At 33.3% G+C, this 72,089-nt stretch overlaps 2 protein-coding genes across 4 annotated transcripts; one reads left to right on the top strand and one right to left on the bottom strand.

Moving 5' to 3' along the window:
- The first annotated feature begins 29,111 nt into the window (after window positions 1-29,111).
- Window positions 29,112-31,846, top strand: LOC139884958 (uncharacterized). Of its 3 annotated transcripts, XM_071868927.1 has the most exons (6): window positions 29,112-29,405; window positions 29,853-29,964; window positions 30,876-31,030; window positions 31,139-31,278; window positions 31,467-31,489; window positions 31,661-31,846. In XM_071868927.1, exons 3-6 carry the CDS (start codon window positions 30,951-30,953, stop codon window positions 31,781-31,783), a joined length of 366 nt encoding a protein of 121 aa, XP_071725028.1. In that variant the 5' UTR covers window positions 29,112-29,405; window positions 29,853-29,964; window positions 30,876-30,950; the 3' UTR covers window positions 31,784-31,846. The 3 variants fall into 3 exon arrangements, 2 of the variants coding, with proteins under 2 accessions (XP_071725028.1, XP_071725020.1); XM_071868919.1 differs by lacking the exon at window positions 29,112-29,405 and having other exon boundaries at window positions 29,795-29,964; XR_011771953.1 differs by lacking the exons at window positions 29,112-29,405; window positions 31,467-31,489 and having other exon boundaries at window positions 29,795-29,964; window positions 30,876-31,278.
- A 4,131-nt stretch (window positions 31,847-35,977) lies between these two features.
- On the bottom strand, window positions 35,978-39,031 carry LOC139884947 (uncharacterized). The gene is made up of 3 exons (XM_071868911.1): window positions 38,645-39,031; window positions 36,772-38,048; window positions 35,978-36,278 (listed from the first exon to the last, which is right to left on the bottom strand). The coding sequence occupies exons 1-3, from the start codon at window positions 38,652-38,654 to the stop codon at window positions 36,255-36,257; spliced, it is 1,311 nt and encodes a 436-aa protein (XP_071725012.1). The 5' UTR covers window positions 38,655-39,031; the 3' UTR covers window positions 35,978-36,254.
- Between the last annotated feature and the right edge of the window lie 33,058 nt (window positions 39,032-72,089).

Below are 72,089 nucleotides of genomic sequence, written 5' to 3'. Positions count from 1 at the left end.
TCAAGTGTGGGAATATTTGATAATGCTAAAAACGAACATATATTTCATAGCATTATTCCCCAAGAAAGACAAGCTTTTAGTTGCAATTGTTCTATTTACAAGTGATATTCGTTTAAATATTAAAAGGTGAAGACAAAAGACAGATTCGACGAATTGAAGACGCAAACGACCAAAAAGCTCAAAAGTACAAAATATAATCAAAGAGGTTCCAATTATTGATAAGAAACGTCTCGAAATTACAAGAGTACAAGATTCAAAACGCAAAGTACAAGATATTAAATTGTACACAAGGACGTTCGAAAATCCGGAACCGGGACCAGAGTCAACTCTCAACGCTCGACGCAACGGACTAAAAATTACAAGTCAACTATGCACATGAATATAATATAATATATAAATAATTCTTAAAAATTATATATATATTATATTAATATTTAAAATCGTCGGCAAACAAAGAGCCAAGGATGAATGAGCTGTAAAAACGAACTCCGCGACTTGCGGAGTTCGAATGCCAAATGTACCGTGAGTCGCGGAGATTACCTGGACGAAAATTCCTGTAAAAGCAAACGAATTCTGATCATTTTCATAATCCATAATCTATCTCTCTCTCTCAATATATACGTAAATATATATATATATAATTTATATTTTAATTTTAATTTTAATTTTAATTTTAATTTTAATTTTAAATCCTAATAATAAGGGTATGTTAGCAAATGTTGTAAGGGTGTAAGTCGAAATTCTGTCCGTGTAACGCTACGCTATTTTTAATCATTGTAAGTTATGTTCAACCTTTTTACATTAATGTCTCGTAGCTAAGTTATTATTATGCTTATTTAATCCGAAGTAATCATGATGTTGGGCTAATTACTAAAATTGGGTAATTGGGCTTTGTACCATAATTGGGGTTTGGACAAAAGAACGACACTTGTGGAAATTAGACTATGGGCTATTAATGGGATTTATATTTGTTTAACTAAATGATAGTTTGTTAATGTTAATATAAAGATTTACAATTGGGCGTCCCTATAAATTACCATATACACTCGATCGGACACGATGGGCGGGGTATTTATATGTACGAATAATCGTTCATTTAACCGGACACGGGAATGGATTAATAGCCACTAGAATTATTAAAACAGGGGTGAAATTATGTACAAGGACACTTGGCATAATTGATAACAAAGTAATAAAACCTTGTTACAGTTTAAGTCCCCAATTAGTTGGAATATTTAACTTCGGGTATAAGGATAATTTGACGAGGACACTCGCACTTTATATTTATGACTGATGGACTGTTATGGACAAAAACCAGACGGACATATTAAATAATCCAGGACAAAGGACAATTAACCCATGGGCATAAAACTAAAATCAACACGTCAAACATCATGGTTACGGAAGTTTAAATAAGCATAATTCTTTTATTTCATATTTAATTTCCTTTATTTTATATTTAATTGCACTTCTAATTATCGCATTTTTATTTATTATTGTATTTAATTGCACTTTTAATTATCGTACTTTTTAATTATCGCAAGTTTATTTTATCGCACTTTCATTTATCGCAATTTCATTATCGTTATTTACTTTACGCTTTAAATTAAGTCTTGTATTTATTTATTATTTTACATTTGGTTTTAACTGCGACTAAAGTTTTAAAATCGACAAACCGGTCATTAAACGGTAAAAACCCCCCTTTATAATAATAATATTACTTATATATATATTTGTATTTTTATAAAAGTAAACTAATATAGCGTTAAGCTTTGTTTAAAGATTTTCCCTGTGGAACGAACCGGACTTACTAAAAACTACACTACTGTACGATTAGGTACACTGCCTATAAGTGTTGTAGCAAGGTTTAAGTATATCCATTCTCTAAATAAATAAATATCTTGTGTAAAATTGTATCGTATTTAATAGTATTTCGTAGTAAAAAATATATAGTATTTTATACCCCTTAGCTTTAACTATCACTGATGAAGCAGCAAAAACTGTAAATGACCTTAACAGTAAAAAGTTGATAATAAAGAATAGTGTGCTGGCAAAGCTCAGAAAAAGAGAAAGTTTGGAACTGGAAAACGGATTAAAGTATGAAGGAGGCTGTGGATAAATCACAAAGACTAAACCTGCCTTCAAAGAATCCAAATGATTCAGTATATGCTGAAGTCATTAACGAATACCTTGCTCCTGATCTAAACCTTTACGGACAAATCTTCTTTATCATCTTTCGATATTAGAAATTCTAAGATATCATCGTATCTTTCATTATAAATATCCTCGATATTTCTGAAGATATTTTCATAACTATTCTTATCTGAAATCATTTATCTCTTCACGATATCAGTGTTACATCAGAAAGGAAACTGTTTTAGTTTCTAAAATCTGAAAAGTTTGAACTTAAATGTTATTGAAGCAGTGTTGGGAACTGAAGCATGAGTTAGTATAATATAATAACACTTGATCAACGTGATTATATTACAGTAATTCATGCTGAGTTTCTAAATGGAACGTGATGATTCACAGATCATAACGTCATCATTTGCTATGTCATACGACTCTTGTATTCTATTTAATCTCTAAAATATCAAGAAAATATTTCTTAATGATTCGGTCTTTTCCAGGGTATTCTGGTAATTTAACAAATCAAGATCGTGCCATTACCATTTTCTTCTTAGAACATTAACAATGTTCATTCCGAAATTTATATCTGCGAATTCTGGACCATTACAAGCAATGCTTAGTCACAAGAAGAAGAAACGAAGGGACAAAACTCCGAAATAGAAATTTGGGTATAAATCGCAGCAAATAAAAGAGAGCATTAACTGGAAATGACAATAATTATAGAAGACAGAAGCAGGAACTTTGAAATATAAGGGAGAATATAAAGCCCGATAACAACACATAAATTACAAACCGTGTATATCAATGTTTATCGCAACATAAAGACACGGGAGAATTAAAAGCACTATAACCCCAAGGGCAAAGTAGAAGTAAGCAGATTCCTCTGGCGGAAGTTGGAAAAGGAGAATAATTGTTGCGATAGTAAGGATAAGGACAAGGATCAGAACTGGATTAAGCATTTTCACAATCTTTTAAATTTGGGAATTGAGTATACGAATGGTAAAAGTAAGGAAACGAAAGGGGTGGATTTATAGTGAAATATTTGCCAGAGTAATCAAAACAGATGATCGCATTTAAAGCGGATCCTAATTTCCTTGATTTCCGAAGAATCAATTATTACTAAGACCTTCTCCAAATCTCTTGAACTCTGGAAATCAACCTGTCTACGTCAAAAGATATGACGAAACTTTACCTACTCATTTCACTCGTTTGTGATAACTTCATTTATACTCTTCGCGTAACCAAATTGTTTTATCTATATTACTCGTTGATGATAAAACTTTAATTTTCAGCTTGCAAACATCATGAAAACGTATTTATTGTCAGCCATGACCATCTCAATCAAATTTCGGGACGAAATTTCTTTAACGGGTAGGTACTGTGACAACCCGAAAATTTCTGACCAAATTTAAACTTTATCTTTATATTATTCTGACACGATAAGCAAAGTTTGTTAAGTTGAATCTCAAGAAGTGTAAACTGTATTCATACATTCATTTAACCTTGACCAAACCCTGACGATTCACAAACCATTATAATTGGATTGGAAAATATACGTATATATATATATATATATATATATATATATATATATATATATATATATATATATATATATATACAAAAATATAATATTAACTTAGTCAAAAAAACGTCCTGATTTAAAATAATATATTTTGATAAACAACGAGTCACTGATTTATAGAAGCAAATGACCACAACGCTCAATTTTATAAGTTACATTTTTTATAAGGTAATTTATTGATGAGTAAGCCAAATTATTAATAAGGGTACACGTCGCGTAACGTAAAAGGCTAGTTTTCTAAACGTACGAAAGTGCGTTCGAAAAACCGAAAGTGGTACACGAGTCGAGTATCAACGTACGAGTCAACGGACCTAAAATTACAATTCAACTATGTACATGAATATAATATAATATATATATATATATAATTAATATATATTATATATATAATAATATGTCGACAAACAAGAAAACAAAAAAATTGTGAGCTGGATTTTGGGGCCATGCGACCGCATGAGAAATAGGCATAAAACCCATGCGATCGCATGGCAGTCAGAATTCAGAAACATTCTATAAATTGGCCAGTTTGCTCACACACACACACATATTAATATCTATATTACTCCGTATTATATTTTATATTTATTATTTATATTTATTATTTATATTTATTATTTATATTATTATTATTATTAAGATTAATATTATTATTAATCTTATAGTTAGGAGTATTATTATTAGTATTATTATACATAAAATACTACGACGAGGTCATGAGCGAATTATTTTCAAACAAGCCTTCCGAGCAGGATAGAGCTAGGGAAACTATGGGTTATAACTATAGAGGTTATGGGTAATGTTCGTGACTATTGTTCGCAACTCAAACTAGTATTTATCATCTCCGTTGTGTCTACGTACTTTTCTGCAATATTGAATCACAATATTGATACGTAAGCATTTATATCTTATCTTTTATATATTAATTGTGTATCCATATCTAGTGCTCGAATATATATATTTATGCATGCTTGTATGCTAAATTTCCTCGTTAAACAGTTTATGATGAATCACGAATTAAATACATATATTACTGATAAAAGGTATATGATATGCATGTTTTTGGAAAGCTGGTGAAAAATCAATAACTTTTCATTTAGAAATCGCGTAATTTCGATGAACGAATTAAAAGATATGGTTAACTGAATTATGATTGACGTTAATTGGAATTGATTTTGAATCCGCAATTGATACTTAAACAACTTATTTATAAGATTGATAAATTAGATTTTTGAATATTATTAGCCAAGTAAATGAATCCTTATATAAGGCACGTCTTGTTTTGTTGAACAATTGTCAAAATTGATTATTTTATCATATTTTAAAGCCTTATAAAAACTATAGTATTGAATCATATTGACTTTTTGAAACGACTTTGGATAACTTTTGTATGTCGATCTCGAGCATTAGGATTGTGATACACTATGACCTGACCTAGCTTGATAGACATTTATTGACCAACATATGTTCTCTAGGTTGAAATCTATGGTTATTTGGTAATCCGAGTTTCGGTCACATTTTGGTGAACGACTTTATATGCTGCTAAGGTGAGTTTCATTTGCTCCCTTTTTAATTGCTTTTGCAATATATATTTTTGGGCTGAGACTTTATTTTAAACACAATGGATACAAGTACATACTAAATTCTACACTGAGTTTGAATCGAAAATCCCTTAGCTTTGGTAACTAGTAACTGCCAGTTATAAGAACTGGTGGGCGCGAGTAGTAGTATATGGATCCATAGGGCTTGATATCCCCGTCCGAGCTAGAGCACTAGCCTTTTAACGGACGTATGCTATTTGAGAAGCGTACACGTTGGTTTGCGTGTATTATTAAGATGATTATACAAAGGGTATAAATTATATATACGTTAAGTTTAGTTACCAGGGTGCTCAATTTCGTAGAATATTTTGATAAACGTTTCTGGATTAAACAACTGAAATCTTGTGATCCACCTTTATATACAGATTATGCGTAACATTAAAACTATGAACTCACCAACCTTTATGTTGACACTTTTAAACATGTTTATTCTCATGTTCCTAGAAGTCTTCCGCTGTTTGCTTATATGATATACAAGATATGTGCATGGAGTCATACATGCTTTATTCGAGAAAACGTTGCATTCACAAATCATCACCATCTATCTTATTTTGACTGCATTATCAACGGAAGTATTATTGTAAACTATTTTATTACGGTGATTGTCTATATGTAGAAATCATCAGATGTCGAAAACCTTTGATTTAAATATTCATTTATGGTGTGCCTTTTCAAAAGAATGCAATGTTTATAAAACGTATCATATAGAGGTCAAATACCTCGCAATGAAATCGATAAATGACGTGTTCGTCCATATGGATTTGGAGCGATCGTCACATACCATAACGAACCCAACAATCACCACCATGGTTAATCACTTACCACGCTGCTATAATACTGTTTTCTGTTTCTTTTTTTTTCTTTTTTTTTCTGCTACAGCATGTTCCGATTTTAGTTTTAGTCAAGAAGACACAAGTTAAATAATTGGAGTAAATAAGAGATAGTGGAATATGACATGATGATGATGTACGAGACAACTAGACAAGTCGATCATGACCAATTTTTCCTTTTAGGCTGTGATATATTTTTTTTTTACTAAATGATCCTGTGTTTTCTTTTCTTGATTGGGCTACGTTTCATGTTGGGCCAACTAAGGTTGTTGGATCAAGTCATAGTTGGGCCATAATTATTTTATTGGTTGGGCCAAAAACTTGCTTTATTGGTTCTTGGGCTGAAACCCAATTGTAAAAATTATGATGATTATGGTACTATGATGATAAATGGTGATCGAGAATGATGATACGATCATGATATTACTACGATGATGGACGTAAATGACGATGATCATGATGTTAGATGATAGATAAATGATGATAATGAGGTTATAATGATTATGATAATCGTAATGAGTTACAATGGTGATGTACACGATGATGATTATGGTTAAAATTATGTCAATGATGATAGTGGTGTTGAAAGAGAACGTGATGATGTTAATGACGTTGTTAAATGATGACAGATGTTAGATGGATGTGGATTAGGTGATAATGATATTAGATTATGTTAATAATATGATGATGATGATGGAACATATATTATGATACGGGTTATATAGATATGTTCAGTGAAATAAAACAGAAAGACAGATTAACTCAACTGGTTAGGGTGTTATCGGTTTAGCAGGACGTCACGGGTTCAAACCCGAACTTGGGCATATTTTTTTTTTATTACATCTTTGAGGTAGAATTCCTATTTACTTATTATTATTAATACTTTTATTATTATTATTATTATTATTATTATTATTATTATTATTATTATTATTATTATTATTATTATTATTATTATTATTATTATTATTGATATTATTATTACATCATTATTATGATTAAAAATAAATATTATTATCACCATTAATATTATTATCATTATTATTATTAATATCATTATCATGATTTATAAATATACATGATTATTATCATTATTTTAATTATCATTAATAATATTATTAATACTATGGTTATTATTACTATAATTATTTTTATTAATAAATATTATTACTATTATTATTATTATAAGATAATACAACTTTTATTTATTAGTATTATATTACCAAATAACAATTAGTTACATAAAACTATAACTAATACATATAACATATAATTAACAAGTATATCATTAATAAAATATATATTCGTTCGATTTCAATTATATGTGTTAATATATATATATATATATATATATATATATATATATATATATATATATATATATATATATATATATATATATATATATATATATATATAAACGATATAGGTTCGTGAATCTGAGGCCAACCCTGCATTGTTCAGTATCGTCGTATGCATATTTTTACTACAAAATATCGTATGGTGAGTTCATTTGCTCCCTTTTACTCTTTACATCTTTGGGCTGAGAATACATGCAAATGCTTTATTAACTGTTTTACAATATTTATATGCGTGAGTTCATTTGATTCCCTTTTACTCTTTACATTTTTGGGACTGAGAATACATGCGCTACTTTTACAACTGCTTTATTAAATGCTTTTGAAATACATTTTGAACTGCGAATACATGAAATGCTTTTATAAATGTTTGACAAGATAGACACGAGCAAAACATTCCTCGAATAAATTATGTGGACGTGATAATTGCCACCATTAAATTATGTGGATGTGATAATTGCCACATTTGATATGAATATTTTTCCCCTGATTATTATTGCTTGGTAACCTAAGAATTAGGGAACATCACTAATTTTGAGAATTAGTGCACGCCTAATTGACGCGAATCCTAAAGGTAGTTACCAGGTTTAACACCCCCACCCAGAATGTTCACTAGGACTGAAGGGCTAGTGGGCGTGGTGTTTAGTACTTCGAAGTTTATATGATTATTATACAGACGAGATGTTCTGTTTTGGGGATATTATTTTGCATATTATATGTTAAGGTCGGTTACCAATCCAAGCTATGAAAGCAAAGTGAATGTTATGTATCGAGAGAATGATTTTATACACAGGTTATGTGTATGTTATTTTGTGTACGAGATATGTGTACGGTTACTAAGATTTATGAAAGATGATTTCGTACACGAAAAAGGTGTACTGTATTTAAAAGATATCACATGTACATTATAGGTGGGTATAGGATTCGGGCCCATTTGTACCATGCAACATTTAAATCTTGTGGTCTATCAAAATGATGAATTTTATTATTTACGATAAACTTATGAACTCACCAACCTTTTGGTTGACACTTTAAAGCATGTTTATTCTCATGTAAGAAAGAAATCTTCCGCTGTGCATTTGCTCATTTTAAAGACATTACTTGGAGTCAATCATCGCAATGGGACCAAATGTTGATGACTTCGTCCAGATGGTTTAGGACGGGGTATGACATGTGGTATCAGAGCGGTAGTCTTAGCGAATCAGGTCTTGCATTAGTGTGTCTAACTGATAGTTGTTTAGATGCATTAGTGGGTCTGGACTTCGACCGTGTCTGCATGTCAAAAGTTTTGCTTATCATTTTGTGTCGAAAATCATCTACTTATCATCCTTAGGAAATTACCTGCTTATCATTTTTAGTCTAGACACTTCTTATTGCATTGATTGCATGAATAGTGTAGAGACAAAATTCAGATCTTAGCGTATCTGATACTGTAGGCTTTATCTGACACGTTTCCTTAATTTCTTCCGTAATCTACGGGATCTTCTGTACTATACATAGATATTCTATGTAAATTAGAATATCATCCGATATCCAAAAATCATTTCATAAAATCCTTTACCTAACCGTGCAAGATGAATTCCGCAACCAGTTCAAGTTCGTCGGATTCTGATAACTATTCTGATATAGATTTTCACTCGAGCTCCGAAAGCAGTGTAACCGGAATGGATCAACCGATTAGCCATCATCTATTCTGGATGAATTGGGGCTGGGTTCGTAGCCTCCTCAATCATTGGAGACAAGAAAAAGGTGATCCTTTTCATCCACCACATTGCCCTCTTGGCGAAGAACCTGAAGCACTTACCGGCGAACCTGTCCGAAACACTATTTTCTCTCTCATTTCCAGAGTATCTCGTCACGATTATATACTATACCAAATTCTAGATCGTATTTATCCATTCGTCCGAATCGACAATCACCTTGGTGTAATAGAAGAAGTCAACGAGCTTCGTGCTCGGGTAGTGGCTTTGGAGAATATGGTGCAAATTTACCAGCTTCAGCAACATCACCGGCACCAACAGTACCACCAACAATCCAAGTTTCAACATCACATGCCTCAACATCTCATTCTGTACCTCGAGAATAATCATCGTTATACATGACGTTCTACATCATTTATCTTCGTTCGACATGATGGTTATGTAACCTCTAATGTTTTAGAGATTATGTACTCTAGTTCTAAACGTAAACCAAATGAGTTTAATATCATATTAACTCATTAAATCCATGATTACATCTGAAGAAAATATATACGTATATATGTTTTCATAAAAATTGTAATTAAAAATTTTTTTGTACAAACTGTTAATGGTGAAAATATTTTAACGGGTAGGTAATACCCGAGGAATAATTAGATTTCATCTTAATAAGTTACATTGTACATTCATCGAAACTGATTCAACAGTCATTTACTATCCTACTTACAACCACCGATATACGTATCCGTTCACCGCAGAATAACCATTTTTATTCAATTTTATATTTAGATTTTAACCTATCAGAATCCAACAAGTGGCATAATGAAGAAAACATATGACAAAAATAAAATTTGTTAGAAACAGACAAATTAACTATGAGAAATTTTGTTAAGAATCCACGCTAACTGTTCCTAGCTAACTGATTACATTTTAATTATCGCAGTTTATATTATCGCAATTTTATTTATCGTCATTTAATTTCTGTTATTTATTTTACGCACTTTAAATATCGGGACACGTATACAAGGACATATCATATCGACGCATCTATATATATTATTTGGAATAACCATAGACCCTCTATATGCAGTAATGATGGAGTTAGCTATATAGGATTGAGGTTGATTCTACCATAATATATATACTTTGAGTTGTGATTGAGTCTGAGACATGTATATAATGGGTCACGACACATATTAATTAATTCGAATATTATAAATTAAACTATATATGAATTATTGGACTGTTAATTGTGGACTATCGACTGTGGACTAATAACATTGGACAATTAAAATGAGTTAAAATATTGATTATAACATATGAAACTAAACATTTCTTCAAGTTTGCCACTTGATTTCATCTTAAACCTCATTGGTATTTTGACGGTTACAATCTACGTTCAAACCTTTCATAATTCTTGAAAACACCTCAATCGAGAGGATGAACCAACTGCATCTCATCTACGGAAGAAAAGATTTATGCATATAGTTATGCGCCTGAAAAACTCTTGGAACCTGAGTAAAGGTTTAACACGTATCTGTGCTAGCTCCTTTGGCATTGTTATTACAGAAAATAACATTGCAATTCTTTTTCACAATAGTCAGTTTTGTCACAGCTCCAGCAAGTCAACTTCGACTTTTCGTTTGAAACAATTTTATTATGAAACGACCGGTCCTAATCCTCCCGGACGAAGTCTTCAACAGTTGGTCCCATTGCGATGATCGACTCCAAGTAATATCCTTAATTTGAGTTAATGCACAGCGGAAGACTTAGTTCGTACCTGAGAATAACATGCTTTAAAACGTCAACATAAAGTTGGTGAGATATATAGGTTTGATGCTAGCAGCGTTATAACTATGGACCACAAGATTTCATATTCATAAACATAATACACTCGCAAGTGTATGAAAAGCATTCCAAACAGTGGGCACCCGGTAACTAGCCTTAACAAGAGTGTGTACCCCTGAGTTATAATAATATGTGCACCGAATCAAGTGCGTTCCGTTAACCTCGAAGTACTAAACACCCGTTCTTCTAGTTTAGTAATGACTAGAACAACATCTGGGTGGGGGTGTAAAACCCGATAGATCTATCTTTAGGATTCGCGCCTACCAGTTCATAAACCAATAGTTAAAGTTACCAAGCTAGGGGATTTTTGATTCAAACCCATGTAGAACGTAATTTTAGTCACTTGTATCCATAACGTAAATCATTTATAAAAAAAATAGCGCATGTATTCTCAGCCCAAAAATATTTAGAGTTTAAAAGGGGACTATATACTCACCTAATGTATTTTGTAGTAAAAATACATATATAACATCATTGATCAAGTATAAGGTTGGCCTCGGATTCACGAACCTATATCAGGTATATATATTAATACATATAATCGTAATCGAATAAATATGTATGTGAGTTATTAGTGATATGATTTTTATATTAATAACTTGTATATATTTTATCATTAAATTAAAGGTATTCCTTTTATATAAATATTAAACAAATAAAAATAAAATTAAGTTATGTGTATTAAATATATTTTTATATAAAGATCATTTATTAACAATTTTAAATATACTAGATTAAGGATAATAATAATGATAATAATAATACTAATAATATTATTAAATTTTATAATAATAGCTTTAATAAAAGTATCAATTTTGATAATAATGTTAAATTTTAAAAAAAATAAAATGTTTTGCTAGTTTATAAATGGTGAAAATAATAATGATAATACTAATAATAATGAGAGTGATAATAATAATAATAATAATAATAATAATAATAATAATAATAATAATAATAATAATAATAATAAGGAATAAATGAGTATACCCTTAGAAATCTTCCTAAAAAATAATATTGCCCATGATGGGACTCGAACCCAAGACCTCTTGAACACCCGGCACCAACACCTAACCATCCAAGCTATGCTGTTTTTCTGTTTTAATTCGGGTTTTATTTCCATTTAGTCCTTTAATATGCTCAAGCCCAAACCATGATTTTGATTCACGGCCCAAGAACACTTATGATCCAATGACAGCCCACAAGTTGCAACACCTTGGCCAGATCATAACCGTAGTGGGGAAAACAAGTAGGGTTTCGATGTTGTACTGTTTCCCCTTTTTTTTTTTTTTTTTTTTTTTTACGACATCAAACAGGTAATGAAGCACTCATTGTTTCTTTTTTTTTTTCATTATCTTTATCTTATATTATAAACCATGATCATCATACATCATTATCATCGACATCGCTGTTTTCACCAATATATCGTTAACTTTATTAACTCGTTTATCTTTTATCAAGGTCACCTGTAATCATTATCCTCTTCAAATCATCATTGATCATTAGCAGGTTAAAGAACTAGAAATAGAACGTAGTGGGTGTGGTTTGTTGTTTGGGGCTCGATAGAAAAGGAACAAACGCAGCAACGTTTCAAATGGGTTTCGAAGATGGTTGGTTGGTTTCACGAAACTGAAAGGAAGAAACAGAAATAATTGTGGTATCGGTTTGAATGGTGGTTTGGTATTAAATTCGAATCAAACAGGAAGTACAAAAAGGAAATATATATAGATGAGTGATGATGGTGATTTGTCTTGGTGGTTTGAAGGTGATGATTGTTTGCGTGAAGAAACAGAAACTGAACAGTAGCAGTGGTCCAACAATTGTGTTGAGGTTGAAGTGGTGACTGTCTAACACGGAATCAGAAGTAGAAAAACTGAAAGGGGTTTCGTGGTGTTATGGTGTTCGATGGAGACCTTGGTGGTGATTGTAGATGGTTGTAATTTAAGAGAGAGAAGAGATGTGGGAGCTGGTGGTGGTTGTAGGGTGATTATGAGGTGACGGTTCTTGATGGCTGTTAGGGTGGTGATAATAGACGACATGGTGGCCTGTGGTTTGTTGGAGATGGTTAAAGGTTTAGTTCGTAGGTGTACATACGAATAAAAACAGAAAGAGCTCGAGTGGTGATGGAAGCTTCGGTGGTGTTACGGTTTGAAGAAGACGATAGCAAGAGGAAAGAATTCTCATTGTTTATGTATATGTGCTTACAAATATATAGAGAAAGAATGATACTTGTAATCTGGGTTTATAAATGGAATTGAAGAACCTGATTGTTTTAGTGTGAAGATTTATAAGAGGATCAAGTGTTTAGGTTTTGCTGATAGATGACAAAAAGAAAAAAAAAAATCACGGGTAAAATAGTGGGGAGCAGGAACCATTTAATAAATCTGATTGGGGTAATAATTACCCGTAAATTATGCCTTTTAAATTTTCCACTTCATATTTAATTAATATTACAAATTAATAATAATAATAATAATAATACTTTTAACACTTTTAATAAACATCCTAATAATAATAATAATGATAATAATAATAATAATAATCTTAATGATAAAAATATATATTATTAATCATATAATATTTAGTGATTATTTTTAATATCATATTTTGAGTATCATGTTATATATCTTTTAGTATATTTTACATTATACATATAATAATAATTATGTGAAAAAAAAAAATATAATATATATATATTCATTATACATTATATAATTATATATTCCATAATTAATGGTTCGTGAATCGTTGGGATTAATCAGGGGTCGAATGTAATTGGATACATGACATAGATTTCAAAGCTTTCGAGACTCAACATTACAGATTTTTGCTTATCGTGTCGGAAACATATAAAGATTATGGTTTAAATTTGGTCGGAAATTTCCGGGTCGTTACAGTACCCACCCGTTAAAAAAATTTCGTCCCTGAAATTTGGTAGAGGTTAATGGATAACAATAGGAATATTTTCATGACGAATATGAGATGATAATGGAGTTTTATCATTATTAAGAGATATAGATAAAACGATTCGATCATATGAAACGCACGAGTGAAGCTATCACAAAAGAGTGAAATGAGTAAATATGGAATTGTTTTAACCGATGATGTGATTATGATTGATTTCCGGATTTTAAAGGATTTTGGGAAAAGATTACGTAATAAGGTTTGGTTCTTCGGCGATTAGAATCTTCTTTGATTTAATGCGGCTATCTGTTTCGATTTCTCTGTCGGATACTTTACTATAAATCCACTCCTTCGTTTCCTTATTTTCCACAATTCACATCTTCTTACCTTTCTCCTTAATTCCTACTTTAAGACATTCACCAATATACTCCATTCCATTCCGATTCTTGATATATTCTTAATTTTCACATCTATCATTCTCTTTTTTTTTGTCTACCCCCAGAAGAATCTATTTACTTCTTCTATACTCTTGTTTTTATAGTGTTTCTAGTTCTCCCGTGTCTTTATATCGCTATCTGCATCGATATACACGGTTTGAAATTTTGAGGTTGTTGTTGGGTTTTATATCTTCCTTTATCTTTCGGAGCCTCATGCCTCTTTTTTTTTTTTTTTTTTTTTTTTTTCTTTCCAATTTCGAGTCAGGCGAGTAATGGTCCGGAATTCGTAGATATGAAATTTTGGAATGAACATAACTAATGTCCTTAAAAAAAATGGTAATGGCACGATTTTGATTTGTCAAATTACCAGATTATCTTGGGAAAGATAGAACTATCAAGATGATATGTTCCTAATACATTTGAGAATTGGATAGAATGTAAGAGCCGTGTAACATGGCACATGATGACGGTACTGTGAATCATCACATTCCATTAAAAACTTAACATGACTTACTGTAATATAATGAAGTTGATCAAGTTTCATTATATTATACTAATTCATGCATCAGTTTCCAATACTACTTCAGAACATTCCTATTTTAACTTCAGAGGTTTCAGAATTTAGAAACTAATACAGATTCTTTTATATTGTAACGCAGATGTTACGAAGTGATAAATGATTTCAGATGGGAATAATATCTCCAGAAATTTGAAGAATATGCATAACGGAAGATATGAAAATATCTTGTAATCTCTAAGATAAAATGTTGATGAAGAATATCATCCGAAAAGATTTAGAATAAGGAGTAGGGTTCTTACTAACGATTTCAGCAGGCACTGAATTATTTGAATCCTTTGAAGTCGAGTTTAATTTTTATGATTTGTTCACGGTTTCCTTCATACTTTGCTCAATCTGTTTTCCATTTCCAACCTTCCTCTTTTTCTGAGCTTTACCAACACACTGTACTTCATCATCAAACTTTTGACTGTTAAAGTCGTTTACGGTTTTCGCTGCTTCATCAGCATTTCAAGAACTACTTCATAGTTCAGGGTGTTTCTCAGAAACTTCACGTTCGGAGTATGAAGTTCTTCGGTATAGACGTTGTAGGTATAACTGAAGAAGTTCTATGAGATTTTCAATTTACTTACTGCGGTTTCTGCCGAGGAGATGACGAGATGCTGGTACATCCACTGATGATGTCGTGGAATATAAAAGGTTCTGGTAACGACGGCGAAAGGACAAGGCGTATATGTCGAGGTTATAATAATAAGACTGGTATTGCTAAGAAGTCGAAGTGGAGCTGTGACAAAATTGGCTACTTGAAAAGGAATCGTATGGTTGTTTTTGCTAATGAATGATAAGGAATTCGACGCGAATAGGTTTTAACTATAACTTCGATTTCGAAAGTTTTTCAGGTGCATAACTGTATGCATGAATCTTTCTTCCATAGACGAGGTGCAGCTGGTTCAACTTCGCGACCAAGGTGTTTTCAAGAATCGTGAAAGATCTGAACGCGAATTGTAATTGTCAATGTACAAATGTGGTTTTAGGATAGAATCAAGTGGCAAACTTGAAGAATTGTTTAATTTCATATGTTATAATCAACATTTTAATTTAATTCATTTTAATTGTCCAAAGTTAGCAGTCCAATAGTCCGATGGTTCAATAATTCATATATAATTTAATATATAATATTCGAATTAAATAATACGTATCGTGACCCGTGTACCGGTCTCAGTGTCGATCACAACTCAAAGTATATATATATTTTGGAATCAACTCCGACCCTGTATAGCCAACTCCCACCTTCACATATAGAGTGTCTACGGTTGTTCCGAAATATATATATAGACGGGTCGATATGATAAGTCGAAACCTTGCATACGTGTCCCGTTATTTAAAGTGCGTAAAAATAAATAACAGAAATTAAATGACGATAAATAAAATTGCGAGAATGTAAATTGCGATAAATTAAATGTTAATCAGTTAGCTGGGAACAGTTAGACGGAACAGTTAGCGTGAAATCCTATCACAATTTCAATTAATTAATTCGTTTGTTTCTAACACTTTTTATTTTTGTCCAATGTTTTCTTCGTTATGCCACTTGTTGGATTCGGGTAGGTAAAATCCAAATATGAAATTCAAATGGAAATGATTAATCTGGGATAAACAGATACGTATATCGGTGGTTGTAAGTAGAATAATAAATGACCGTTGAATCAGATTCAAAGAATGTACAGTGTAACTTATTAATGTGAAATCTAAATATTCCTCGGGTACTACCCACCCGTTAAATTTTTTTTTTTTTTTTTTTTCATCATTAACAGTTTGTACAAAAGAATTTTTAATTACAATCTTTATGAAAATATACTTGCATATATATTTTCTTCGGATGTAATTATGAATTTAATGAGTCAATATAATATTATACTCATTTGATTTATTGTTGGCACTTGATTACATGATCTCTAAGACATTAGAGATTACATAATTGCCATGTCGAACGAAGGTAAATGAGCTAGAACAATACGTAGAACGAAATTAATCGATGTAGAACGATATGTAGAACGAAGATCATACTCTAAATACAGGTGGTAATATTGAGGCGTGTGATGTTGATATTCGAGGTACAGATTGTGATGTTGAGAGTTACGGCGCGGTTATGGTTTAGGGATGATAAGGGTACTGTCGACGTCGATGATGTTGGTACTGATTATGCTGCTGGTGCTGCTGGTGGTGTTCGTAACCTTCGCACCAGTTTCTCCAAAGTCGTCACACGAGCGCGTAATTTGTTAACTCCTTCTAGTACTACAGGATGATTGACGGTTGAAGCAAGCGAATGAATAAGATTCGAGATATGGGATAGTATGTAATCGTGATGAGATACTTGGAAAAAGGGGAGAGAAAATGATTTCTCGAACAGGTTCGCCGGTAAACGCTTCAGGTTGAAAAGAGCAATTTGGTGGATGGAAGAGATCTTCGATGTGAAATGATTTTCGAATATAGGATGATATTCTAACTTCATAGAATATCTATAATACTAAAGATTTCGTAACCTACAGAGGAACTTACGGCATATGACAAGCAAGTCTACAGATGCGCTAAGATATGAATTTTTGTCTATACACTATCGATGCACTAAATGCAGTAAGACGTGTCTAGACTAAAGAATGATAAGCAGGCAATTTCCTAAGGATGATAAGCAGATGGTTTCCGACTAGAAATGATAAGCAAAACCTTTTGACAGGTAGACACGGTCAAAGTCCAGACTCGCTAATGTATCCTAACATCTACCAGTTAGACACACTAATGCAAGGCCTGGTTCGCTAAGACCAACGCTCTGATACCAACTGAAACGACCGGTCCTAATCCTCCCGGACGAAGTCTTCAACAGTTGGTCCCATTGCGATGATCACCTCCAAGTAATATCCTTAATTTGAGTTAATGCACAGCGGAAGACTTAGTTCGTACCTGAGAATAACATGCTTTAAAACGTCAACATAAAGTTGGTGAGATATATAGGTTTGATGCTAGCAGCGTTATAACTATGGACCACAAGATTTCATATTCATAAACATAATACACTCGCAAGTGTATGAAAAGCATTCCAAACAGTGGGCACCCGGTAACTAGCCTTAACAAGAGTGTGTACCCCTGAGTTATAATAATATGTGCACCGAATCAAGTGCGTTCCGTTAACCTCGAAGTACTAAACACCCGTTCTTCTAGTTTAGTAATGACTAGAACAACATCTGGGTGGGGGTGTAAAACCCGATAGATCTATCTTTAGGATTCGCGCCTACCAGTTCATAAACCAATAGTTAAAGTTACCAAGCTAGGGGATTTTTGATTCAAACCCATGTAGAACGTAATTTTAGTCACTTGTATCCATAACGTAAATCATTTATAAAAAAAATAGCGCATGTATTCTCAGCCCAAAAATATTTAGAGTTTAAAAGGGGACTATATACTCACCTAATGTATTTTGTAGTAAAAATACATATATAACATCATTGATCAAGTATAAGGTTGGCCTCGGATTCACGAACCTATATCAGGTATATATATTAATACATATAATCGTAATCGAATAAATATGTATGTGAGTTATTAGTGATATGATTTTTATATTAATAACTTGTATATATTTTATCATTAAATTAAAGGTATTCCTTTTATATAAATATTAAACAAATAAAAATAAAATTAAGTTATGTGTATTAAATATATTTTTATATAAAGATCATTTATTAACAATTTTAAATATACTAGATTAAGGATAATAATAATGATAATAATAATACTAATAATATTATTAAATTTTATAATAATAGCTTTAATAAAAGTATCAATTTTGATAATAATGTTAAATTTTAAAAAAAAATAAAATGTTTTGCTAGTTTATAAATGGTGAAAATAATAATGATAATACTAATAATAATGAGAGTAATAATAATAATAATAATAATAATAATAATAATAATAATAATAATAATAATAATAATAATAATAAGGAATAAATGAGTATACCCTTAGAAATCTTCCTAAAAAATAATATTGCCCATGATGGGACTCGAACCCAAGACCTCTTGAACACCCGGCACCAACACCTAACCATCCAAGCTATGCTGTTTTTCTGTTTTAATTCGGGTTTTATTTCCATTTAGTCCTTTAATATGCTCAAGCCCAAACCATGATTTTGATTCACGGCCCAAGAACACTTATGATCCAATGACAGCCCACAAGTTGCAACACCTTGGCCAGATCATAACCGTAGTGGGGAAAACAAGTAGGGTTTCGATGTTGTACTGTTTCCCCTTTTTTTTTTTTTTTTTTTTTACGACATCAAACAGGTAATGAAGCACTCATTGTTTCTTTTTTTTTTCATTATCTTTATCTTATATTATAAACCATGATCATCATACATCATTATCATCGACATCGCTGTTTTCACCAATATATCGTTAACTTTATTAACTCGTTTATCTTTTATCAAGGTCACCTGTAATCATTATCCTCTTCAAATCATCATTGATCATTAGCAGGTTAAAGAACTAGAAATAGAACGTAGTGGGTGTGGTTTGTTGTTTGGGGCTCGATAGAAAAGGAACAAACGCAGCAACGTTTCAAATGGGTTTCGAAGATGGTTGGTTGGTTTCACGAAACTGAAAGGAAGAAACAGAAATAATTGTGGTATCGGTTTGAATGGTGGTTTGGTATTAAATTCGAATCAAACAGGAAGTACAAAAAGGAAATATATATAGATGAGTTATGATGGTGATTTGTCTTGGTGGTTTGAAGGTGATGATTGTTTGCGTGAAGAAACAGAAACTGAACAGTAGCAGTGGTCCAACAATTGTGTTGAGGTTGAAGTGGTGACTGTCTAACACGGAATCAGAAGTAGAAAAACTGAAAGGGGTTTCGTGGTGTTATGGTGTTCGATGGAGACCTTGGTGGTGATTGTAGATGGTTGTAATTTAAGAGAGAGAAGAGATGTGGGAGCTGGTGGTGGTTGTAGGGTGATTATGAGGTGACGGTTCTTGATGGCTGTTAGGGTGGTGATAATAGACGACATGGTGGCCTGTGGTTTGTTGGAGATGGTTAAAGGTTTAGTTCGTAGGTGTACATACGAATAAAAACAGAAAGAGCTCGAGTGGTGATGGAAGCTTCGGTGGTGTTACGGTTTGAAGAAGACGATAGCAAGAGGAAAGAATTCTCATTGTTTATGTATATGTGCTTACAAATATATAGAGAAAGAATGATACTTGTAATCTGGGTTTATAAATGGAATTGAAGAACCTGATTGTTTTAGTGTGAAGATTTATAAGAGGATCAAGTGTTTAGGTTTTGCTGATAGATGACAAAAAGAAAAAAAAATCACGGGTAAAATAGTGGGGAGCAGGAACCATTTAATAAATCTGATTGGGGTAATAATTACCCGTAAATTATGCCTTTTAAATTTTCCACTTCATATTTAATTAATATTACAAATTAATAATAATAATAATAATACTTTTAACACTTTTAATAAACATCCTAATAATAATAATAATGATAATAATAATAATAATAATCTTAATGATAAAAATATATATTATTAATCATATAATATTTAGTGATTATTTTTAATATCATATTTTGAGTATCATGTTATATATCTTTTAGTATATTTTACATTATACATATAATAATAATTATGTGAAAAAAAAAATATATAATATATATATTCATTATACATTATATAATTATATATTCCATAATTAATGGTTCGTGAATCGTTGGGATTAATCAGGGGTCGAATGTAATTGGATACATGACATAGATTTCAAAGCTTTCGAGACTCAACATTACAGATTTTTGCTTATCGTGTCGGAAACATATAAAGATTATGGTTTAAATTTGGTCGGAAATTTCCGGGTCGTTACATATTATAACTTTGATATATATGCGTGCTCTTTTATTGTTACCGGAGAACCTTTTATATTCCCCCATATTACCAGCAGATGTACAAGCAACCTCGTTGCTCCTTGGTTTAAATCTCTCTGGCAAATCACTATATTTATCTATTGAAGTCTTATCATGAACTCATCGGCATCTTGTAACGATAATTACCATACCAAATACCAGGAGGCATCAATCGATAATCTCGAATTCCTCAGCGATTCTACGACAACAATTATATATATATATAAGTATATATATAAGTATATATATATATATATATATATATATATATATATATATATATATATATATATATATATATATATATATATATATATATATATATATTCTATCTCCTGAATTTACAAAACTTTAATTCTGAATTTCTGAAAAGCGCTTTAGTCTATGAATCAGTTTTCTGAGTTTTGAAAAAGCTGATGAAATCTTTAGCGAATACCTTGCTCCTTAATCTAAATCCTTGCGGACGAATTTCTTCATCATCTTCTGATATTAAATATTTTAAATTCTAAAGATATCATCGTATCTTTTGTTATAAATATCTTAGATATTTCTGAAGATACCTTCATAAATATCTTTATTCGAAATTATCTATCTCTTCGTGCTATCCGTGTTACGTCATAAAGGAAACTATCTTAGTTTCTAAATTTCTTTAAAATTCGAGTTTGAATTATGAATGGTTTCTGGAAAAGTGTTGGGAATTGAAGCATGAGTTAGTATAATATAATGACGTCAGGCCAACATGATTATATTACAGTAAGTCATGCTGAATTTCTAATGGAACGTGATGATGGTTCACAGATCTTACCCTCATCATGTGCCATGATACATAACTCTTTCATTCTACTTAACCTCTAAACATATCAAGAGATTATTTTCTTGATAGTTCTATCCTTACCGTGATTCCAGCAGTTTGCTAATTAATCATGATATTACATTTTCTTTCTGATTAGAAGATTTCCTTAAATTCCTTGAATTCCGAAAATCCGCCATGACTACGTCAAAAGTTCAGACGGAACTTTTCACTCTTTTGTGATAGCTTCACTCGTACGCTTCACATGATCGAATCGTTTTGTCCATATTAATCAATAATGATAAAACTCTAACTCATATTCATCATGAAAACATTTTTATTGTTAGCCATGACGACCTCACTCAAATTTCGGGACGAAATTTCTTTAAAGGGTAGGTACTGTAGTGACCCGAAAAATTTCGTCTAATTTTAAATCAAACTCTCGATACGATATTGTATTTTCAACATGATAAGCAAAGTCTGTTAGGTTGGATCTCAAAAATTATGAACTGTTTCATATATTTAATTGACCTTCGACCATTTCCGACGATTCACGAACAAATATTTGTAAATAGATACATATATATATATATATATATAAATATATATATATATATATATATATATATATATATATATATATATATATATATATATATATATATATATATATATATATATATATATATATATATATATTGTATGTATTTGAATTATAATTTAAAATATTGTATGCTTTAATTAATTAGGTAAAATAAAAATAAAAATAAAATATGATATTATGATAATTATTATTTAAAACACATCTATATAAATAAAGTATATTAAATATATATTTTGTAATTTCGAATCTATTTAATAAAACGACAAGAACACTCAATTGTCATTCGATCGATATTAAACAAGTTAAATTCGAACTTATGTGATTTAAAAATAAACGGTGATTCAAAAATGAGTTTTATAAATTATAGGTTTATTAAAAATGTATTTAGGAACTAATTGTTGAATTTTAAAACTTTTTATATTTTACTTGGGGTTGGAAGTGAATAATTAATGTAATTTTTATTTAATTGTTAACGACTAAATTTTATACCATAATGACCAAAATAAATCAAATTATTTAATTTAAAAATATGGAATTTTCCCGAAGACATTTTCATCCGCCACTGATTAACAATGGACTACGAAATACTATCCTATTAAAATTGTCGATAAAACAAATCCAAAAGAAGTTGCAAATTGTTGATCTCACAAGATTCTTTTTCATTATTATTATTTGTTTATTACATATACTTTAACCGTGTTTCAGTTCTTACAAAACATGAAAACTAGTTTTACTATTTTCTTTTTCTAATTACCGTTTTTCTTTTGACAAACACCACAAATCATTGAGTACCTTTTGTTGTTTCTCTGCATTATAACTTATATAGAATATAGACATATGACATCTCATAACCACAATTAATTCATCACCTTTATAAAAACAACTAGCTGGTCAATACCTATGATGAACCATCATCTATCTGTTTATGTTCCGATGACCAAACCAACAGTAACCAAGCTATGATTCTATCACCACTATCATGTTATTTATTTCTATTTCCAAAACTTGTTCGATTAACATAACCATTTACAAGATAATTACAGTTGCTCTTCGAACAACAAAACCACCTCAATTCACCACTTTCGGCTACTACAATACGATGAAACCCATCACCATCTTAAACCTTCTACTTTTAATAACCATCGAACGCCCCAACATGATTTCATGCTCACCTTCGAACCTTTCTTGCTCACCTTTTGTTTACAACACGACCACCTTCATCACCCTCGGTCGTACACCCTTTTCCATCACCTCACCTCCGGTCACTAACCCATAAACACACCACCACCTCTACACCACCACCATCGACCTTTACCATCACCAAGAACACCTTTACCGTCCACCATTCACCACCACTATGGAACCACCATTAAAATATTGCTATTATTTATATTATTATTTTTTTTGTTTATGTTACAGTCACCAAGATCCAAACCTCTATCAAACCACATCAATATGCCATCATCATCATTAAACTGCCATAACCTGTGATTATGTTACTGCTACTGTTTGGGTGTAACACTAACCGAACCCACATGTGTTGATATCGGTTATTAAGTAGTAAGACCACCACAAACCCACCCATATCGAACCCCAAGCACAAAACCACTTCAGTTTACTGCAGACCACCGAACCCATAACCTTCATCGCATCATCTTGTAAACTGCTACTAATTTCTATTGTTGTTTACTTCTACTCGACTTTTATTCTTCTGTGTAAATCATCAACCATCGCCACTGCTACAACGGTTAATGTTGCTGTTTTACGCCATCAAAACCACCCACAACTACCATAACGAACCCAACAATCACCACCATGGTTAATCACTTACCACGCTGCTATAATACTGTTTTCTGTTTCTTTTTTTTCTTTTTTTTTTCTGCTACAGCATGTTCCGATTTTAGTTTTAGTCAAGAAGACACAAGTTAAATAATTAGAGTAAATAAGAGATAGTGGAATATGACATGATGATGATGTACGAGACAACTAGACAAGTCGATCATGACCAATTTTTCCTTTTAGGCTGTGATATATTTTTTTTTACTAAATGATCCTGTGTTTTCTTTTCTTGATTGGGCTACGGTTCATGTTGGGCCAACTAAGGTTGTTGGATCAAGTCATAGTTGGGCCGTAATTATTTTATTAGTTGGGCCAAAAACTTGCTTTATTGGTTCTTGGGTTGAAACCTAATTGTAGAAATTATGATGATTATGGTACTATGATGATAAATGGTGATCGAGAATGATGATACGATCATGATATTACTACGATGATGGACGTAAATGACGATGATCATGATGTTAGATGATAGATAAATGACGATAATGAGGTTATAATGATTATGATAATCGTAATGAGTTACAATGGTGATGTACACGATGATGATTATGGTTAAGATTATGTCAATGATGATAGTGGTGTTGAAAGAGAACGTGATGATGTTAATGACGTTGTTAAACGATGACAGATGTTAGATGGATGTGGATTAGGTGATAATGATATTAGATTATGTTAATAATATGATGATGATGATGGAACATATGATGATACGGGTTATATAGATATGTTCAGTGAAATAAAACAGAAAGACAGATTAACTCAACTGGTTAGGATGTTATCGGGACATCGCGGGTTTAAACCCGGACTTGGGCATATTTTTTTTGATTACATCTTTGAGGTAGAATTCCTATTTACTTATTATTATTAATACTTTTATCATTATTATTATTATTATTATTATTATTATTATTATTATTATTATTATTATTATTATTATTATTATTATTATTATTATTATTATTATTATTATTGATATTATTATTATTACATCATTATTATGATTAAAAATAAATATTATTATCACTATTAATATTATTATCATTATTATTATTAATATCATTATCATGATTTATAAATATATATTATTATTATCATTATTTTGATTATCATTAATAATATTATTAATATTATGGTTATTATTACTATAATTATTTTTATTAATAAATATTGTTACTATCATTATTATTATAAGATAATACAACTTTTATTTATTAGTATTATTTTACCAAATAACAATTAGTTACATAAAACTATAATTAATACATATAACATATAATTAACAAGTATATCATTAATAAAATATATATTCATTCGATTTCAATTATATGTGCTAATATATATATATATAAACGATATAGGTTCGTGAATCCGAGGCCAACCCTGCATTGTTCAGTATCGTCGTATGCATATTTTTACTACAAAATATCGTATGGTGAGTTCATTTGCACCCTTTTACTCTTTACATTTTTGGGCTGAGAATACATGCAAATGCTTTATTAACTGTTTTACAATATTTATATGCGTGAGTTCATTTGATTCCCTTTTACTCTTTACATTTTTGGGACTGAGAATACATGCGCTACTTTTACAACTGCTTTATTAAATGCTTTTGAAATACATTTTGAACTGCAAATAAATGAAATGCTTTTATAAATGTTTGACGAGATAGACACAAGCAAAACATTCCTCGAATGAATTATGTGGACGTGATAATTGCCACCATTGAATTATGTGGACGTGATAATTGCCACATTTGATATGAATATTTTTCCCCTGATTATTATTGCTTGGTAACCTAAGAATTAGGGAACATCACTAATTTTGAGAATTAGTGCACGCCTAATTGACGCGAATTCTAAAGGTAGCTACCGGGTTTAACACACCCACCCAGAATGTTCACTAGACGGAAGGTCTAGTGGGCGTGGTGTTTAGTACTTCGAAGTTTATATGATTATTATACAGACGAGATGTTCTGTTTTGTGGATATTATTATGCACATTATATGTTAAGGTCGGTTACCAAGCCAAGCTATGAAAGCAAAGTAAATGTTATGTATCGAGAGAATGATTTTATACACAGGTTATGTGTATGTTATTTTGTGTATGAGATATGTGTACGGTTACTAAGATTTATGAAAGATGATTTCGTACACGAGAAAGGTGTACTGTATTTAAAAGATATCGAATGTACATTACAGGTGGGTATAGGATTCGGGCCCATTTGTACCATGCAGCATTTAAATCTTGTGGTCTATCAAAATAATGAATTTTGTTGTTTACGATAAACTTATGAACTCACCAACCTTTTGGTTGACACTTTAAAGCATGTTTATTCTCAGGTAAGAAAGAAATCTTCCGCTGTGCATTTGCTCATTTTAAAGACATTACTTGGAGTCGATCATCGCAATGGGACCAAATGTTGATGACTTCGTCCAGATGGTTTAGGACGGGGTATGACAGTCCTCAAACAACTCCGATTCATCAAAGTCTTGCGATAGTCGTACCGGGTCTCCTTGACTTTCATCAACAGGGTCAACATCCAGATTTTCTGCTTGAACTCTAGCAACCGGATCATTAGGTACCTTCTACTTTGGATGTTCTTTCAAGAAGAAAAAAATGCTTCCTTGGGAATAAAAACCACCCATGCAATCATTTTTCACTAATACACTCGTTTTTTGACAAAAATCCGAACCGCATAATCTAGTTCAGTGAATTTGTCTTCTTTCTTCAAAGACTTTATAATATGTTTTTTTCTCGAGGTTCATCCTCTTTAAACTTTGAGCGGAGTTTAATGTACTGGATGTGGGTTCTTACACAAAATACAGTTATTTTTAATGATTAAGTTCCGGCCTTCGATGACGGGAGTTTCACCCTAATTGTATGTGCATGTATATGGTGGGTTCGACAACTGAATTTTTGGGCTCCTTGTGATAGTTAGGGATGATCTTCGACTTCATCAAATTGTTAGATGTTCACACCATCAAGGGCATCAAGTTCATTTGATAATTTTCTCTGTACGGAGCGTAGATCGGGTTTTTGATGTGTCGGGTGAGTCTTGTATTTGGTTAGTTTAACCAATTTAATTAGGGATAATTATTTAAAAATGCATTGAACTTTCACCAAATTCATATTGTATGCATCCAACTTTCAAATATTTTATTGTATCCATTCAACTATTAAATCTCTACTATTGTATGCATTGAATTACTTATACCTCAGGTAGCAGGTCAATATGTAGAAAAAATTACATGGTTGATCCCTCAATTTAACGTTCGTTAATTTTTTCCGTTAAGTTCCATTCGAAATTCATTAAAAAAAAATTAAAACCCCATTTTATCATCATACTTCATCTCTTCTTCATTTCTTTTCCTGCAATAACAGTTCGTTCAAAAATTGCTATGAACGTTAAATCTTCAATTGATGAAATTAATCATGAAAATCAATTCCTCAAGCCTTCATAGTCAGCGATAAACACTTTTTGATGAGGATTCACAACTAAAACAACAATAAAATTTGGAAATCGAAGAAAAACACTAGCGACTTCTGCATATGGACTTTGAAGATCAAGGTTGAATTTTAGAGATTTTCAGATAACATAACCCGAATCAAAGTAGCTTGTAATCATCTTGTAAACACTCGAAACTGAATCATAACATCTAAAACTCAGCAATCTGCTCGAATTAAATTGTTGATCGAAGAACAATAAACTTTGACTTCTAGATCTAAAACAACTTTGGAGTTGTTAAATGAATCTGATGGTTGAAGAAGGTGCGTTTTAGCTTTGGGAACTCAGATCTTGATCTCCAAATTGTTGATATAACTTCAAAATCAAAAACACCTAAATCTGTTAATGATGATGAACAATTTATGAATCTGCTTCGTTCTAGTAGTGAAGATGAATGATGATGAAGTAGAAATCTGATTTGGATCTGTGATGTATGTTTTTGATGGATCTATGCTCGTAAACTCAGATCTGTTGGATTTATAAAAGTGAATTTGGGTGGAATTAATTAAGTGTATACAAATATAAATTACGATTTATAATGTTGAGTTAAAGAATTTACGGATAATTTACACTAATTCAATAATGATGAATGGATGAAGATTGATGAAGGTGACATGTTAAAGAAATTAGGGTAATAAGTTACATGAAGGACCAATGAAATTAGGGTTTATAAACATGAGGGACTAATGATGTAAATGTTTGAAAAGGTGACCTGAAAGGTTACCTGTTATAACAGGTTAAATGCATACAATAGTACAGATTTAAAAGTTGAATGCATACAATAGGAGATTTGAAAGTTGAATGCATACAATGAGAATTTAGTGAAAGTTCGATACATTTTCAAACAATTTTCCCATTTAGTTAGGGTATCTTTCTTATCTATACTATTAAAACTATTATGGCATCATTTAGTTAGGGTATCTTTCCCATTTAGTTAGGGTATCTTTCTTATCTATACTAAGTGAGTCAACGGCAAGCATCGATTTATTGGTGACTTTACCGCCACTTAGAGCCTAAATTAAACCCCAGGCATGATGTAAAACCCATGAAGATTTGATCTCACCATTTTCATGGCGTCTCGTTTGTATCGTTTTTTTTTTTTTTTTTTTTTTTTTTTTTTTTTTTTTTACTTTCTGGCCGGAGGTCCCTGGAAGCAATCTCTCTATCTGACGAATATAGAGAGAAAAGAATTTCTCTACTCTTGGGAGTGTTACACTCGGGGTGGAGAAATGATCGCTCTTTATTCTAGGATAGAGGAAGGATTGTCTACGATCAACCTCCCCCATACCCCACATTGGTGGGATTGGGTATTGTTGTTGTTGTTGTTGTTGTTAGTATTAAAAAAACCCACGTGTTAAAAGCTGCACCCTTAGATATGTTCCTTAATTCTAATCTTATCCATCTAAATAGATAATGGCGTCATTTAAGATTTTAATCGGCAGTTACAGAAACTAATTACTCCATTACCCTTACTACGAAATATTAAAAAAAAAAAAAAAAATCTTATCGAGTAACAGTTCAGCAACTCCTTGCTTCTTCTCTTCTACAAGTTTCCTGTGTGTGTACAGATATCTTCGAGGAATGCTACGGTTATCTTTCAAAGAAAAAGAAAATACTGCCTTTCTCATATCAAACCCAACAATGTCTGTAATTAGGGTTCCAAAGTAAGGAAAAATAACCAGATCAATTCAATTTGTTGGCAAGGCGAATCTCAAGGGTTAATCCAATATGAAATTTCAATCTTCACGATTGAAGATGAATTAGCGACTGGAGATGAATAACCTACTCAAATCCGTTGCACAATCAAAAAACGAGGTCTCAAATTTGTACAAATCATTCATTAAAGTGTCAACTTCAATCTTTATTTAGCTCTTATCCACAATCAAACATTTACATTCAATCTGATAGTATTTTTGGTTGAATTGGATCGATTTGTAGCAACGTTTTTTCAATTTCATACATAATTATAAATCATACTATTAATTTCATATTTCATATTCCTACAACATGAGTCGCAATCTCGATTTGAAGCAACTTAACAGTAAAATAACATGTTCGTGAATATTTATAATCGTCACTGACTTTGTTGCATTTACTGGTAAGAAAACTACTTGCTTTTTAATTAAAAATTTAAAATATATTACAATTTTAATACAACAACAACAACAATACCCAATCCCACCAATGTGGGGTATGGGATATTACAATTTTAATAGTATACTATATTATTATTTCTATTATTACCCGAAGGATCCTTTTTAGGATAACATCAAGAAGCTGGTCTCGAGATTGAAGGAAAAAAAATTCAAAGCCTTGATCTTGTATTCATGGAGTAGCGTTTCCGCTTCATGTTTTTATACTACCTGAATTGCAAGTAAGATGTTCATCTTCATGTTCTACATAGTTCAAGCTCAAATTTTTTTTGTATACATTAATACATTACATTTTTTATATAATTTTTTTCATCTTTGGTGTATCTTCTGTTATCCATTACTATGTTCATTTACTTGGTAGGCCAAAATGGGTGGGTAAGACATGTTGGAAAACTGGTCGATATGTTCATTTACTGGTGGGCCATAGGGCATAGGCCATGTATCAGGTTCCTATGTTTGTTCTTGATTGTGAGTTATTTTTCAAGGGTAAATATTATTCAGCGAATGATTAGAATGATATGTTTTCAATGAACTTGCAGTAGATAACAATGTCATTTCATATTCATTCTAAATTGGTCTCTAAACATGTGCTTGCATTTGCTGAACTATTTTACTATTATAAACTTGCGTGATTTTGACTAAGAAACCTACATACAGTTGGCGTAGCTGAATGATTTTGTAGTGGTTTTGTAAAAGATAGATGTGGTTTATGGTTGTGTGTTTGATCACTTAAATGGATGATCAATTTGCCAAACATAGAGTTAAAACACCCCTCTTTGTAAAGAGTTAATTATATTTCTATGTATCAACTAGGTTAACGGGCTTAATTTTAGATATTTCATCAACAAAGAAGGCTTTTTGAGTTTCATTGTTGATTTATCATCTATGAGACAACTCTAAAAAATAATGCATTATGTTGGTGGAACATAACCACTTCTTTTATCTTGTAGCTTTGTGGAACCCTTGAACAAATTAGTTTGGGTCAAAATGGGTTTGTGTCTATAAGATCATTGTTGCCCACATTACACCTTTATAAGTAAGCCCCAAGTCATAAATGGCAGAATACCTAACTAACTTCACCTAAAATTTTATTGTATATATCTAACTTTTGAAATTTCTATTGTACATTCAGGTTGCAGACTAAATGCATATACCTTTTAGTTTGAGAATTATTGGGATCTTTTAGAACAGAAGAAAATCCCAACATATGACAAGCAACCCCTTTCGGATGAAGCTACATTATGTATTGATTTCTGTGAAAACCAACTTGTGGAGCCTTACAATGATGTTCGAATCCATGTTTCTGCCACTTATGTTTGATTTAATTACATTCATGATCGTATGGGTTGGTGATTTACATGAGATTGGGTTAAGTAAAATTTCATGTTGATGCAGGAGCTATAACATCTTTATTGGTACCAACTGCTATTTTCGGTCTGTGGGTTATAGATACATATGGAGACTATATGGCATCGTTGTTGCTGGTTACCCAGGTTTCCAAGATGAGTCTGTACCCATGGTGCTTCTTTTTCCAGGTCAACCATCTATATATATACTCTCATATGTATTACTGCTATGCCATTTGGTTTTTAACTTAAATTGATCCTTTAGCTATCAAATTTACGTATAGTAACCAAATAAAGCTTGATTATACGTAAGTTAACGTTGCATTTGAATGACTTCGCCTCATATATTTGTTGATTTTTCAATGACTTTGGTGTAGCAAAAGGAATTCATGGTCGGAAGGTTAGACAGCCTATCCATGAGGAACTAATTCTTTTCATTTTTACTTCTAACTGCATATTCAAATTAACTATACGACTTGTTCGATCAAATCACAATTATTTTAGAATTCATGTAGTTGCTTTAGGTTTGATCAATTTTGAACTTATTTATTTATTTATGATTTCACTGCAGGGACCCTCATTTATTTGGGACCATGTTGGTGTCTTCATGATAATGAATTGCGTCTCTAATGAACATACATCTAGGCTGGTAATGCATATTTTATACGGAGTAGTTTCTTCAGTAGTTTGCTAGATAAAGTGTGTTGCCTCTTATATGTTTACCTCACTTTTATTTTTATAAGTAATGTAATACACTAAGTTAAATTTCAGGCAGGATTTAAAACCCATGGAAATTTGATTTTACCATTTTCATGGCGTCTCAATTTTATTTTTTATTTTATTTTATTTTTTAAAAAACTTTTTCCTACTTATTGGCCGGAGGTCCACTCGGAAGCAATCTCTCTATCCGTCGAATAGAGAGAGGGATGATTTTCTCTACTTTTGAGAGTGTTTTCACTTTAGGTGGAGAAATGACTTGACTTTATTCTCGTATAGGGGAATGATTGTCTACGTCTCACCTCCCTCACACACCACTTATGTGGTATTGAGTTTTGTCGTTGTTGTTGTACTACACTAAGTTATAAATAAAATACCACGCGAATTCTTGCACCTAATCTACATTTTATCAGTATATGTATATGTATATGTATATGTATATGTATATGTATATGTATATGTATATGTATATGTATATGTATATGTATTTGCCTTGGTTACATAATTTATATACCGAAAGATTTTTAATTTGTAGTGCAGCTTATACTTTAAAAAAATGACCAATAATATCAACACTATTCTGACTATAATCTACAACTCTCACATTTTTTGACGCATTAGAGGCGCTCATTAGTTATATAAGTACTTTGACCAAGATTCAGCTAAGGCTCACTCACTACTAAAAAATTCGCAAAATTATTATTGTTATTTAATGCGTGCTATAAAAGACTATAAGCAATTACGTGCACAAACATGGAATGTTCGTTTTTATTTCTCTACTATTCACTTTATTAGTATACTTGCTACGGATTCATTAAACTAATGTATTTTACTCCGTGTTACTTAATTATTTAATTTATTGTACAAGTGATTTTATAACATTAGTATTTATCTGTTTTTGTTTGGCAATGATTATTCATTTCAATTCATTTCTAATACCTCTCAAAATTGATTTCATGATATTTTATTTAAAAAACTCGCGAAATCGCGGGTTATAAACTAGTAGTATTTCAAACCAATAGTACTTGCCTAATTAACCAAATCCATTTTACTTCCGTACGACGTCGCACTGGAGACCATTCTACCGTATGTCCGTATATCCGCTTCTCACAAAGTACCGCATATCCGATTCACAGACACCTATATAAATCAATTTCCCCCAAATTCGTCGTCAATTTCACACACACAAAAACACATACCAAACCCTAGATTCTTAAATTCTCTGAAAATGGCGAGACCTGCAAGGCAATCAACAACCACAACAACAACAACGTTAACCCTAGAAAACACAGCTCCATCGCAACCCACAACCACCACCGTTACATTAACCCTAACTCCAAGGAAGAAAAAGGTGACGTGGAAAGAAGGGACGGTCGATAACGAGTTTCTTCAGAAAAAGAGCTCCAAAAAATGTTGTATATTTCATAAACAAAAACCATTTGATGAAGATTCTAGCGATGATGAAGATTGTCATGATCATGATCATAATGATCACGATTGTGGTGGATTGAAGAAGCATGCTGATGGTGCATCAACAAGCTAGGTTACTTTTGTGAAATTAGGGTTTTATTTGGGGGAAATGTGGTCTGTATGTATACGGAAATGAAAGCATGGGGTAATATAGAATTAGTAGTACTGGATCCGAATTTGATATGTGTGTTGTTTTGCCAATTGATTGATATTTGACATCTAAAGTATTAATAGTATCCCCCCCTAAATTGTTATATCTTATAAACTCATTACGTTTTTTTTTTATCAAGTGATTTGCTATTATTGTGCTTGCTGATCATGTTTTGATTTAGTACTGAATATGATATGATTGATATATGCTTTAACAATAACTTCAAAATTTCTGAAGCTTTTCTCAGTTATATTTGTATGCTTATTCATTCTGTTTCTGGTTAAGTATGTGATTTCGAACTTGTGATGATGTTAATCAGACTCAAAGAGCTGTATTGGTTCAGTTTATGTTGTTTGAATAGTTTTGGCATCAGGACGTTTAAAGTGTTTTACCATAGGTACAGTCTTACAGTTATGTGACTGGTTGTTGGTTTTCTTGACTCTTCATCATCAGGAACCTTTTGCACGAACTGATAAGCGAAGATTATGTTTAGATGCCTTGGTATTGATCGATGCATAGTTACTTTTTATATGGTTAGATAGTTTGATACTGCGTGGCGTTCTTTGTAGTGATTTTGTGTGTGTGGAGGTTGCATAAGGGGATGTTTGATATTTTTCTGTATACCATTTTCCCATGCTCAACGTGATAGGAGTTTGGTTCTTACACGCTATTCGTATTCATTATTTTGTCATCAACTATATTATGTGATCTTTAGGGTATTCGTCCTATGTACGGCGTTATCTGTTTTCACCTCCATCCAATTCTCATTGCATTCATGACCTGACTATATATGCCCAATCATCAAGTCATATGCTTTTTCAAAATCGAATTTGAGAATTAGTCATACACTTTGAGACTGTTTCGGACAATCAACGACTTCATTTGCAATTAGATTTACCGATTTAGAGCACAAACAAGAATAAAATATTTTGGTGTTTGTCCTATATAGTGTTTATTGAAAGTATAGAATGTGATTCTCTATTTTGCAGATTAATAGTTAACAGTTTATGTGTATGACCAATAGATTTCGCTTCATTTTTACTTAAAGTTATGGATTTTGCTAACGATAACCCTTAGGGCTGTGATTAGTGTGCTTTAAAGTATTGTACTGAGCGGTTATTTACTAACTTGAAAGCGACACCTTTTAAACTGTACAATTACAATTACTATATGCAGGTTATTGAAACAGCCCAATACACCAAATATTTGCTATATTGGTGCGGAGAATCTCCTTTTGATGTCTATGAGGCTTAATGCAATGTGGTAAACTACATGATAAGCAAGTGTTTGAGGTTGCTTAATAGTAATATGCATAGTGTGTCAATATAATCATTGCCAAAAGGATGTGCTAAACTCTATTAAATTTATAAACCTAACATGTAGTCATAGACGCGATCGCATTGTTCTGATTATAACGTTGTTCTGATTGAAACGTTGAAGTAACGATTGACGTGTGAACTGAAACAAAAGATGACAAGTACATATATTTTCTGTTAATGGTAAGAATATCCAACTTATTTGTCTACTAATCGGCAGTTGTTCCTTTTAGCTAAGTTACGCAAGGAGTCTCAAACATAGACCATATAAATATACTTAAGAATTTCATCTTCATTGTGCACTGTGACTAGTTATCTGACATTTTTATATGTGTTGCATTAGTTTTACAAGAGTGTGCTTTTATATATACTAGTGAAATGACCCGTGTAACCACGGATTTATTTAAACGAAACAGTTTAATGATATGTTTTAGGTATTAACTGAACGTAAATGCTAAAGTCGTTTAGTTTAATGACCCGTGGAACCACAGAGTCCGACTAAGAAACTCGTCAGCTGAACATTTCATCAAACATCTAAAATGCATATTAAACAAATAAACAATCCACATCCAATCATAAGAGATAATATTGTTAAAAAGATTTAATAATAATAATTAATTAATTAATTAATTAGATTTAATTTTAATTCAAAGTTATTTAGATTAATGACATTATCCACCATGCTTAAAAAAATTTTCTTTTATTTTTTGATTTTTTTAACAAATGAATTAGCCTAATAATGACATCGTTATTATAGAATTTTAATAGAAACTACAGATGCATCTGTTGTAGAGCTGATGCTCCTCCCAAAATGGGAACTTCCTTGGACAATTGTTATAATTTCCAATAACAAGCAAAACTAGCATGTAAAGTCAATAATAGTATACATACATATATATATATATATATATATATATATATATATATATATATATATATATATATATATATATATATATATATATATATATATATATATATATATATATAACTATGGCGTAAATGCGATATAAAAGCAAATTTTAACCAAATACTGCAACTTTTGTACAAGGGCATGACACATATATGGTATATACAAATAAACATATATTGATATCAGTTTGACAGTTACATATGCAAACATAATCTGCATTCTTTCAAGTTTTCCCATTTTGCCTTACATAATCATTTTGCCTTGCTAGTGTTACAGAAAGCAATTCACCTGATAACTATTTGTTTTAGTTTACACAAGAAATTAAAGTGATATATCTCACCTCTATTGAATCAACCATTTTGGCGACCACAACTCCAATCACCTTTTACACAAAAACATCATGGTATATACAAGTATATATGCAGTACGACAGATATACAACGCTACCAACCAATCAAATCACAACAATCGCTCACTCTACACGTCAAACTTCATAGTTAGGAACAAAAATACTCGCATTCTAGTATGGTGGCTGCAGTTTCAAGTAGCAGCTATTTCCTCAGTGAGTCTTGAATTAAGAAGTTGGTTATCATTCAAATCAGAGCCAAAAATGAAGCATTGCCTGCACATAAATGACAATATGCTTATTACCAATGCAGATAAAAAAATATAGTGCATACAAACAATGATTTAGGGATGTAGACTGAAAGTGGCGATTTTGACTTACTTATCTCTAAATAAGGCGATTTGTGCTATGTTTGTCTGTTAAACTAAGCTGAAAGATGTAACTAAAGAAGAAAATAAATTAATGGGCCGAACAGGTCAAACAAGTTGAAAGCCATCCATGGTGTATTCAAATGCATTTAAAATATATTAGTACTAAACAACTTTATTCAAAAGGAAAGGTAACTTTTGTAGAAACATATATTATCTTAACATATTTGGCACATCATACATTTATAATTTGCCAAGGAAAGCATGCATTTGCTGATCAACCCAACCCAACCCAACCCAACCCAACCAGACCCATTTTGACCCCCCACCAAAAGATACCAGTTTTGACCTGTAACTGAATCCCCACCCATTTTTCTACCACTAAGATGATGTTATTATACCTCTGTAAGCTGAAGCATGGGTAAGTCAAAATCCGGAGTCGATTTCTTGCTTTCCGTTTTTCCATTTCTAATCTCGGATTGTATACAATCTAATTTCTCATTAATCTTGTTTAACAATCTCATTATATCTTCCCTTTCTGTATTACTAACTTCTTGTGAAATTACATCTTGACCCTCACCTTGTGTTATCTCTGTCGTTATATTCGCTAATTGAGATGACCCTTGAGATTCCACAACATCAGTCGAAGCACGATCAATTTCCATGCGACAATCAACAACAATATTATCTCTAGGCAAGAACATTTTCATGTCGTTTTGTTTCAAAGTCATAACATCTGTTGACAAATTTACTAACTTTTCAACCTTATTTTCAAATCCCACGACCGATTTCCCATTAAGTTTCGATTGCTTTTCACGGGTCACAATATTTTCATTAGTCTCCGGGACTTCAAATACATCGAGCACATTCAAAGAACATGCATCTGAATTTATCTCCTCATCAACCAACTTTTTTGAGCTTTTTGCTTGATCCGATTCATTAAGTTGAGAAAGCGCGTCCGACGATCTTGAAGATCTACCCTTTAAACTCGGGTATTGATCTCCTGCTATTTCTTCAACTATTTTATCCAACTTTCGAAGCTGATCCCAATACGAACTGATAGAACCATCCATTTGTTTATCCGATTCAATACTTTGTTGACTTTCATCCAACTTTTCACTTTCAGATTCTGGACTTACAGACCGATTTCTTTCAAGATTACCTCGTTTCAAATACGCCATTTTTATTAATTTTGGCGGAGCCGAATTTCTCCTAGAAAGATTCTCTGGGCTTGTTTCAGTAACCGAAGTTTCATTCAACTGCAATAAATTTTCGGGAAATTTTATCGCGTTTGATCCAACTTCTTCAAGACCTAAACTTGATAATCTGTATCTATAGGCTTGAACTTGGTAATCCAAATTAGCAATCTCAATTTCTTTTTGGTAAATCAAATCTTCAAATATTTCCATAGACTCTTCAGCATGATACATTTTCTCCTCTGACAATCTCTTGTATTGTTCGGACTCCATTTTTACTGCAGCTTTTTCTCCTTGAAGACGCAGTATCATCGCTAATGCTTCACTAGCCGCAGTTGCAGATGATTCTCGTTCAACTTCCAATTCGTTGTAAAGTTTTTGCAAAAGTTGTTGTTGAGCAAAAAGTGCTTCTTTTAAAGATGCATTTGATGATGATTCTACTGCTATATTCGAATCTTTATTGTTTTCAGTCATGGTTGGTGCTGAAGTTCCATCATCAAAATATAAAGTCAGAAATCGGAAACTATTCAAGATGAGTTATCTTCAAATTTTACACAATTGAAGCCTCATATTCAATAGCCATCAACAACTAAGTAACATTCATATTCATCGAATGCTCCAAATTATCCAGCAATTAAAAAAGTTTCAGGCTATTTTGCCCCAAAGTTGAAAGCATGATCATTGAACATATATAGTAGATACTAGATACAAACATGAATATGGATTAACTTTTAAACCAAATCAAATAATCATATAATATAAAAAAAAAAAAAGAAAAGAAAACTTTCATGTATAAATAACATCAAGACTTCAATATATATTACCAAAAGGATTATTCAAAATAACCATACCCAAACTTATTCTTTTAGTATTAACACATACAGTATATGATTGAAAGATTTGAGCCCTGTTTTTAAAGATTCAACTTGAAAGTACTTTGAATTCCAACCTCATATTAGACCAAGTTTACAAACATAATTACTTTAACCAACTAAAAAAAGATGACTTATGAACAAAAGCATAAATAATTTCACAGAGGCATTTATACAAACAATTAGTATGCATTGAAATAGTTTACCTGTGTTCATACGCCAAGCGACAACATCCAAATGTAAAATACACGCAACACCTAATCGATCACAAACTCATAGCGACTCATCAACTAAATCACAATAATCCAAAACGACAATTCATTCTTTAGATGATGAATTGCAGGACGAATTATAGCTACCCACATAACAAGATTCAGATTAAACCTAGTAAAGATTGAATCTTTCAACCAAATGAAACTTAACCCAAAAGAAGAGAAAACTGATTTTAGTAAAATAAAGAAAGTGAATCAAAATCGATGATGGTTGTTGCAACTGTTAACTGTTTTGTCGTTTTAGCAAGAATACAAACGGATCGATTTTTTGGGGTTTAGAAGGAGTAAAGGGGTATTTCAGTTTTTGTTGGTTTTGGTCTGAAAAGCGTAACCATACACATTGGTTCAAATCAATTATTAACCAATTAATAAGCTTTACAATTCTTATTTATTGTTGGTGTAACTTTATTTACTTTTTTGAAAATATAATTTATTAAATTAATTAAGTTGTAAACCAATTTTGATTTACACATCCCTAAATCTAAATAGATTAGGTAAATAATCAAATATTCCGGAGTATTCATTACATTAACATCTTGGCCACAAAATATTTTAGACCTTAAAATTCAATTAAACAATTTATTATTAAAATAGAAAATATTAGACACATGGGGTCACATAATTGAAAAGGCGGTACAAAAAATGAAATTTATGATTTAAAAGGTCGTTGGATCCCCCCATTTCCCGGCCAGTCCGCTTAAATCATCATGTTTTTTTCTTACTTTTATATTTTATTGTAGAAAAGTTGTCTTTACAGCAAATCATGTAGTAAAATCATCTTAAACAGATAATGATTAATCAATAGTTTGATTATTTTGTTTAGTGTTTAATATGCCATTATATTCCATAAGTATATTCAATAAATGAAATTTTTTGTTTCTATTCATTTTATACGTTTGAGGAGTTTCTACACATATATTTCACTATCTTAAAATTGAAAAAATCTTTCGGTCAACAAACATTTTAATATGGATACCTTTAATAGATTTTTTTTTTTTTATGTGTTTAATTTGCTGTCTAACTTGAAAGTGTTGTTTTATGCTTTTAGCACGACTGGATCATTCGAATTTCATTTTTGTCTTCCTTTTTGAAATATTGTTCATAATCAATAATCAAATCATGGACTATTAGACCGCTAGTATCGGTGAGTCGTTGGCCGCGCCGTTCAACTACGCCGATACTAGCACGCGTGGTTGCCTCCGTCGTTGATGTGCGCCCTACGCTGAACCGTTGTTCGACATAGTCAACCACTCGCATAAGCCATTAAATTCCTTTATTTAAATAAAAAAATCAAAAATACAACTGTTACTCCTCTGATAATTGAAAATGTCATTTTTAGAATTTATTTTTTATTTAATAAATTAAATCTACTTCATCTATTTAACCCAACACATTCAACTCATTAATCTATACATCTATTTATCAATCTCATATACTTCATCTATTTAATTTTATCTATCTCATTCACACACAACCAAAATACATTTGCAAAAATGTCAAAAACAAAACAAAACAAAACACACAACGTCAATCAACACTCTGTAACGATATGTGGCAATCGTTACTCCAAGACTCCGCTCAACATAATATTCAATTTCACCGACGGGATCTTCTTCTGTCCCGCAACAAAATATGGGTTACTCGAGCTATGCGATCAATCCATTTTCTTACCAACATTACGCATCCGGCCGATTTTCGCTGGCACATTGGCCTTATCATAGCTATAAATTTCACAAACCCCATCTTCTCAACCCAAGCACGCTCCCACCGTACGAGTGAGAATTAAACTGCGACTACTCAAGATGAAACTTGGTTCGTACACCGGTCAGTCACATATTACTTTGCCATTGGAGAGTACCACAAGTATTCGAAGCCCTAGTGTTATCCAAAATAAACAAACTAATACGAAGAACATTGGAGAATTGCGTCGCATAACCATCACCACAACTCCCACTAATCGTCTAACTCAGAGTAGCTAGATAACTTTCATCGGATACCAAACTCACACCGAGTTTTCAACACCCACAACAATCCTAGAAAGCTCATGTTCTGCCTCATATTCCAAGCATCTTAAAATATTTGACCAATTATTTGGTCATCCCGTTTCAAACTATGCAAGCACCAAACTACCCTGATAACTCCCACTGTCGATCATCAACCCGATGATCTTGTTCGTTACTCATCCGCTCTAAGTCCGAGATAAAACCACCCTCCTAAGCTCACGTAAAAAACCAACATCCCCGAAAAATACAGATCGTATCGCCAGAAGTTTTTGAGAAAAAATCGTCTCACACTCGCGTCATCAAACCCAAACAATTCATCCTGAAAACTACCCAAAATCGAAAATTCGTATCTCAAAATCGGATTGTTGATCAGCACCAAATTTTTACCACACCAAGATCTGTGTGTGTAGTATCACCGGTCCAAAAATCAAATTGATTCGAGATCTGTGTGTGTAGTATCACCTGTCTCGTACTCACGAGTAACTTTTTTTTAAATTTACCCGCCCATCACGGGCACGAGTACCCGCGAGTAACGGGTTTTTTCTCGCCCATTTTCATCCCTACCGTCAACTTGTGACATGTCTGTAGGATTAATGTGCAAGGTACAACATATAACTATATGGCTAAATTCAGTTGAGCCTCCGGGGTCACACATATATACACCTAGACGTCAGATTAATAATATGTATCATGTATATATATTATTCGAGTAACGAAAATAATTAATTTATTAATTAATTGATAGTTAATTAATTGATATTTTAATTAATTAATAATGTTTATATAATTAAACAAAAAGGGTTGTTTGTTTTACGTTCATATAATAAACATGGTAAAGATTGTGTACCAACTTTGATGAGTTGGTTGTAATATTGTTTCTTGTTGGATACGCTCGAAAAGAATGGATTTATTCTCCACCGACTAAGACATGTATAAATATACTTCATTAGTTTTGTGAGAGGGGGTCGATTAAAAAAAAAAAACCCCCACAAAATAAGTTTTCGTTTGGTCTTGCTGCAACACGAAAGTCGAAAACAAAACCATACCATTATTTTGTTTCTTGTTAACTGAAGAAGCTTTCGTAACATTATTTATTGGTTATTAAAATAATTAGATTATTTTAATACGTTACTCGGTTCTGGACTAGCATCCATTGGCGTTGTCTGAAAGTGTAGTGGACTATCCAAAGAGACGATCATACTCTTTGATCATATGTTTCTCTCCGTTCATCAGTTTCTTCAAGAAAGGTATACCGTTAACTCCACTTTGTAATTTTAATATTCATGACAATTATTATGGTGTAACTGGATCCATGAGATAAATTAATCGTGTGCATGTTTTATTAAATAAGTGGTTATTAAATCTTGTAAATTTTATTTATAAAATAATAGAAGATTATTATTTTAATTATCCGTTGCGTTAATCTGAATTGTTAAAAGTACACACGATTTTCCTTCAGTGGTATCAAGAGCCGCTTTTACACCGTCTTAATTGTCGCGTAATTTTCTTAGATCTAGCTTTGTGGTGAATTGGTAAAAGTCAAAACCCTTATGGTTTTGAAAGTCAACTTTGTTGATTACCTCATGACGCACAAATAAGATCTGAAGAAATTCACTATTTAAATTTTGAATTTAGAAAGTTATGGCTTGGATAATTGTTGGTTTTTTAATATTTATTTTATTCCATGGTTATACACATGCATTGTAACCATGGACAAGCCATATATAGGTTTAATAATGTTGTTATTAAATTGTGATTGCATACACAGCCTTTAATGCCCCGACCAATGTGTGATTGTTGGTTACGGCAATTTTATGCCATATTGTTTTGATTTAATTGGAGGTCATAGAAGTCAAAGTTGTATTTTGTTTATTTTCAATTTTATAGTATTGTATTTAGGCTTATTTCAATTTGTAAATGTACTAGACTAGTAGTATTTTCAATTTTCAATAAATGTAATAAGATGAAGATTGAAGATAAAGATGCAACTTGGAGCTTGACTTAGAAGATGGCGAACATGTCAAGTTAACAACGATGGTGTTCGGCAAGTTTTCACTTGGATCTTGAATCAAGTGGGAGCTATGGTTTGTCCTTAGTTTGACCTCTTGATCCCATGACGGCTCATGGGATCAAGCATAGGATATTTTGGGCTAGGCTATGTATGTGTGTGATGCATGGTTGTATTTTATTTATTGCATTTTATATTTAATTGCTGATTATAATATATGCAAATTGTTTTTGATGAAAACATCAAATAAAATCGGTAACGAGTTTCAAAGATTAAAATTGATGATTTTAAAAATGTTAAACTCTAACGAGTTTAAAGTTAAATATTTTTTGAAACTCAAATAATATATATGGGTGACATCTTTTAAAATTATTTTAAAACGATACACATTTGTGTATTTGTTAAATTTTATATACTACGTATAAAATAAAATAACAAACTAGACACACAAACACGATCGACATATATAATTGGTTAACATGTTTTAACAATTAGTGTAACGAATCTTGTGTGTATGCATTATTCGTTAACACAAACTTTTTCAATATACCCGTCAAATTTAAGTCATGCCATCCAATGAGCTTGCAAACACTCCTCGTTATTTTTTAATTACAATGAGACCTAATTGAATTATAGCCACGAGGTGGATTTTTAGTTACGAGTTAGACTAGGCTAAATTTTCACTGTTTCCAAATTGGACGACTTAATTGTATTCACGGTGAGACCTGAGTTCGAGGCAAAGATGAGACAAACACGCCAGTAGATAATAGTAGTTTGTTGGACTACACATATCTCTAGGTCTCATAAAGATCTAAGAGTTGAACTTGTGATCCAATTGGTACCCGCTACCTACCAATAGACTCCATAACTGCTAGCTGATCAACAGATGTGGCTATGAAATCTCTATGTGGATCTTAGGCTTTCGTAAATTAATTGTTTTTAAAATATATAAAAACTTGGGTAGTTAATTTATTAAAGTTTTATATCGAAAATACTAAATTGAATCTTGTTCTTTTGTAGATGTCAAACAATCAAAACGTAAACCAAAACACTCTCCGTTCTTTGTTGGAGAAGGAGAAACTCAATGGTTCAAACTTCCTAGACTGGTACTTCAACTTGAGAATCGTTCTCAAATATGAAGGGAAGTTGAACAAAATTGAAGAACCCTTACCCGAAGCTCCTCCTGAGACAGCTACTGCTGCTCAAAAGAATGCTTATCAGAAGTTGTTTGATGAGCAAGAGAAGATAGCTTTAATCATGCTTGCTAGTATGACTTCTGACCTCCAAAAGGAAATGGAAGATCGTACAGCATATGATATGATGACTGAGCTGAAAAATATATTTCAGAAACAAGCTAGTCAAGAGTTATATGAAACTTATAAGCTTCTTCAAACATGCAAAATGGAGGAGGGTCAATCAGTGAGCTCTCATGTCTTGAAAATGAAAAGCTACATTGACCGATTGTAAAACTTAGAACTACCTTGCCGCCTAACTTGGCTGTGAACACAGTTTTGGCTTCACTACCAAAATCGTATCACCAATTTGTGATGAATTACAATATGCAAGGTTGGGAGAAATCTCTGGCAGAGGTGCACTCGATGCTCAAAACTGCTGAACAGAATATTCCATCTAAGGTTTCTAATCCGAGTGTCCTGATGATTAGGGATGGTAAGGTGAAAAAGAATAATCTGAACACTTGGGGAAAAGAAAAAGGAAAGTCAATTGCTAAGAAGAAGATTCCACCACCTCCCAAGAAAGAAAATCCAGCGAAAGATGCCGAATGTTTCCACTGTGGAAAACTTGGCCATTGGAGGAGGAACTGTCCCTCCTACCTATCTGAGTTGAGAAAAGGCAAAGCTGGTAAAGCCAGCAAATCAGGTATATTTCATATACAGTTATATACTTTTTCTAGTGATTCCTGGATTTTTGATACTGGTTGTGGTACTCACATCTGTAACAATATGCAGGGAATGAGAAGAAGTAAGAGACTGATGAAAGGCACACTGGATTTAAGAGTGGGCAATGGGGATCGAGCAGCTGTTGAAGCTATTGGAACTTATGAGCTTACTCTACCCAGTGGTCTTATTATTTTGTTGGAACAATGTCATTATGCTCCTAGTATTACGAGCAACGTAGTTTCAGTTTCTCTTTTGAAAGATGTTGGTTTTGAACTTACATTTACGCACTTTGGTATTTCAGTTTCTAAGGATAATATCTTTTATTTTAATGCTTATCCACGTAATGGTATTTTTGAAATTGATATGCATGGTGTGATTTCAAACAATAATTCTGTATATACCTGTACTGCTAAACGAATCAAGCAAGACTTGAATAATACCTATCTATGACATTGTCGTCTTGGTCATATAAACAAACAACGCATTTCAAAACTCCAATCTGATGGGCTTTTGGAATCAACTGGCTCCGAGTCATTTGATGTGTGCAAGTCATGTTTATGTGAAAAGATGACAAAGGCTCCTTTCTCCGGTTTAGGTGAAAGAGCTAAAGATCTTTTAGGACTAATACATACTGATGTATGTGGCCCTTTTAGAACTATGTCTAGACATGGTGAATCATACTTCGTTACATTTACTGATGATTATAGTAGATATGGTTATGTTTACTTGCTGAAACATAAACATGAAGTTTTTGGAACGTTCAAAATATTCCAAAATGAAGTAGAAAATCAACTTGGAAAGACCATTAAAGCCTTTCACTCTGATCTGGGAGGGGAATATATGAGTCAAGAGTTTTTGGACTGTTGGTTTATGTGCACGTCATAATACAAATCTATACTACCGCTTATATACAAGTCTACGGGGTCACACACAATGAGCACTTAGATATCCGATTATATGTATATATAGTATATACATATTTATAATCACCAAATAGATAAAAACTAGTTATGGAGCCCTTGCTTCGCGCCGGGGGCTCCGTTTTGAATGCGTGTTAAAAAAAAGTCTTTCCTTTTGTGGATCTATTTTGTAAAAAAGAATTTTTTTCGACATCTAACATTGAAGGGTTGTTTCTTTTGTGAAATTTGCTTCTTTTAGCGTTAAAGATAGTTGATCTATTTTGTAAAAAAGAATATTTTTCGACATCTTTTGGTAGCATTGAAATGTTGTTCCTTTTAAGAAAGTTGCTTCTTTTATCGTTGGAGACAAAAAAAAATTGTAGGACAGTAGTGGCCTATGTGGGTCCTACTATTTGAGCGCAGTGTACAAGTAGGTAAAGCGTGGTGGGTGTTATTATTCAGTATTTTTGGTGTTAGTGATGAGATAAATAATAATTTAGAATATAGGTATAAAGTGAGGGGTTCGATTTGTATTTTAATGTAAGTTAGGGGGTTAAGTTTGTAAAAACTAAAAATTTAAATAGTACTATTCATAATGAATAAGACAAATTTTGTCTATTAGTTATATTGTTAATAATATTGGATTGATTAATATTTATTAATTAATAAATATGAATTATTAATTATTAAATATAAATGACTAGTTATAATTAAATGTTAATTATATTCAAGTCAAACTATTTCATATATAGTTTAAAAGGAATTACTTTGGGGATAAGTTATTAGAGTATATCTTAAAATAACTTAAACCTAAATAATTCGAGTATATATATATTAAAGAGATAGGTTTCTCTCGAATGATTTTTTTAGCCGCACAACTAAGACGGTTACAAGTTCAAAAGAGATTAATAGAAAATGTTTGCTTTGTTTTTCTCGTTGACTACCAAAAGGAAGTAAATGAATAAAAGGGTTGTTTTGCTTCTCTATCACCACATCAACAACAAATATGATTTGTCTTTTGGTTTTTATTATTGTTATGATATACAACAACGAATATGATTTGTTGTTCTGTTTTTTTTATTGTCGCAAAACATTAATAAACAAAAGGATTGTTGGTCCTTTTGGTGTGGGAGTCTATTGAACAAAATCAATTCGAAGAGTTTATTTGGTGATTCAAGATCTAGCAGTCTCCGGTGTTTGCTTGACGTGTTCTGTGGACTATCTGTAGAGGTGTTCTACTTTGAACACTTGTTTCATTCTACTCATGACCATCGCTAGCGAAAAGGTATATCTAAACTCCACTAGTTAATTATTTAATATTTGACAATTATTAGTGGTGTAATTGGATCTTGTTGGGAACTGTTAACCGTGTGAAAGTTTATAATAAAATAAATGATGTTTATTTTAATGTTACAAAAATGTTTATTTTCATGTTCCGCTGCGCTTATAAATTTAAAAGTACACACGATTTTCCATCAGTGGTAATCAGAGCCGCTTTTACACCGTTTTAATTGTCATGTAATTATTCTTTAGATTTAGCTTTGTGGTGTATTGGTGAAAGTCAAAACTTTTTTGGTTTTTATAGTCAACTCGGTTGACTTAGACTTAACCTCATGACGCACAAATATGATTGAAAGAATATCACTATTTTAAATTGTAGATTTAATTGTTATGGCTTGAATAATTATTATAATTGTTGATTATTTTACTCCATGGTTATATACATGCATTGTAACCATGGACAAGCCATTTGTAAGTTTTAATAATGTAGTTATTAAAAATGTAGTTTGCATACATAGCCCATGATGCCCCAACCTATGTGTTTGGTTTGTGTGATTGTATGTTGTGATTGTTGATCATGGCAGTTTTAAGCCATGTTGGTTATTTGATTTATTTAAAGGCCATAGAAGCCAAAGTTGTATTGTATTTATTTTCAATTTCATAGTTTTGTAATTTGGTTTATTTCAATTTGTAAAAGTATTAAATCAGTTGTATTTTTAAACCTAAATAAATGTAACAAGATGAAGAGTGAAGATAAAGATGTAACATGGAGATTGACTTAGAAGATGGCGAATGGATCAAGTTAACAGCAATGGCGTTCGACATAAGTTTTCACTTGGTTCTTGAATCAAGTGGGAGCTATGATATTGTCCTTAGTTTGACCTCTTGATCTCATGTCGGCTCATGAGATCAAGCATAGGATTTTGGGCTAGGCTATGTATGTGTGTGATGCGTGGTTGTGTTTTATTTAAATGTTTATTTATAATTGTTGATTATAATCTATGCAAAATTGTTTTTGATGAAAACATTCAATAAAACACATAACGAGTTTAAAGATTAAAATTGATGATTTTAAAAGTTAAACCCTAACGAGTTTAAAATTGATGATTTTAAAACTCAAATAATATATATGAGCGACATCTTTTAAAATTGTTTTAAAACGATACACGTTTGTGTATTTGTTATTTTTATATGCTATAAATTAAATAACAAATTAGACGCACAAACATTATCGACATATTCAATTGTTTAAAAAAAAAATTTTTTAACTAATAGTGTAGCGAATCTTGTGTGCATGCATTATTCGTTGACACAAAACTTTTTTTTTAAAATACCCGTCAAATTTAAGTCTTTCCATCCAATGAGCTTGCAATTACTCCTCGTTATTTTTCTGATCTAGTGAGACTAGGCTGAATTATAGCCACGAGGTGAATTTTTTGATCTAGTGAGACTAGCGTGAATATCCACTGTTTCTAAATTGGACGACTTAATCGTATTTACGGTGAGACCTGAGTTCGAGGCAAGGATGGGACAAGCATGCCAGTAGATAATAGTGGTTTGTTGGACTACATATATCTCTAGGTCCCATAAAGATCTAAGAGTTGTATTTGTAATGCAATTGGTACCCGCTACCTACCAATAGACTCTATAACTGCTAGATGATCAACAGATGTGGCTATGGAACCTCTATGTGGATCTTAGGCTTTCATAAATTAATTGTTTAAAAAAAATTTGGGTAGTTAATTTATTAAAGCTCAATATCGAAAATACTAAATTGAATCTTATATCTGTTGTAGATGTCAAATAATCAAAACGTAAACCAAAACACACTTCTTTCTTTGTTGGAGAAGGATAAACTCAATGTTCAAACTTCCTAGACTGGCACTGCAACCTAAGAACTGTTCTCAAGCATAAATGGAAGTTGAACAAAATTAGAACCCTTATCCGATCCTCCTGTTTGCGCAGCTCCTGCTGCTCAGCAAAATGCTTATCGGAAGTTGTTCGATGAGTAGGAGAAGTCGGATAAAAGGGTGAAAAGAATTAGCCTAATACTTTGTGGAAGGAAATGATAAATCATTTGCCAGGAAAATATTCCACTTTCCAAGAAGGAAATTCCAATAAAAGACGCCGAATGTTTCCATCGTGGAAAGGTTTTGGAGAAGGAAGTTTTCCTATCTACCAATTTGAGCTGAGAAAAGGAAGCCATTGGTCACTATGAGCTTTCTCTTCCATGTGATGATGTTTTTGAAATTGATACACATGGTGTGATTTCAAATGATAAATTCTATGTATACCTGTACCGCCAAATAATTCAAGCAAGACTTAAATAAAACCTATCTATGACATTGTTGTCTTGGTCATATAAACGAGGCATTTCAAAACTCTATTCTAATGGATTTTTGAAATCAACTGGTTATGAGTCCTTTGATGTATGCGAGTCTTGTTTACATGGAAAGATGACAAAGGTTCTTTTCTCCGATTTAGGTGAAAGAGCTAAAGATCTGTTAGGACTATTACATGTTGATGTATGTAGCCCTTTTAGAACAATGTCTAGAAATGGTGAATCTTACTTCTTTACAGTAACTATTAGTTATAGTAGATATGGTTATGTTCTGGAACATAAACACGATGTTTTTGAAACGTTCAAAAATCTTACATAATGAAGTAGATTATCAGCTTGGAAACACCATTAATCACTTTACTCTGATGGAGGAAGTGAATTGATAAGTCAAGAGTTTTTAGACCACTTAAAGAATTGTAGGATTGTCTTATAATTCACTCAGCCTTACACACCACGTCAATGGTGTGTCTGAGCATATGATTCGAAGTTGTGACACCGCTATTTTTTTTTACATACGTGGCGGAAGCATTTATTTATTAATTACAAAATAAACATTAACTATTGCTAAGACAACTAGTGTCACGTGTCATTACAAAATACATGTTTATACGGAAAAGATGTAGTTACAATCTTTTTCAAAAGCACACGGTTTAAACTATAAAAGATCACAACAGAGTTAATCCTGTCAAACATAACATCGTCATGCCCGTCTTCTCCCCAAAATGCGACATTTACAAAAGCTAATAACCTGCAGGGAGGAGATGGAGAGGAATTAGCACGAAGCTAAGTGAGTACGACTAACTACAGGTCATAGCATACATAAGTGTTATACTAATCATGTCACAATAGTCTAACACACAAACATTACCCAAGTGCCGTCTACAGAGACTCTGGCGGCTCGGCCAAACCATTAACCACCAGCTTATCGGACTGGGGCTTACCAGAAGTTCCTCCACCACCGTATGTATATACATAATCCACACGCGACGGATGCGTCATTCACATATATATACACCACGGTTGTCTAGGCTACCACAGAGGAACCCAACCCGCAGGTTGATCTCTCCTACCGAGGCTACCACACAATAGGGACGCACTGGGCTCCAGCAGACAAGCATTAACTAACATGCAGTCATCACAAGAACTAACTAACCACAATAATAAGTATATCTAACAAGCATGACAATCATAATATAACATGCTTCTATATACTATATTCTCCAGTTAGTCCCACTCACCAATTACCAGCAAACGAGAAGGTATTCAGCTATCTAATCACTGAACCTTCTCTTTCTCCTTTTCTCCTGAGAAAAACATATACACAAGTTAGTTTCTATCCGATAGCACAAAACAACACAATACTGAAATTTTTGTCAGAAAAAGTATCTGCTAAAATTTTTTTGCTTAACACTTATGCACTTTCAAAATTTACATCCTGAACATCAAAATACAAACGGGCAGTATAACGGCTAAAAATCCACACTTAGTAAAAATTTCTACTGCATATCGTCACTACACCATCGGCCGATCGACCACACTATCGGCCGATCGTTAAAATTATAATCGTTAGTCAAAGAACTTCCACCATCGGTCGAGGGTCTAGTCCATCGGCCGATCGTTAGACACCATCGGTCGAGGGTCAACGACCATCGGCCGAGGGTAGTTCATCTATTGCAGCAGCTGCCAAAGTGACGGGTTTCTCACCAAACTCACCAATTCTCGACCTAGAGCTCATTTTTAACCTCAAAACTTACCAAATCTGATACACTGATCATTTTAAAACATAAACCCACAAGGTTTTGACACTAACAGCACCAAATCAACCCATTTTGACCCAATTTACACTTTTATGAAAAGCTAACACAAAATCTCTAATTTCTCAAAGATTAAATCATGAAATGATACAAACCTTACCTTAAAAGAATCAGTAAATCGTAGAGAACACAGAGATATGAACGATTTGAGCTCTAAAACAAGAATTAGAAATTAGGGTTTTGGTTAGGTGAGAAGATGAAGAACGAGTGTGGTTTGGGAAGAATCTGGAAAGTGATAGAAAATGAGCTACACAAGTGATCTAAATGGGTTTAATTCCCACACTGTGCAACACACGGGTATTTATCAGTTATCTGATATCTTTCGTACATCATTTGGCAACCCAAACGAAGTCCAAATTAAATAAACAAACCTGTTCTGTGACCCTTGTCACAAACTGGTCCTAACACATTCTTATTTAATAGTAAATATTAAATAAAAATAAAAGCATATAGTAACCCAATACTAACTTAAGGGCAATATAGTAATCTTACATCTAGGCCCGATTGAGGATGTTACAGAAGTGTACTTGATATAGTTTGATCTATGATGAGGCTAACTACTCTGCCACAGTCTTTTGAGGATATGCATTAGAGTATGCTGCAGGCATACTCAATATGGTTCCGACCAAGAAGGTATAAAAGACACCATATGATCTATGGCATGGGAAGAGTCCCAAGTTGTCTTTTTTTTTGAATGTCTGGGGTTGTGAAGCGTATGTGAAACATGACACTTCAAACAATTTAGAACTCAGAAGTATCAAATGCCACTTTGTGAGATACTCAAAGAAAATAATGGGTTACTACTTTTACTACCAAGCTGAAAACAACGTGTTTTCTACTCGGTCTGCCGAGTTCTTTTAAAGAGATTTTCTCTTACAAGAATTTAGTGGGAGTAAAGTAGATCTTGAGAAAATTCAAGAACCACAAAGTAACACACCTTCTCTAAGCACTAGCAATCCACAAGTTGAATCTGAGCACATTGTTGGTGAGCCAGAATATGTTGCACCTGCACTTCATAGATCTGGTAAAACTCCTTATCGACCTGAGGTATAATCTTCTGATTAATTCAGATGAACCTCATCTAGGGGATTATGATGAACCCTCTATCTATCGTGAGGTCTTATCAGATTTATCTGTCAAATGGCGAGATGTTATGAATGCAAGGATGCAGTCCATTAAAGACAATCAAGTATGTGTCTTGATTGACCTTCCACCCAATTGTAATACAATGGGGTGTAAATGAGTCTTCATAGAGAAGACTTTCATGGACGGTAATGTAAACACTTTTAAAGCTCGATTCATGGTAAAAGGTTATGATGAAACTTTTTCACTGATCGCGTGCTTTATAAATTAGGATACTTATTTCCATAGCTACTTTTCATGATTATGAAGTATGGTAATTGGATATCAAAACCGCTTTCCTAAATGGCGACCTAAGCGAGGACGTATATATGGTTTAGCCGAAAAGGTTTATATATCCTAAGCATCCTAGTAAAGTATGCAAGCTTCTAAAATCCATTTATGGATTACAGCAAACATCCAGGAGCTAGAATATCAAACACGATGAGAATATCAAAGAGTTTGGTTTTTCTCAAAACCAAGATGAGCTCTGTGTTTACATAAAATCTAGTGGGAGCAAAGTAGTCTTCTTGATCTTATATTTTAATGACATACTGCTTATTGGAAATAACACTTCAACTTGTAAGATGTCAAGTCTTGGCTTGAAAATGTTTTTCCATAAAGGATCTTGGAGAAGCTACTTATATACTTGGAATCATGATCTATAGAAATAGATTTAAATGGATTATTGGTTTGAATTAATGTACATATCTTATCTTGCAGAGATTTCACATGCATTACTCCAACCTTGGAGCATTGCCTGTGAAAAAGAGCATATCCTTGAGCAAGTCTCAAAGTCTTATCAAATATGATGAGATAAGACGAATGAAATGTATCCCATATGTTTAGGCTATAGGATCCATTATGTATGTCATGTTATGTACTAAAATTATGTCTCGTTATTTTTGAGTTTGACGAGTCATTATCAACAAAATCTAGGTTAAGAACATTAGATTGTTGTTAAGAATATTCTTAAGTATTTGCAAAGTACTGAAGATATGTTCTTGGTTTACGGTTGTTTGGAAGAAGAGTTGAAATACTAGTTTCCGAACTGATCGAGATGATTCTCGATCCCACTCAGTCTATGTCTTTGTCATGATGGACAAGATAGTTGATTGGAAGAGCTCAAAGCAGAGCACTGTTGCACAAACTACAACAAAATCAGAATACACTGCTGCTTGAGAAGCTACTCAGGAAGCTGTTGGATTTGGAAGTTTTGTTGCCGAACTCAGAAAAGTTCCCAACACTGAATTCCTTATGAAAATGTAATGTGATAGTTCGAGTGTTATTATACTTACGAAAGAATCACATGTACATAAAAGTATCTGACACATTCTTCTAAAGTTTGACTACATTTGTGAAGTCGTTGAGAGGAATGAAATTAGTATTCCTAAGGTTCATACTGATGATATCGTGGCTGACCTGTTCACGAAGCCCTTGATGCATAATAGGCATGATGATTATGCTAGTAATATTGGACTTCGTTATGCTACTGATCTTTTCCATCTGTAATTTAGTATTTGGATATTTTTGGAACATTAAGCAGTTTTATCTTAATGAATTGAGATACTCGGTATGCTCGTTTTCATTTATATCACTGTGTTCTATATTAGCATGTTTAATCCATGAATAATGGTTGATTATTCTAAATCTCCATAATCGGTCATGTTATGGGAATAACATGAATTAAGATTATTATGAATAGTTAACTTGTTGAGACCAAATTCATATGTATTCATTGATGATGAATATTGGAATGACCCAATCATGAGATGTCACTACATAGATCGTCGTCAATAGTGAATCTCATAATGGTTATGTCTTTGTGTCCTTAGACCTGAGATGTATATGTTGGTTTTTGATTGTATAACATATTATACTTTGATATGGTTAAACGCTGTCCTGAATAAGGTAGTTATAAAGGCCATCATTGGGTATGATATGAAGTGCATGACGAACGCATATAATCAAAATGGGATTTATTCCTCTATGTGAGAGTATGATACCGTTGGGCCCCTCGATGAAAGTGAATGGATATCTACATGGCCGTGTCCAAGCTATATTGATTGTTGTTCAATTTTAACTTGGTGATAACATTCAGTCTTTCAAGATCGAGAAACAGAATTAGTTGACAAATAAGAATGACTAGATCCATGTCTCATGTCAACTCGGTATCAGTAATAAAGGGACGATAGACACTCAATCATTAAATCATTTTTTAATAATAATGATAGTTCGTTTAGCTGAAACAAACACTTGTATATTTTCGGGGACATTGACGTGTTGCAAGACGCCAATATATGTCTGTATAGTTTTCTAGATGTTATGTCATGCACAAGTGGGAGTTTGTTGGTTTATGTGCACGTCATAATACAAATCTATACTACCGCTTATATACAAGCCTACGGGGTCACACACAATGAGCACTTAGATATCCGGTTATATGTATATATAGTATATACATATTTATAATCACCAAATAGAGAAAAATAATATTGGATTGATTAATATTTATTAATTAATAAATATGAATTATTAATTATTAAATATAAATGACTAGTTATAATTAAATGTTAATTATATTCAAGTCAAACTATTTCATATATAGTTTAAAAGGAATTACTTTGGGGATAAGTTATTAGAGTATATCTTAAAATAACTTAAACCTAAATAATTCGAGTATATATATATTAAAGAGATAGGTTTCTCTCGAATGATTTTTTTAGCCGCACAACTAAGACGGTTACAAGTTCAAAATACATTAATAGAAAATGTTTGTTTTGTTTTTCTCGTTGACTACCAAAAGGAAGTAAATGAATAAAAGGGTTGTTTTGCTTCTCTGCCACCACATCAACAACAAATATGATTTGTCTTTTGGTTTTTATTATTGTTACGATATACAGCAACGAATATGATTTGTTGTTCTGTTTTTTTTATTGTCGCAAAACATTAATAAACAAAAGGATTGTTGGTCCTTTTGGTGTGGGAGTCTATTGAACAAAATCAATTCGAAGAGTTTATTTGGTGATTCAAGATCTAGCAGTCTCCGGTGTTTGCTTGACGTGCTCTGTGGACTATCTGTAGAGGTGTTCTACTTTGAACACTTGTTTCATTCTACTCATGACCATCGCTAGCGAAAAGGTATATCTAAACTCCACTAGTTAATTATTTAATATTTGATAATTATTAGTGGTGTAATTGGATCTTGTTGGGAACTGTTAACCGTGTGAAAGTTTATAATAAAATAAATGATGTTTATTTTAATGTTACAAAAAATGTTTATTTTCATGTTCCGCTGCATTTATAAATTTAGAAGTACACACGATTTTCCATCATGGACCACTTGAAGAATTGTGGGATTGTATCACAGTTCACTCCACCTTACACACCATAACATAATGGTGTGTCTGAACGGAGGAATCGAACTTTACTTGATATGGTTCGATCTATGATGAGTCTAACTACTCTACCAATGTCTTTTTGGGGTTATGCATTAGAGTCTGCTGCACGCATACTCAATATGGTTCCAACCAAGAAGGTAGAAAAGATACCATATGAGTTATGGCATGGAAAGAGTCCTAAGTTGTATTATTTGAAAGTCTGGGGTTGTGAAGCGTATGTGAAACGTGACACTTCAAACAAGTTAGAACCCAGAGGTATCAAATGTCACTTTGTGGGATACCCAAAGGAAACAATGGGTTACTAATTTTACTACCAAGCTGAAAACAAAGTGTTTACTACTCGGTTTGCTGAATTCTTTGAAAGAGATCTTCTCTTACAGGAAGTCAGTGGGAGTAAAGTAGATTTTGAAGAAATTCAAGAATCACAAAGTGACATACCTTCTGAAGGCACTAGCCAACCGCACGTTGAAGCTGAACACACTGTTGGTGAGCCAGAACATGTTGCACCTGTAATTCGTAGATCTAGTAGAACTCCTCATCGACCAGAGAGGCTAAATCTTCTGATTAATTCAGATGAACCTCATCTAGGGGATTATGATGAACCCTCTAGCTACGGTGAGGCCATATCAGATCCAGAATCTGAAAAATGGCAAGATGCTATGAAGGCAGAGATGCAGTCCATGAAAGATAATCAAGTATGGGACTTGATTGATCTTCCACCCAATTGCAGGACAGTCGGGTGTAAATGGTCTTCAAGAAGAAGGCTGACATGGACGGTAATGTAAACACTTTTAAAGCTCGATTGGTGGCAAAAGGTTATACTCAAAATCAAGGAATTGATTATGAGGAAACTTTTTCACCAGTCGTGAGCATTAAATCAACTAGGATACTTATTGCCATAGCTGCCTTTCATGATTATGAAATATGGCAAATGAATGTCAAAACCGCTTTCTTAAATGGTGACCTAAGCGAAGATATATATATGGTCCAGCCGGAAGGGTTTGTGAATCCTAAGCATCCAAATAAAGTATGCAAGCTTCTAAAATCCATTGATGGATTGAAGCAAGCATCCAGGAGTTGGAATCTCAAGTTTGATGAGAAAATTAAAGAGTTTGGTTTTTCTCAAAATGGAGACGAGCCCTGTGTTTACATTAGAACTAGTGGGAGCAAAGTGGTCTTCTTGATCTTGTATGTTGATGATATACTACTTATTGGAAATGACATTCCAACTTTTCAAGATGTCAAGTCTTGGCTTAATAAATGTTTTCCAATGAAGGATCTTGGAGAAGCTAAATATATTCTTGGAATCGGGATCTATAGAAATAGATCCAAAAGGCTTATTAGTTTGAGTCAAAGTACATACATTGACAAAATCTTGCATAGATTTAGTATGCAGAACTCTAAGCACGGAGCATTTCCCGTGCAAAAAGGTGTAATCTTGAGCAAGTCTTAAAGTCCTATCACACCTGATGAGATAAGACGAATGAAAGGTATCCCGTATACTTCGGCTATAGGATCCATCATGTATGCCATGTTATGTACTAGACCTGATGTCTCGTTAGCTTTGAGTTTGACGAGTTGCTATCAACAGAATCCAGGTGAAGAACATTGGATGGCTGTTAAGAACATTCTTAAGTATTTGTGGAGAACTAAAGATATGTTCTTGGTTTACGGTGGTTTGAAAGAAGAGTTAAGTATTAAGTGCTATACAGATGCTAGTTTTCAAACTGATCGAGATGATTCTCGATCCCAGTTAGGATATGTCTTTGTCATGAATGGCGGGGCAGTTGATTGGAAGAGCTCGAAGCAGAGCACAGTTGCACAGTCTACAACGGAAGCAGAATACATTGCTGCCTCAGAAGCTGCACAGCAAGTTGTTTGGATTCGGAAGTTTATTGCTGAACTCGGAGTAGTTTCCAGCATTGAATCCCCTATGGAAATGTACTATGATAATTCAAGTGCTATTATACTTGCGAAAGAATCACGTGTACCATGGTTGCAAAACTCGGCTGACTCGGCCGAGTTATCGGCGATAACTCGGGAAAATTTTCCAAACGAAAAATCGGGTGAAAACTCGCTCAATTAATCGGTCAACGCCGGTCAATGCCGGTCAAACGGTGGTCAACGGCGTCAGAAAACACATATCTTGCCTGAAACGTGAAAAGATGGAGAAGAGAAAAAGGAAAAAGAAGAGAAGAGGAAGAAAACAAGGTTACCTGGTCGCTGTTTTAAGATCTGGTAAAAATTGATAAAAATTGATTTACTCCGTACTGTATATTAAAGGAATCAGGTTCACTTTTTAGATCTGATAACGTTTGGTTGTTTATATATCTTGAATATTTCAACTTTTTTTCTTTTATCAAATGACAATAACTACCCCTAAACTTTTACCAAACTTTAATAATGAGAATAAACTTGTAATCCACTCTTGAAGTTTTAGTCAAATGACAATAACAGTCCCTGCTGTTTATATATTATGAGAATATATATATATATATATATATTTATATTAAAAAATCAACATTAGTCAAAATTAAAGGTAATTGTTTGAAATTATACTCAACTGAAAGTCTAATATTTCTATAATTACACACACACACACACACAGATATATATATATATATATATATATATATATATATATATATATATATATATATTGAAATATATATTTAAATTAAAAAAAGTCAACGAAAGTCAACATCCGATTACTCCCCCGAGTTCTCCCCGAGTCGCCGATAACTCCTCAAAAACCTCCCGCCGAGTTCTCCCCGAGTCGCGAGTTTTACAACCTTGACGTGTACGTAAGGGTAGCAGACACATTCTTCGAAAGTTTGACTACATTCAAGAAGTCGTTGAGAGGAATGATATTAGTATTCTTAAGGTTCATACAGATGATAATGTGGCTGACCCGTTCACGAAGCCCATGACACATAACAAGCATGATGATCATGCTAGTAGTATTGGACTTCGTTATGCTGCTGATCTTTTTAATTTGTAATTTAGTATTTTGATATTTTTGGAAAATTAAGCAGTTTTATCTTAATGAATTGATATATTTATGGTATGATCGTTTTCATTTATATTACTGTGTTCTGTATTAGCATATTTAATCCATGAATAGTTGCTGATTATTCAAAATCTCCATAATCGGTCATGTTATGGGAATAACATGAATTAAGATTAATATGAATGTTTGGTTATATTTATTGATGATAAATAGTTAACTTGTAGAGTCCACAATTCATATGTATTCATTGATGATGAATATTGGAATGACCCATCCGAGATGTCACTACATGGATCGTTGTCAGTAGTGAATCTTTTAGTGATTATGTCTTTATGTCCTTAGACTTGAGATACACGCCGGTTTCGATGTGTGGAACATTGTACTTTGATATGGTTAAACGCTGTCCTGAATAAGGCTGTAATAAAGACTATTATTGGGTATAATGTAAAGCTCGTGAGAAACACGTGTATGTAATATAGGATTTATTCCTCCAAAATGTTTGGAGTTAGATACTTTTGAGCTCTTCGATGAATGAATAAGATACTTGTGTGGCCGCACCCAGATGTAATTAAGATGAAACTTAATTAATTTAATTTGGTGATCTAATTCAGTTCTAAGATCGAGAAATAAAATTGTTAAACGAATGAGATTGACTGATGATCCATATCTCAAGTTTAACTAAAGTATCTGAAACAAAAGGATGAATGACATTTAACACTTAATATAAGCAGTTTCGAGAAACTACCCTCACGTGAATTTAGGGGCAATGGCCTGTTGCTAGACGGTATCCATTGTTTGTTTAGTCACTTGGTGTTGTGCCATGCACAAGTGGGAGTCTGTAGGATTAATGTGCAAGGTACAACATATAACTATATGGCTAAATTCAGTTGAGCCTTTGGGGTCACACATATATACACCTAGACGTCAGATTAATAATATGTATCATGTATATATATTATTCGAGTAACGAAAATAATTAATTTATTAATTAATTGATAGTTAATTAATTGATATTTTAATTAATTAATAATGTTTATATAATTAAACAAAAAGGGTTGTTTGTTTTACGTTCATATAATAAACATGGTAAAGATTGTGTACCAACTTTGATGAGTTGGTTGTAATATTGTTTCTTGTTGGATACGTTCAAAAAGAATGGATTTATTCTCCACCGACTAAGACATGTATAAATATACTTCATTAGTTTTGTGAGAGGGGGTCGATTAAAAAAAAATAAAACCCCACAAAATAAGTTTTCGTTTGGTCTTGCTGCAACACGAAAGTCGAAAACAAAACCATACCATTAATTTGTTTCTTGTTAGGACCCCGAAGTTGTATAGTGTTAACGTGAAATAAGCATAATTGAAGGTTCCTTAGAAGAGGGCTATATAAGGAACCTAAGTAGTCCTAATTAGATAGCCATTGAATTGTAACTGAGTTCTAGAAGCTGTGGAATGTAATTGTACCGATTCTCTATAATACCGAGTCTCATGCTTACATACCGAATCTCTCTTTATCTTATCAGTTCTCTCAATCTCAACATGATCTGACCTATCATTTGGTATCAGAGCTTCCAGGAAGTGATTCTACATCACTATATCGATCCAGAGATTGTAGATTACAGAATCTGAATACTCTCGGTATTTTGAATCACATTCGGTATTATCGAATTTGATAATCACGTTCAGATTCTTGTGATAAGTTCAGCGAAGGTGCATTAGGTATTTTAGAAAGAGTTTCGATCATCATTACAGCTTTTTTACTTCAATTATGGAGAATCAAGTTGATTTTTAGAGTTTGTGGCTAAAACTCTCAGTATTGCTTAATTCAAGCTTGATTCTGGATTTTTGTGAAGATTTAAGGTTTCAGTTGTGTTCGTGAGGTGTTAAATCACATTTCCGACGGTTCAATTTCTTCAATTCATCAAGTTTTGAAGATTTGATCAACACTCGGTATCGTAACTGTCATACCGAGTCTGCTTCATTACTTAAATTCATCTTAAGTGTTGCAGATTGTGGTGTGATTGTGATTCTATCACATTCGGTTTGATTATACGCAGCTACTTGGTGTGATTTGAGAAAGGATTCTATCATATTTCTAAGTTTTAAACTTAGACTCGGTATTGTCAACTGCTACAGTTGACATTCGGTATCCTATACTTTCGGTATCTTTGATATTTTGTGTGATACTAACGTGTTTCCTTGTGCAGCAAGGTTACAGAATCTAATTCAAAAGGATTGAATTGAGTTTGAACTTCAAATTCATACAGAATCTGACTACCGAATCAATTACAGAATCTGAGTATCTGTATCACTTAATCCATTGTTTTAAGTGGTTACAGGCTACAATTCTTGTGATTACCGAATCTATACTGAATCTGGGTGTGTCTCTTGTATTTCTGATCAGTTTCTTTTATAGAATCTGATATACAGAATCTTTACCGAATCTGCTACAGCACCGAATCTGACACAGAATCTGACATTCTGATCAGATTGTTGTGATTTTTCATCTTAGATTTGTGTAATACAGAATCTTTACCGAATCTACCTCATTTTCAAGATGTCTACTCAAGATACTTTGATCATTAGATCAGATTCCCGTCCTCCATTGTTGTTTGATGAAAAGTACACTCAGTGGCTTCACCATATCACTCAGTACATAGACTATAAGGGTGAGAAAGCAAAGTACATTTGGGCTTCTCTGAGAGATGGACCAGTTGTTGATTATCATCCGGATACTGGTATGCCAATTTCAGTCTATGAACTTTCTGGTGATAAGCGTGAGAGAGCTCAGGGTGATATAGAGGCAAAGAATATTGTTATGCAAGCTATCCCGTATGAATTGTTTGAAAATGTTGATAGCAACACAACAGCAAAAGATATATGGGATGAGATCAAACGACAGCAAGAAGGTTATGACATGTCAGACGTTACTAAATTGAATAAGGCTCTGGGATTCTATGAAGATTTCAAGCAGGAAACTGATGAACCACTCAAGGATACCTATCGTCGTTTCAATGGTGTTCTCAATGAGTTGAAAAGGTGCAAGATCATAAAAGTAAATGCTGAAGTCAACATGAAGTTTCTCAAAAAGCTCAATGCTGATTGGCTTCCTTATGGAACCATTGTTCGATCTACTAAAGAGATTGACAAGTTGACTATTCATGAGCTTGTTGGAGTTCTTATGCATTACCAACCTGAAGTGTCTAAACTTCAAGAAGGAAGGAAAGAGTCTTCTCCGGGCGATCCACTTGCCCTAATTGCCAAAAAGAAGAGTAAATCGTTGACGTCTTCCAAAAGCTTGTCCAAGAAAGTGCTTGTAGAAGAATCAACTGATTCAGAAGATTTGAATCTTTCTGATGTTGATGATTCTCACCTTGAATTAGTCAAGATGGCAGCCATGTTCACAAAAGCCTTGAACAAACACAAGTTTAAAGGCAAATCAAGCAATCAACGCAAAAACTCGTCATCTTCCTCGTACTACAAGAAAGCTGATCAATCTAAACAACAACGTGCTGATGATTCCAAGAAGGAAGATTCAATTTGTTTCAATTGTGGCAAAGCTGGTCATTACTCTCGTGAGTGCAAGATGCCTAAGAAGAAGGACGCAGCTTACTACAAGAAGAAAATGTTAATGGCTAAGATTGTGGAAACTGGGGGAGATCTAAAACCGGTTGATGATACTTGGTTTAACTGGACTGACGATTCAGATTCAGAGGTGGAACATGCAAATGTTTGCAAGGTGACAAAGCTCATCAAAGCTAAGGAAGCAATGGAGAATTCTGACTCAACATCCGATGATGATGAGGTACAATCAACTGAAATCTCACCTGATTTTATAAAAATGCAAAATGACTTGATGAAGAATCTGGTCTCAATGTCAAAAGAAGTCAAAGGCTTAAAATCTGAAAACAAGGTTTAAAAGATAAGATCAAAATGAATGAGACCAGACCTTCCTCATCCAAATTACAAATGGATGTGCAACAATTGACTCTCCAACTCAACTCTACGAAAACTGAGTTGGAAGATCTAAAAAAGACAATTCATCCAATTAAAGTTGAAAGAACTGATTATCATTTAAAATCGGAACGACTTGCAGAAAAAGTTCAATTTTTAGAAAAAGATCTTTCTGATTTGAAAAACCAACATGAACCTACACTTTCAAAACTAAACAAGAAAATCGTTCAATTGGAAAACACCATAATTGAAAAGAACACTGAAATTTCTTTATTGTCAAAAGAATCTTTTCAAATGAAAGCTCAACTTGCTTGATATGAGGATAAACTCTATCGAACAGAGCAATCCAAAGCTATCATGGATATGGAACTTTCAAAACAAACGATTTTCATGAATAGACCAAAAATGATTCATGGTGAAAAGTGGGGGTTGGGTTACGAAGATCAGAAAATTTTGGAAGATGCTTCCAAAAAGATTCCAGGATTATATCATTCTGATTATTTTCAAGCCGGTTTACCATCGCATTTTGTACATGCTTCTGATGCTGATTTTGATGATATTATTGTAAATCGTAAATCTAGGAAATACCATCAAATTAGCTTAATGTATGAAAAAATCAATGCTAAGATAGGTAAATCGAATCCTGATTTCTTGAAAAATCTTGTTGAAACTGAAAAAAACATGCAACGTGAAGATTATGTGCCTAAGCGTAGACTGGTTAATATCCCAACACTCATGCTAGAGAAATACATTTTAATGCTTGAGAATGAAGTGTTTAACAAACCTAGTTCTAGCATTACTGCAATAGATGAGGTGTTTGATGAACCAATTTTTGATGTGAAACCAATTCTACCAACTTTACCTGCATGTCCAGATGATGTTTTCCGTGAAGACCTAGCACATGAACTAACTGTCTTCTTTGAGACAGATTCTCTAGGTCAAAATTCTTTAGATGAAAAAGTAGAACCTCAGGATGAACCGAACATTGAACCTTTGATAGATTTTGAAAGTCAACTTGATCCTTTGCATGATTATTACTTGCATTTGCCTGCTGTACGTAATTTGAATCGTATAGTAGCTCAACTTGAACAGGAGAATATTGACTTGCAACTTAAGTGCCAATCATTAGAACAAATGCTTGCTTTGTGTGATAAATTGCCTATACTGCCTAAGAAAGAATGTACTTATGCTTTTAAGGAGGGTGAAGTGATAGTTTCTGCTGAAGAATTATGTATTGAGATTAAAAGCTTAAAACAAAAGATAATTCAAATGAAACAGGCTAACACACTTAAGCAAACGTCTAATGTTGCAACCAATGTGCTTGAATGTACTGGTGGGATTACTAAGAAGGGGAAGGGAACAACAACATCTAAGGATGTAAAACCCATTACTATTCTTAAAAATCCTCTACGTTCTCAATTTGGCAATCATGGTTCGAAAGTTGTTTCTATAACTCAGTATATTGTTAAAAAGGTTCATTCTCCAAATGGTTCTGTGTTAACTGAAATGATTCCTATGATTCCTATGACAAAAACTTCAAAAGCGAGTCTTTTAAAAAAATCAGTTAAGTCCACAACACACACAAGTTCTAAACCTGATTTAAGTGAGTATGATGCAAAAGAACGTACAATCAAATTGGAAATTTTGCAAAATCAGTCATCTCATGTGTCAACTGAAAAGTTTGGACGTCTAACTAACAAAGGTGTTTCTCGTGTCACAGGTCATAATCCAAACTTGAATTACAAATCTGTATGGGTTCCTAAGTCCACGACTAAAAAAGTAGCAACCAAACCAAAGCAATCTGCTAGTCGGCCTAGGAAATCATCTCATGTTTTTCAATTTTCGTCTGTGAACAAAACATCTACTTGGAATAAATTGTGTGTTAAGACTTCTGATAATGATGTAAAGATTGATATTGCGTATGATGCTTCATGTAATGTGGTTTTAAATGATGCTTTATTGTCTAAACTGCATGATGCTTTACATGATTATTTCATCATTGATCCAAAGTTTGTTGTTAATCAAAAGTTTATTGCTGGTACTAACCGAAAAGGACCCAAGAAACTTTGGGTACCTAAACTCTAGGGAATTTACATTTACAGGGTTTCGACGTCTGTATTTGGTATATCGATTCCGGTTGTTCTCGACACATGACGGGCGATAAATCCTTGCTTGTTAACTTCATTGACAAATTCCTAGGAACGGTTACATTCGGAAATGATGAGATTGCAGCAATAACGGGTTACGGAGATTTTGTGCAAAATGGCATAACAATCAAATGGGTTTCATATGTTGAGGGTTTGGGGTGCAGTTTATTTAGTGTGAGCCAATTCTGCGATGGAGATCTCAAAGTTTTGTTTGAACGTCGACAATGCTCGGTGCAATCCACCGAAGGGAATGATCTTCTTGCTGGTAAACGTTGTGCTTCACTATATACTATTGAACTCAATGATGCACCATCACATGCAACCATGTGTTTGGCCACTCGTTCTACCAAATAAAATTCATGGTTATGGCATCATCGGATGTCACACCTGAATTACAAGGGTATCAATCGATTAGTCTCAAAAGATTTAGTTGATGGTATTCCAACCTTTCAATATGATAAGCATCATGTGTGTCCATCATGTGTGATGGGTAAGCAGAAACGGACTAATCATCCGCTTAAGCAAAACCCCAGTACTTCATCGTCTTTGCAATTATTGCATATGGACTTATGTGGACCCATGCGTATTTCTAGCCTCGGTGGCAAGAAACATGTGCTTGTCATTGTTGATGACTATACCCGGTTTACATGGATTTTTTTTTGCGAACTAAGTCAGAAACCCCCGCCATTATCATTGAATTCATTAAAAAGATTCAACGCTCTTTTAACAAACATGTTAAGAGCATCATAACTGATAATGGGATGGAATTTAAGAATGACCCGCTTGATAGTTATTTGAAAGACCAAGGCATTGAACATCAGTTCTCTGCTGCTCGGACCCCCCAACAAAATGGAGTAGTCGAACGACGTAATCATACGTTGTGCGAAGCAGCACGAACGATGCTTGCATACTCCAAATTACCTCCAAAAATGTGGGGGGAGGCCATTTCAACTGCATGCTATACCCAAAATCGTTGTATTGTAAACAAACGTTTTGATAAAACTCCATATGAGTTATTATATGGTAGACGCCCGAATGTCAAATATTTCCGTGTTTTTGGTTGTATATGCTGTGTGCTTAATGATTTTGACAGCCCCGGAAAGTTTGATCCTCATGGCGATCAGGCCATATTTCTTGGTTATTCCTCGAACAAAGTTGCTTATCGTGTTTATCATAAGCGGACAAAGATGATTAAAGAGAGCATTAACGTCAAGTTCGATGAATTTTCGGGAATGGCTTTTGAACAACTCAGTTCAAAACCCGATCCTAACCTGGCTACTACTTCTTCCGCGCAAAACTCAATTTTCTTGAAGAAGGGTGTTCCTACGGTTACATCAGAGGAACTGGATATCTTGTTTGATAGTCTTTATACTCCTCAACGGGATTCAAATGTTCAAGCCGTTCCGGTTACACCATCACAGTCAACTACTGTGGAGACTCTTCAAAGTCTTTTTGATGAAGATTCAACACCAACTGATTCACCTGTTGCTTCTTCATCCTCCCTCCAACCTCATGTTATTGATAATCTTGAACAAGATCAAGATTCATCATTTGATACAACTCCAGCTGTTTCTCCAGATACTCTATTGAATCCATTAGATACTGTTACATCAGATCAAGCAGATCAAGGCTCAACGTCAACAACGGTTGATGTTCCGATGGATACAATTGATGTACAATCTCTTCCACACACCCGATGGACTAAAAGTCATCCAATAGATCTTATTATTGGTGACGCATCTGCTCCAGTTTCAACTCGAAGGGCTACTCAGAATATGTGTCTATTCACAGCCTTTCTTAGTAAGATTGAACCAACAACGGTTGTTCAAGCTTTACTAGATCCATACTGGGTAGTTGCAATGCAAGACGAGATTAATCAATTTGAATGATTGAAAGTATGGCGATTAGTTCCAAGACCAACGGGTCAACGACCAATAGGGGTTAAGTGGATTTTCAAGAACAAGAAGGATTCTGATGGAATTGTGGTTCAAAATAAGGCACGTCTTGTGGCCAAAGGATATCGACAACAAGAGGGCATTGATTATGACGAAACGTTTGCTCCGGTTGCTAGGATTGAGGCAATTCGTCTTTTCCTTGCATTTGCTTCTCATATGAAGTTCACGGTGTTTCAAATGGATGTCAAAACTGCTTTTCTGAATGGTTATCTTCAAGAGGAAGTCTATGTTGATCAAACAGAAGGCTTTGTCGATCCCATTCATCCAAACCATGTTTACTACTTGGAGAAAGCTTTATACGGTCTGAAGCAAGCACCGCGTGCATGGTACGAGACCTTAACAAAGTATTTGCTGGACAATGGCTTCTCTCGTGGAACGATTGATACAACGTTATTCATCCGTAAAAACCACGGTCACATTCTCTTGGTTCAAATTTACGTTGATGATATTATTTTTGGTTCCACGTCCCCGGCCTTATGCAAAGAATTTGGTGACCTTATGGCCAACAAATTCGAAATGAGCATGCTTGACCAGTTAACTTTCTTCTTGGGGTTACAAGTAAAACAATTACCAAATGGGATTTTTATCAGTCAAACAAAGTATATCAATGATATGCTAAAACATTTTAAAATGACTGCTTTAAAACCAATGACAACCCCAATGAGGACTTTACTGCATGATGATACTAATGGGGAACCCTTTGATATTACGCTTTATCGAAGCATGGTTGGTTCTTTAATGTATCTGACTGCGAGTCGACCAGACATTACACTTGCCGTAACTGTCTGTGCCCGCTTTCAGTCCAACCCTAAGAAATCTCACTCCAAAGCGGTTGTTAGGATTTTTCAATACCTTAAAGTTACACCTAACCTTGGGATCTGGTATCCTCATGGATCCGATTTCAATCTCACTGCTTATACTGATGCGGATCATGGTGGTTGCCATGTTGATAGAAAGAGCACATCTGGATCAATTCAGATGTTGGGGAATAGACTAGTTGGTTGGTCATCCAAAAATCAGAACTGTGTGTCTTTATCAATAGCTGAGTCTGAGTACATTGCTGCTGCTCACTGTTGTTCACAAGTTTTGTGGATGCAAACTCAACTCTTGGACTATGGCTTTAAGATTTCTAAGACCCCGATCTATTGTGATTCACAAAGTGCTATTGCAATAACAAGCAACCCGGTTCAGCATTCTAAAACTAAACACATAGATATTCGTTATCATTTCATTAAGGACCATGTAGAGAAAGGGGATATAGAGTTATACTTTGTGCCTACTAAAGTGCAATTAGCTGACATGTTCACTAAACCTTTAGATGAACTTAGGCTAAATTTCTTGATCAAAGAGATTGGCATGGTAGAGTATAGTGCTTGATATTCCTTAGATCTGTTGGAACTTATTTTTTGGGATCTTGTGTTTAGGGGGAGTAGATACTTTCTAGGGGGAGCCACTAAGTTTCAGTGCTTTAGATAATTTTTCTTTAAGGGACTGCCTTTAGATTAATGATAACTTCCTAGATATATTTGTTCAATGGTTACGCAAGGGGGAGGTAACTCATTGATGTCCTATTTCAAGGGGGAGTTAATTCATTTTCTTGGGAATATAATCAAAATGCTGATTTACTTTCTTGTATATCACATTTTGAAGGGGGAGAAAACGGGAGAAAATGAGAAAATAATTCAAAAACATTGTTTTTTTCAAAAGTGAATTCAAAATTTCTTTGTTTTTATCTGAAATAATTCACTATGGCTTGTATACATCTCAGTATGCAACCCGTGTCAACAATTGGTATCACTGAAGATTTGTATTTTGTATAAAATTCAAAGTTCTTTTAAGTACAAATCTTATTTTGAAAAATTCATAAAAATTGGAAAAGATAAAATCCAAAAATATTTAAATTTTACTGAATAAATGCTATTTTTAGCATTTTACCGAATCTGACAACCAACAGTACAGATTCGGTAAGTTCAAAGTTTTCAGAAATTGTCTCAGAATTGTTTTTCATGAAAATATTGAAATGGATTTCAAGAGGAAAAATCAATTTGTCAAAATTTGGAGTTAAATTGTTAAAGTTTTGAAAAATTGGACTGTATTCGGTATTTTAGGCCCATTCTGTAAAGCCCATTCAGTATTTTACTTTCGGTATCTATAAAAGGAGAGTCAAAGTCAAACATTACTCTCTTACTGTTATTAATCACCTACCGAGTCTGTTGATTATATCGAATCTGCCTAATTCTACCGAGTCCGTCATTCTGTTTCTTCAAATTCTTGGTAATTGTTCATTTTAATCAATGTTTAAGATATATAATTGTAGATCTGAGATAATTAAGTTTTTATCAACCAGAAAAGATCAAAATAACTGGATTATGACCTTTAATTTTTGAAATCTTATTGATTATACCGAGTCTGAGTCGATTTCAATTAATCTTTGATTAAACTCAATTGATTTGGAAAATCAACATGAAATCTTGTCTAATCTGAGTTAAATTGACTGATCTATTATTTGACCGAGTCTGATTACATGTTTAATTGCTTATTTGATGAATTCTGTATCTACCGAATGTGTTCTTATCCTGATACCGAGTTTGTTCATACAATTAACATGTTAATATACTTGTAATTGAATGGTTAATTGATCATGGTTGTGATATTACTTGATATATGATAGAATATGCATGTTTGAGTGACTTTCTGTTAATTGTTGAAGATACCGAATCTGGTTTTCTTTCTTGATACCGAGTCTGAAATTTGGTAACTTGAAATTTTCTGATTTTTATCTTCAAACACTTAACATGTTTATTCTATATCTTTCTGATATAAAAACTCAAGCTTATTTGGTTACAGAATCTAAAGTTTTCATAACTACCGAATCTGCTTGAAATGTGTTTAAAAATTGACTAAGTGTTGTTCTGAGTCCTTGTGTTATATAATTAACTTTGCATGATGATTTTGTACTAAGATGAATATCATATGAATGTCATGGTTGTCAATTATTTGTTCATATTTGAGAATAAAAGACTTTTATATTCTTGAAAAATCATAAAAATCTTAAAATTTAAAAATATAAAAAGGATTTCAAAGGCAAATAAGAATAGAGATATATGCTTTTTGTTAAATATCTTGTGGTCTTCTATTTCTTATTTATACAGCTAAATGGCAAACAATCACTTCATCAACTCTGAAACCAGCATACCCTGCAACTACTGGACAGCAATTCTAGAGAGGCACACACTGTGGCCTGCTCTCAATACTACTGCCAGTGTAGCTGTAACAGATCTGGAGTTACTTAACAGAACAATTAGGTTTGTAGAAGCTACACAACCTACTACTAAAAATCCAGAGGGAACACAAGCTCGTTTTGGATTTCAACTAAGAGGAGTTCAAGGGAGGAGGAGTTTCACTAAAGCTGATTTCAGGAGGGTCTTCAAACTTCCTCTTGTACAGAATGCTCCTGCTTTTCCTGCTACTCAGCAAATGATGACTTCTGTCTTTGATCTTGGTTATGTTGGAGCTACCAACGTTCCACCAGCTAAGTTTCAGAAGAAATATCTGCACTCAAGGTGGTATGTGATCTTCTCAATCATCAACAGATGCTTGCTGATGACAAGGAGTGGATCTGATAGCTTGACTGTGCCAATGCTGAAAGTATTCTACTCTTTCATAAGAGTAGAGGCTCCTGACTATGCTGAGCTTTTATGGGATCTGGTTCAAGCTCAACTTGATAAGCCAAGGGGTTCATACATCCCTTGCGAAAGGTTTTTCTGTATCTTTATCCATGATGCTATAAATGCTTGCAGAAATGCAAATATATTTATACCAGGTACACATGGATTACAGATGAAAAGGTTTGGAGAGCTAAAGATGAACACCCCTATGGTGTCTGATAATCAATTCACTGCGCCAATTCCAAATTGGCTAGTGAGGCTAGCTGAACCCCAAGACGCTCGTATGCGTTCTTATTTTTAGGCTGTAGGAATACCTCTTCTGAACCCGGTACAACAAGAACAAGTTGAACCTGCCGTGGTTCCAGACCCAGAGGTTGTAGAGGAACCTGTAGTTCAACCATCCGGGCCAGCTAATCCTCCACTTAGGGTGAACCTCAAACGATCTAGGGTAGCACACCAAGCTCAACCCGTGAGGATCAGGGAACCTAGTCCAACTAGGATTGAACCAACCCTTTCCACAACACCCGAAGTAAGCAGTGACACTTCAGCAACAGCATCTGAATCATCTCCTGAACATTCTCCTAAGAGAACTCGATACATGCCTGAAGAGATGATTCAGACTCCGCCAACCCAACGAGTAACTAGATCTAGGACTTCGACACCCATCATTCGCCAAACAGTTACTCCAATCATTGGTGATACGGATCAAGACCAAGAGCCAATTAGGTCACCCTCACCTATCTCCGTATCACATCCAAGAATAACAGTAAGCCCTACGCTAAATGAAGCGCAAGCTTCGGTAGGCAAGAGATCTAAACGCACGGATGGTAAAAAGACCACTAAGCCCATCCAATCTAAACAGGACTTAATAATAAATCCTACAAAGCAAGGTGCTTCAACATCTAAGGAAGTAAAGTCTTCCTCTGCAGTAAAGTCTGCGTTGACTCAATCGATTGAGGAAACTCAATCATTGAAGTCCAGAACAGCCGAAGGGGAGCCGAAAAATCTTGAAAAGGCACCATGCGTATCGGCTGGAAATCCTCCTGTACCTCAACGTACAACAGGGTCTCGAGGTCCGGCTTATCTTGATGAGGAAGATCTGCCGCGTCCCATGGAAACGAGTCAACATGACAATCCTTCGGGATATTTATCAGACTTCCAGCAGACTGTTCCCTTGGTTCATGAAAGTGATCCATTGGTTCAAACCACTTCTCTTCTGTATTCTGAATCTCAGGGTCTGGAGGAAGAGTCTTTAACTGAAAGAGATGTGCCACCTCATGGTATATCAATGATTTTAGGAGTCGGGGATAGCAATATCTCTGTGAGAACTAAACCGACGGGTAGTCCTGCTACTTTGTCAGAGTCCCATGAGACCAAAGTCATGGAGGCGGATGCTTCGAAAGAAACTTCGCCGGTGACAACTCCGGTTGTTACCCAACCTCCATCAGAAGGGGATATCACGAATCTGACTAGTAGTATGTATAGCCCTACATATAAGAATAATACCGCACAATCATCCTTACCTGCCCTCAAGGCAACTTAAACACTTCCACCAACATCGCCTTCAACAGTTGCTGCTGCTGGTGTTCCTATTGTTACGTTTCCACCATCACCTTCTCGTTTACCACATTTCTATGATGCTTTGGAGCAAGAATATTTCAGTCGTATGTTTTCTAGAGTCAATCTAGATGTTCTTCGATGCACTTCGCTTCAAGCATTGTTTCATGCTCGTGTTCGATATCCACTTAATTCCTGCTCTTCTCCGTTGAGTCCTCACCGTGATGATGAACATGACGATTCTGATCCTCAGAATAGCCATGAGGGGGAGATAGGAGTAGATGGAGAATATCTAACGGTAAATATTTCAACTAAGGGTGGT

Source organism: Rutidosis leptorrhynchoides, chromosome 1 (assembly GCF_046630445.1).
Source record: "Rutidosis leptorrhynchoides isolate AG116_Rl617_1_P2 chromosome 1, CSIRO_AGI_Rlap_v1, whole genome shotgun sequence".
In the NCBI taxonomy this organism is placed as follows: domain Eukaryota; kingdom Viridiplantae; phylum Streptophyta; class Magnoliopsida; order Asterales; family Asteraceae; genus Rutidosis; species Rutidosis leptorrhynchoides.
The sequence above is the reverse complement of the archived record's forward strand: the minus strand, read 5'-3'. Positions and strand labels throughout refer to the sequence as shown.

Excerpts from the sequence above, each read along its gene's own strand:
- LOC139884958 (XM_071868927.1), top strand. The coding sequence starts at position 30,951 with ATGACAAGCAACCCCTTTCGGATGAAGCTACATTATGTATTGATTTCT. Across the intron at positions 31,279-31,466 it reads CATGGTGCTTCTTTTTCCAG|CAAAAGGAATTCATGGTCGG; the intron begins GTCAACCATCTA and ends ACTTTGGTGTAG. Across the intron at positions 31,490-31,660 it reads AAGGAATTCATGGTCGGAAG|GGACCCTCATTTATTTGGGA; the intron begins GTTAGACAGCCT and ends ATTTCACTGCAG.
- LOC139884947 (XM_071868911.1), bottom strand. Across the intron at positions 36,279-36,771 it reads CCATGCTTCAGCTTACAGAG|GCAATGCTTCATTTTTGGCT; the intron begins GTATAATAACAT and ends ATTTATGTGCAG.